We start from the raw sequence: 72,089 nt of genomic DNA on the forward strand, positions 1-72,089 counted from the left end.
ATCAGCTACAAGGGAGGGGAAAGGAGAAGGTTATCCCCCCCAAAGCAAATGATTTCAGGTCGGAACGGCACAACCCTGGTCAGTTAAGGAGAGATTTTCCGCGACAGGCTGGGCAGGGCAACCCGCAAATAGTGAATGCCGTATTCAGGGAGCCAGTACAACAGGTACTGGAGAAAGTAAGGGATGAGCCCTATTTCAGGTGGCCGGGAAAGATGGCTGGAGACCTTTCCAAACGTAACCAGAACCTGTACTGCCACTATCATCAGGACCATGGGCATACTACTGAGGACTGTAGGAATCTATGGAATCACCTAGATCAGTTGGTCCGAGAAGGAAAGTTACGCCACCTGCTGCACCCATCGAGCGGCCATCCCGGCCAAGCAAAACAAGAGCCTCGAAAGGACGTGTCCTTAAGACCCCCCACCGAGACGATACATGTCATCCTCGCTGCACCAGGAAGAACTGGACCACCCATCCCCAGGGTATTAGCTGTTGATCGGCTCCCCTCCGAGGGCGGGCAAAGGGAACCCAAAAGGTCAAAAAAGGGAAGTCCTTTGATACTGGGATTCTCAGATGAGGATAAGAGAGGAACTATTCAACCTCACGATGATGCCTTGGTGGTCACGTTGAGGATTGGGGGATTCGACGTGAAAAGGGTGTTGGTGGACTCGGGAAGTGCAGTAGAGATAATGTACCCTGATCTATACAAGGGGCTAAACTTGAAGCCAGAAGATTTGGCAGCTTATGACTCCCCCCTTCTCAGCTTCGAAGGAAAAATTGTTACGCCAAAAGGGCAGATCCGACTACCCATACAGACGGGGTCGGAGGTGGTGGAGGTGAATTTTATCGTCGTCGACGCCTACTCACCCTACACCACGATAGTCGCCAGGCCATGGATCCACGCCCTGGAAGCCGTAACCTCCACACTTCATCAAAAAGTGAAATACCCATCCAGAGGACAAGTAGAAGAGATTCGAGGAGATCAGGCCGTGGCCAGGAAGTGTATGGTGGCCGCCATTTTACATCGGCCCCCAATCGAGTCCTCGGCCCCAGAGAGCTTATAGCAACCAACTCCCTCGGCAAGGCAAGGCGATGGGCTGGCCGAGGAGATAAGGTGTGAAAGTTTAGATAAGATCGCTGTCAACGACGCCCCGGGAGTTGATCCTAGCCTTATTTGTCACCACTTGAACGTCAACCCCTCTTCCGCTCCGAAGAAACAGCCACCCCGACGCCTTTCAAAGGAACATGCTAGTGCCGTAAGAGACGAAGTGGCGAAATTGAAAAGGGCAGGGGCTATCAAAGAGGTCTTTTATCCCGAATGGTTGACAAACACGGTGGTGGTAAGAAAGAAGACAGGGAAGTGGAGGGTCTGCGTGGACTTCACGGACCTGAACAAGGCGTGCCCGAAGGACCCATTCCCCCTACCTCGAATCGACCGATTGGTGGATGCAACCGTGGGACACCCTCGAATGAGCTTCCTGGACGCCTTCCAGGGCTATCATCAGATACCCCTTGCGCTAGATGACCAAGAGAAAACGGCTTTCATGACGCCCATCGGAAACTATCATTATAAGGTGATGCCGTTTGGGCTGAAGAACGCAGGCTCAACTTACCAAAGGATGATGACTCGGATGTTCGAGCCACAACTGGGCAAGATCATTGAGGTTTATATAGACGATATGGTTGTAAAGAGTAAAAGGATGTCTGAGCACGTGAAAGACCTCGGAATAATCTTCGTTATCTTAAAGGAGCACCGCTTGCGGCTGAATGCTTCCAAATGTTCATTCGGGGTCGGGTCTGGGAAATTCCTAGGGTACATGGTCACCCACAGGGGAATAGAAGTAAGCCCCGACCAAATCAAAGCCATTAACAGCCTACAGGTTCCTCGGAATCCGAAGGAAGTACAGAAGCTCACTGGCATGATTGCGGCATTAAACCGGTTCATATCGCGATCGGCGGATCGATGTCGGCCTTTTTACCTCCTGATAAACAAATGGAAAGGGTTTGAATGGTCGGAGGATTACGCTCAGGCTTTCCAGCAGCTTAAGGACTACCTGTCCCGACCATCTATCATGTCCAGCCCTAAGGCAGATGAGGTGCTGTTTGCATATGTCGTTGTAGCTCCCCATGCTGTAAGCTTGGTACTGATACGGGATGATAATGGGGTGCAGCGACCGGTTTACTATGTGAGCAAATCATTACATGAGGCCGAGGTGCGATACCTACCTTTAGAAAAGGCAATTCTGGCAATAGTGCATGCAACCCGAAAGCTTCCTCATTACTTTCAGGCGCATACGGTCATTGTTATAACTCAGCTTCCCCTTCGAGCAGTGCTTCGAAGCGCTGACTACACAGGAAGGATCGCCATGTGGAGTGCGCTTTTGGGGGCCTTTGATATTAAATATATGCCCAGATCCTCCATCAAAGGACAGGTCCTCGCAGACTTGGTAGCGGAGTTTGCTGAGCCCTCTTTAGAAACAATAACCGAGAAGAACGACATGGATAGAAAATCGGTTGGTGCGATTTCAGCAGGGGGGACCATGCATTGGAAGGTCTACGTGGATGGCGCAGCTAACCAGAGAGAGTCAGGAGTTGGGATAGTTTTAATATCCCCGAACGGTGCTGCCATTGAAAAATCATTGAGGCTCGGATTCTCGGCTACAAACAATGAAGCCAAATACGAAGCCTTACTTCAAGGGATGACGATGGTTCAAAGATTGGGCGGAAGAATAATAGAAGCATTCTCGGACTCCAGACTGGTGGTCGGACAGGTGATGGGCGAGCTGGAAGCTCGAGATACTAGGATGCAAGAGTGTCTGGGACAAGTCAAGCGGCTACAGACAAATTTTGAATCCTTCAATCTGACGCACATTTCCAGGAGTGTAAACACCCATGCAGACTCGCTGGCCACTCTCGCCACGTCCTCGGCGCATAATCTGCTGCGAATGATCCTGGTGGAAGATCTAGCCCAGGCAAGTCCCATCAGCAGAAGCCCGACCAGAGTCCATCAGATCAGAAAGAGTCACAGCTGGATGGACCCCATAAAAAACTTCCTCCAAAACGACGTCTTGCCGGAGGAAAGATTGGAAGCCGAGAAGATACGTAGGAATGCTCCTCGGTTCTGGCTATCAGAGGACCACAAACTATATTGACGCTCTTACTCTGGACCGTACCTACTCTGCGTACATCCAGAAGAATCCGAATCTCTACTCGAGGAGTTACATGAGGGGATCTGTGGAAGTCATACCGGAGGAAGGTCGCTGGCGCACAGGGCACTTACCCAAGGGTATTGGTGGCCGAACATGCAAAGAGAGGCCCAAGAATACGCTAAGAAATGCGACCAGTGCCAAAGATTCGCCCCGAATATCCACCAACCCGGAGGGGTTCTCAACCCCCTCTCTAGCCCATGGCCATTCGCACAATGGGGCCTTGATATAGTTGGACCCTTCCCCAAAGCTGCGGGGAACAAGTGATACATAATAGTCGGAACTGATTACTTCACTAAATGGGTGGAAGCTGAACCCTTGGCCAACATTAGGGACGTGGACGCCCAAAAATTCATCTGGAAGAACATCATCACCCGCTTCGGGACTCCGCGTACACTCATTTCCGACAATGGTCTGCAGTTCGACAGTAAGAACTTTAGGGAGTATTGCCACAAGTTTGGAATCGTTAACTGATATTCCACCCCTGCCTACCCTCAAGGAAATGGGCAGGTCGAAGCCGTGAACAAGGTCATAGTGAACGCACTGAAGAAAAGACTGGACGAGGCAAAGGGGAGATGGGTAGAAGAACTCCCGCACGTCTTATGGACCTATCGGACAACGCCGCGACGGTCGACCGGTGAGACCCCCTTCTCGATGACTTATGGGGCTGAGGCCGTGCTCCCAATCGAGAACAACTTTCCTACACTAAGGTCTAGATCGTTTACCCCAAACGGTAACGACGAGTTATTGGGAAGGAGTCTGGACCTAGCCGAAGAAAGAAGGGAAAAAGTAATGATTCATATGGTCTACTATCACCAGAAGCTGAGACAAGGGTATGATGCTAACGTCAAAATGCGGCCTCTGGGTCCAGGCGACCTCGTGATGAGGAAGATTCTGGGCAGCACAAAGAACCCCTCTTGGGGCAAGTTGGGGCCCAATTGGGAGGGACCATACCGTGTCACATCCGTGGCCGGAATAGGCGCCTACTACCTAGAAGATTTGGATGAAAAAGCTGTACCTCGACCATGGAATGTAAATAACCTCCGAAGATATTGTTATTAATGAGAATGGCTTAGCACACGTTTTCTTTCATGACTATCCACTGCTTGCTGGTCTACGGCAACTATTCATAGTTTTAAACAGAACCTAAGTCCTGCATGGCTCCTCGGACCACAGACTTAGGGGAAATTATTACTCATGACAATTTTTATAAGTTTTAAACAGAACCTAAGTCCTGCATGACTCCTCGGACCACAGACTTAGGGGAAATTAATACTTACGGCAACTATTCATAGTTTTAAACAGAACCTAAGTCCTGCATGGCTCCTCAGACCACAGACTTAGGGGAAATTATTACTCATGACAATTTTTATAAGTTTTAAACAGAACCTAAGTCCTGCATGGCTCCTCGGACCACAGACTTAGGGGAAATTAATACTTACGGCAACTATTCATAGTTTTAAACAGAACCTAAGTCCTGCATGGCTCCTCGGACAACAGACTTAGGGAAATTATTACTCATGACAATTTTTATAAGTTTTAAACAGAACCTAGTCCTGCATGGCTCCTCGGGCCACAGACTTAGGGGAAATTAATACTTACGGCAACTATTCATAGTTTTAAACAGAACCTAAGTCCTGCATGGCTCCTCGGACCACAGACTTAGGGGAAATTATTACTCATGACAATTTTTATAAGTTTTAAACAGAACCTAAGTCCTGCATGGCTCCTCGGACCACAGACTTAGGGGAAATTAATACTTACGGCAACTATTCATAGTTTTAAACAGAACCTAAGTCCTACATGGCTCCTCGGACCACAGACTTAGGGGAAATTATTACTTATGATAGATTGGGGGATTATTAATTAAAGGAAATCATTTTAAGGCGTGCGCGCAGTCGGGCACCATCGCAACCCTCAAGTGCACAGCCCGAAAACCCATTTTATTTCGACCATTTACCTGTATCTACATCGTTGCAAATGTTTAAAAAAGAGCGTTACTGGCATACATCCATAGTAAGCAAAACGAACATTTTATATTAATATTCCGAGTACATTAGAAAGAGAGGTCCTTACAAAAGAATGGAAAAATAGGACGACTCTCATTTAAAAAAAAAAAAAAAAAAAAAAAAAAAAAAAAAAAAAGAAAGAGTACAAAGATCAAAAGCCTAAAAAGCTAAGCCTTAGCAGGAGGATCTTCTTTTGGCTCGGGCTGAGGGGGAGGAACCTCGATGGAAGAGTCCGTGACAGGATCCTTTGCCATATCAGGCACAGGGGCGGCATTAGGCACCACCAGATCCTGCTCAGAAACCGCTTGGACACCATCAGGATGCTCTCGGATCTCCTCAGGATAGAAAATGCTCTCGGGTAGTCTCAGCGCCGAATCGGCAAGAACTCCTGCAGCATCAAGGGCACGAGCCCATGAGATGCTGCAATAGTCCCGGCATACCTCGGGGATCTCCTCGGATAGCCTGGCCTCCGTCTCTTCGGCCCCGAGCTAGCGAGCGGCATTCTTCTCAGCCTCTGTAGCCTCTCGGATCAGCTGGGCCTCCTCTTTGACCCGCCGCAGCTCATCCTCGACTTTTTGCAGAGCAGTCTTGAGATCCATCACTGCCTGCTTCTCGGTGGCGAGGTTGATCTGGGTCGTGAACAGCTCTTCGCGCTGGTCCTCCGCCTGGGTCTCGGCACTCTTCAAACCAGCCTCTGCACTTTTGCGCCGGTTCTCCGACTCCTTGAACTTCTCCATGAGTTCAAGGTGATCGTGCTTGAGGGACCCCAAGGTTTTCTCCATCTCCGCCCGAGCCTGGTTCTCGACCTCAACTCGACTACTGTTACCACGGCAAAATTCCTCAGCCACAAATACCTGCTGAGTAATCTACAAACGAAACAAGATTGCTTTAAAAAATCTAACAAGGTCAAATAAATTAATGGAACAGTAAAAGGATTACTTACCATCGCGAGATCCCTTTTAAGGGATAGGAAGATCTCGGGCTGAGAGAACCGCCTATAAGCCTCCATGTCCCGAGGAAGGAGTAGGGGTTGCTCTAAGGCATCAGCCATGTACCCTACCCGGCCTCGGTTGTACTCTCGAACCGAAGCATTGTAGGGGATGGCAACCCCATCCAGCTCCAACTTGGGGCTTCATGTACGCGGAGTAGCGCGCACCTCAGCAATGTTCTCCTCGTCCCGTCTCTTCGAGGAGTTACCCCTTCTGCTCCTTGGAGCCCGAGTGGTTTTTTGCTGTTTGGTTGGCTGGGCAACTACCTCACCCTCCTCAGGAGTGTCAACCGGCCTTTTCTTCTTCAGGTCCGGATTGACCTTGAGGCCAAGATCCGAGGTGTGCTGAGAGGCCACAGGAGGGAGGGTTTTGACCTGTGATGGAGTTGGTCCCTTCGATGACTGACCTTTCCCTCGGGAGGCCATCAGCTCCTTTAGAGTTTTTCCCTTTCCTGCCATGGGCTCTGTCTCCTCGTCTGAAGTATCGTCTGAGCAGATAACAATTGAGGGAACACCAACTGCGGAATGTTGGTCCTACTCTGCTTCAGGATCAGAAAGTTCCACCAAGGGGGTTTGCTGAACTTCCTCCTCAAAATAAAACTCGTCTATCTCTTCCTCAAGGGAAAGACGAGATGATTCAGCTTCCTCTTCAACCGGAACGGCAACACCAGGCTCGTTTGGCGGAGGTAGCTGCTCTGCTAAGTAAGGATTTCTAACACTGGGCAACACAACTGGTGGCAGATCGTGTTGAGCTAGGAACCCGTCCTTGGACACGTCAATCCTAGCCAGCCTCGGACTGCCAGCCCTTATAGCATGACCGATAGCCTGGAAAGAGCTGCTCAGAGGTTGATAGCCCAGAACCAGTGGGCCGCACGCAACTGTCCGTCCTCGGAAACGTAAATCTCCGACCTAAGAAGGTAGTTCAATGCTGGCACGTTTACAAAGTTTATCCGAGGAGCGACGTGAACTTTATCTGCAAACAACCAGGAAAGGTGGAATTAGTTCATGAAATTTTCCAATTACAAAGAAAGCGAGAAAAATAACCCCTAAATACTAAATCCTTTCCCAAAAAGGACTGGCCCTAAAGACGCCGCACCTGGGGTTCCTGCCCGAGTTGGACAATGAATACCGTCGAACCACTCCCCAGAAGCAATAAGGAAGTCATTCTTCACGGTCTTATTAGATATTGGGAGACAATAGATCAACCTAACGTCCTCGTTCCGGGATTTAAGATAATACCCATCATCCCCGAGGCAGTGACACTCGTACAGATAAGCCACATCGTGCCAAGTAAGGCCTAGATTCATCCGCTCGTCTAAGACATCTACACAGCCTAGTATCTTGAACATATTCGGGGCACACTGATACGGCGTCAACCTATGGTTGAACAGGTACTCCCTAGTAATCCTACGCATGGGAAGTGTCATTCCTCCCTCTATGAAAGCAATCATGGGGATAACAACTTCTCCCTCACCTCTCTCTGTCAATACTCCTTCAAGAGGACAGTACTGCAGCCCCACCCCCGGGGGAATATGGTATTTCGCCCTAAAGACCTCCATAGCGGCCGGAGTTTTTACTAATTTTTCGAATCTACCCATCTAAGCTGAACTGGGGGAATGGAAGTAAAGACCAAGGAGAAAGGTAGAGTCCGAGGAGGGAATTGAAACGGCAAGATGAACGAAATTTACTGGTACCTTCACAAAAACGCTCAATGGGACGCCTGGAAATCTCTCCTGGAGGAAACGCTTCGTGAAAAACGGCTACGGTGGCGTAACGGACACAAGTATTCGTATATCTCTGGGATTCGATGGAGTTCTCTGGAAACCTCTGAGGTTTATGAAATGCAGATAAAAAGAAGGAACTGAACCCCTCTGACGTCTTATATAGCCAGGAGGAGAGAGAAAAGATCACTCCTGCCTAAAAATATGAGAAAAAAACGATGGTCGTTCGATCTACGCCGCACCGTTGGATGGGGGGAACATAACGCCTCCAGAAGTTAATGGCCGCGCCTCGTAAATTGTAGCGCGTCAAAAGTAACGGTCCGCACGCGCGCCACGCGCTCTCCTTATTTCCATCCTCTCACCAACATCAAAACCCCGCTTTTCTCCTCGGAATGAGACAAAAACCGGAGTTTTGAGGGGCTATTGTGGGGCCCGGCCCAAAAATAATGGGCTATTCCAAATTTAGGCCCGTCCAAGGAGCGTCCTGTCCGAAGAGAAACCACATATGAAGCATTACTTAGTCCCGATAACGCCAAAGAAACCTGTCCGAGGAGTAACTCCTCCTCAGACACTACGAAGCCCAGACGAGGAACTCTCCCCAGCCATTTCAGTTCATCCTCCCAACATATAAAATGAATAAAATCCAAAATATCTCATGGAAAGCTGCCACCACCACATTAATTGCGCCCCAACCACCCTCTTGGCCGCATTAATGAGGAAAAGACCCCTGAACAGTACCACCTTGGCCTCTGCAACTCACAAAGGGGGTGATGAGGGCGTCTGATGGGACAGGTACTTAAGTAGATGCTTAGATGATCAACAAGTGTAAGGTTGAGATGAGAGGAGGAGAACTATATAATGTAGTGGAGTCCCTCAAAGAAAGGGACGGAAAAAACTGTATTCGAGACTAAAGAAATATAATCATACGTTAGAGATCCCTCCTTGTATTTTTATCTTCTGCAACAATATCGTCCATGCATCAGACCGAATAGGCTCACTGAGGCTAAGTTCTTTCACCCATCCTCTACAAATACTTATTATGGGTTGCGCCTTGGGCCAAAGCCTGATCAATAGAATTTGGGCCAGGAAAATCGTGCAACTACAATTTATAATGCATTTAATAATATAAAATTTTCAAAAGAAAAAAAAAAAGTGAAATAGATATTCAGTACTTGATTTCTTGAAAGTAAAGTATCATACCAAAAAATAAAAAATAAAAAATAAATCACTCCATAGTCCACACTCTAAATACTAATTATTATCTTAAATATTTATAATCCACTTAATATTATAAAATTTACAAAAGAAAAAAAAAAGTGAAAAAAAAAATTTTATCCAATACTTGATTTCTTGAAATTAAAGTACTATAAAAAAAATAAATAAAAAAAAGAATATTTAAGATAAACGGCATACACAGAATTTTAACTTTGATGTGCTGATGTGCACAACTGTGGGTGGGTTAGAATTTCCTTGAATTGAACAGAGAAAAATCACATCAACCAGAATAATGCAAACGAAAAAAGTATACGCTTGTGCACCACAGTGATACCATATAGGTGGACACAGGTGCTGAGGCTCAACCCAGCTTCAGATATTTGGGCCAATATCAACCCAATAAAGCTAGGGACACAATAAAAGCTTGTAACAAATGTACAGATTTAAAAAAATTTAATACTAATTTGAAAATGTTGTGAATTTTTTATTCTTGTAGAAAGTAGAAGTGTGGGAGTTTTAGTAATCTGAGTTTGAAATAAAGATTTAACTTAAAAGAGCTTTTTTTTCATCATAAACTTCATAGTCACAAATTTTAATCTAGATTTCATCCTGCTTTCCTACCATTCACTACAAGATTCGCGGCACTGATTTGAAGGCAACCATATGGTGTGGAATGGAATAAAGGGTTGAGAAGATAAATCAAGAATGAATCTTGATGGGTTCTTGGAGATTAAAAAATGAAAATGGAATGCAGGTACTTGATCACCACGGATCTCAAGCTATGATCCCAAACTGATGCAGGGTTATGAGGCCAAGTGTTTGAATTGAAGAGGGGTTTAGGAGGAGAGTTGTAGAACAAGCCCAATGCAATGACAAGCTTTTATAGTTTTATCAAATCATGACAAAGCTTTTATATTGCACCAGCTTTGACTGCTTTCATTTGATTGGCCCATGCTAATTCCTTTTCTAATTGGCTAGCATTTTACAAATTAATAGCCTAAAACTGGTTATAAAAGAGCTATGCTGTTACAAAAGACTGAACAGCTAACTAGTTGCAAAAAGGCCATTTAACAACCTGTCACAAAAGCTATAGAACAAAGTATTCCACCACAACTTCACACAAATCATATCAAGGACAATATCAAACCAACGAGAATAATTTGATAATAATGCAGACCAGAGCCTCTTATATGACCCATAATCCAGATTAAGCACCTATTGACTACAGCAAATGACAATGCCAGAATCCCGACATAGGGAGCTATGTCATTAGAGAACAAGGACAATACAGGAGAATGAACCAAAGACAAATCAGAGTTCTATTTAACTAATAGGTTGGTAGAATGCATCTTCTGTGCGTGCTTTGCCTAATGCAATGCAATGCCATGCAAGAAGTGCAGACATACAGTCAAACACCCCTCATATCAATACAATCAAACATTCCAATGGAGATGCAACAAACCTGAAGAGAGAGAGAGAGAGAGAGAGAGAGAGAGAGAGACCAAATCTTAACATTGTCAACATTTTAACAATTAGGATAGAAGAAGCAAAGCCTTTGTCTTACACAAATAAGTCTTCACATTTCTGAAGCCTTCTTATCTAGATTGTTAAACTTTTACATATTGATTACTATTTCCTACTTGATCAGTTAAGAACTTTCTTCCCTTTTTACACTACTGGTGAATGGAAGGAAATGCATTAAATGCAGAACAGTAACAGCAGCACTACAACACATCTCTCTCTTGCTCATTTCACCCTTACAAAGACAAGTAACCTTTTTTGTAAAGCCAAGAATGAATTGCCTGAGAAACACAATACATGAAAGGTTTCTACTCAACCTAGATGGGGCAAATGCCTTCAGGTTCACCTGCAGGAAAGCTCTCATAAGACAAAGAAACCCAAGTAAACTGTTGCATTGAATATCAAAAACTCATTAGTATTTAACTGCTTAAGCAAATTCCAGAGGCTCCTCACCTTCGGTGAACTTCATTTAATGGGGAGTGCCCCACGTGCAATCCCATTCATATGCATGCTCTCCCTCTGCTGACCCATGTAGCCTCCTTCCTTGTCATCACTAAACAGTGAATGGTATGTTGATGAAAGACCATGGCCATTGCTGTTCCCATTGGACAAGTTGTGTGCTTTATGCATATTGTGAATCATTGAACGTGATCCTTCTTGCTTATTATGTGAGGAATCCAATTTCCCATTGCCATTGTTGGGCAAGTATTCAGAGCCAGATTTACTGGTTGGTTGCACTGAAGAGTTGGCACCCATATTCATGCCCTTTTCTGAAGTAGGATTGGCATCATTATCAGGCTTCTTTGTATTAAGAAAGCGCCCCCCACAGCCTCTTGCCCTCCTCATAGCATGCAGGTGTCGAGACTCATGAAGATATGGCTGGGAAATGAAACAGTATAGAATATCAAGAATCCTTCTGGACATTCTAAAAATGTAAGGAACAAACAGAACTTATCAAAGAATAAGAAATGCACTGAAGGGGTGGGGCTGACAGATTGGAAAAGCACACAAGAAACACAAATACAATAAAGAATATACAAATAAATAAAAACAACTAAAAAATCCATGACACCCAAAATACAACCTTGCCTCAGTCAGAATACCATCTTGGTCCTATAGCTTTTCTTGTTTTCAAATTTCTTAATCTCTTAACTTCATAAAAACATTTCTATATTTGTAAAAGTTTCTAACTTCAGATACCCTGATAGTGCCAAAAGAGGGAAATTAATAAATCTGAAAATAAACTACCACATGATTTTACTCCTCTCCTCTCATAGCGAGTTTGTATAAGTCCTCCTCCCCATCTGTCATGTCTTTTTTCCCGTCTTTAGTATGAATCCCCTCCCCCACTACCTTTTTTTTTCCTCTTCTGAGTGTAGACACTATTTCAACCTAAGAGATACTCAACCATATCCCACCTCCTTATGGCTTTATCACCTGCCAAGATCTAGTGGCCCACATTTGACTAGCAATAAATATTATTAGATGCCTTAAATATAGACGACTTTCTTCATTTTTACTTCAGCGCATGTCTATATTTCAGAGGTATACTCATGGAAAACAACTGGAAATGGAACTACTTGTTTTTGCATAAAGAAAAGAACTTTCATAAATATACACCAATCAGGGTAATAGACAAGGCAGCAACAAGCTAGAACTCCCTAAATAATTCCCTTCAAAATTGTGATACTGTTAAGGTCCGGCTGCCAACATTATTAGTTTCATACTGCCCACAGGATTACAGGTTTCTTTTATGTCTTTAGTACACCCTGTCAAGTGCGTTGATATTTGTGTAATCTTGAGACCGTAATCCAATCATAAACAATGCAACTTCAGCATCATAAAGTAGGAAGATAACACCACCCTCCCCCCACCCGACCTAAAACAAAAAGTCATTAGTAGAAAACAGTGCCAGGATAGGGAATGGTCAGATACTAAGATCAACCCTCTTTTGAATCCCAGTCAAAATTCATACAAAAGAAAATATGAAGACTGACAATCTAATGAGACAGAACTTGAATTAAAACACAAATCAATCGAATGAGGTGCAATTGTCCTATTTGTCATTCTCCTACAAACATTTTGCCTTATCTCCCATACCACAATTGTTAATACCTAGTAAATGAATGAAGCAAGATATTAAGTAAATCTGGTGTACAAAGAGGAAGAAACACATGCTAGAAAAAAACACACACATACACAAGAAATTTTAGTTTCCATCTACAAGAAGGCAACATTAAGCTACAAAACCTACAAGGAAACTTGCCAAGAATGAACAACTTAAGCTGAAAGCAAAGTTACACAATGAAAGTTGCATCACCCTTCAATGCATGTTTTTCCTCTATGATGACTTATGAATATTATGCCTTCTATTTTTTTATCATCCCAGATTGTAGCTCAGTCCAGAGAAAAAGTAAACAAATATTTATTTTACCTTTCGAACTTTTATCGCTTTCTTCTGAAGCTCAGCCTTAGCACGTGACTGTCTTCGTCTCAGAATACCATGATATTGCTTTGCATTTACGAAGACAGGTTCCTCTTCCATTTCAAGAGGTAAAGGCATTCTAGCCTGATGCATTCCATATAATTGGGCAGGTATCTGGCATCATACCAGAGCTGTCAGAAGATCATCACATCCCAATACATTTGATTTGAAATAATTACAACACTACAGTGACTAAACATGGAAAATGAGTTTATTACAAAAAATATGAAGAATGCACTGGTACATAATATTTCATCAAAAGAATCTTAAACCTAATAGTATCATTTGTCAATTTTCTTTGGAGTGAAGCAAAGCAATGGTGACCACATCAGTTTGCTTGAACTTCTAGTACTTTCTTTTGATCTGAACTAAATGCTGTTCTTCAAAAATATATCCAGGGAACTAGTACATTCAATGTATGCACATATATGTGCACAAGTGCATTCTAATCAGGGTAGTGAAGAGGTCCCTCTTTGAGGAATAAGGTAAGGCATGTTCTAGGTTTCGTTAGAAAAGGCATGTTCCATCGAAAACATTACTATTACTGTCCTTCTAGACTACAGATTGCATACCATAGCTTGATGCCCATAAGGAGCCAACATTCCGCCATAATGTGGCTCTGAATACATATATGGTGTCAAAACCTGCATAAGTAACAGATAATAAGGGGAAAAACTTATAATCTTTTTTTTTATCTTAAAACCAACCAATGGAAAGTCTCAGATTCATTGATCAAACGCCAAAATGTGCATGTCTATGAAGTCTGAGAGAGAGAAAGCTGAACAGGTCTTACAATTGAGTGACCAACAAGTTCCATGTTGGAATTTGGATCGAGGTGTTCACCCATTTTAGGAGTTGAGGATGGAACATGGTTCACATGTTGGTGCTCTTGCCCAATATTCCCATCTGTCATAAGAAATAAGCCCAAATATTAATATGATAGTTTGTGTGTGTGTGAGTGAATATGCATGCACGATCATATGGTGCAACATGTTATGTCACAACTCTAAGAAGAAGATGACATTAATCCAAATCAGAAATAGCAAGATTAAAATAAAAATAAAAATTATTTAAAGAAATTAAGGTATCAGATTTTAAAATATAAATATCCCATGCACATTTTGGTAATATTTGATTACTGCATTTTTAAAATTTATATCTTCGATTACAGCAATATTGTTTCCCTGTTTTGGAAGATCTGGTGGGGTAGGTCAACACATGTTCCTAGCAGAATCATTGTTGAGTCGCGAGGAGAGGAAATATAACGGATCAAACAATCGGCAAAGGACAGAAGAGAGCTGCTTGAATTTTACAGTAAGACAGAAACACTGTTTGCACATTGGAAGACCCTTAAATGCTTAGCCTTGGAGCCTTGTGCTCCAAAAATAAATAAATAAATATGCTGCCATAGAAAAAGGTGGCAGTGATGGCAACAGGGTGAAATTGGCAATACAATCATGGTCAAGAATTGATGGTTTTGTTAAAAAATGATCTGCATTTGCACCTCTTGCAGATACTCCAAAAGCTGAAGCACCTAAACAGGATTTACAATTTCTTGGTCTGCTTGTCTGCCAGTCAGTTTCATATTGCACCAACTGAAAGAAAAATAGGAGGGGGGAAGAAAAAAGTACATGCCCATATACACAGGGGAACAAGATTTCAATCCATCACAATTTCAATTCAAGAACAACAATTCTATGCCTACATATACATGTATGTGTATAGTTAACAAATTAGGACCAGCAACTTTCATCTATCCAGATCACATCAGGTATATGTTTTCCTGTTTCTCTACATAAAAATCCATCTTGGTGAGATTTTCAAAATTCTCAAGAGTCAACCAACTAAACTTCCATAAATTTTCATTTCGGCAAATCTAAACTAAAATACAAGCAGCCATGAAGATACTCATCACAAATCCATGAGAACAAGATACTTTCATTGTTCTTTAACCAAATGCATAATTTCTGTTTTTTTTTTTTCCTCCTCCTTCCTAAAAGAGGCATTCCCACATAGAGCTAAACTTCTCTTCTTCTCTCTACAGTAAACACTTGTTTCCATTAAATTACAAATTTTGTCTAGGAAAAATATATAAATAAAAATGTATGATGAAACAAAGACTGCAACCACCAATCATATAGATATAGAGAAACAATTTCTCAAATTCAAACATTATATACTTTGTTACACCCAGTAGCAAGTAAATACATTTATTCTTATTTATGATTTAAAGCAAATCTCCACAAGACTATTATTCACTAAAGTGGTGACAGCTCAAAGATACCTACCAGATTGCGACGCTATGGTGACTTGTGTTTCTTTATTAAAATTAGCTCCACCATCCAACTGACCGTTTGCTTTCAACTGCATCACTCCATTCTTCACAGAACCATTTAGGTGTTCCATTGAAGAAGATTTTGAACCACTCTCACCTAAGGACCCATTGCTCCCCACTCCAGACCACCAAGGATGGGAGTAAACAGTGGACTGCAACGTAGTTGGCCCACAATTTTCTAACCGCCTGTCTTCATTTCCGAGCTTTGCTGGCATCATTCACAACTTCCTCCTTCAACCTTAAAAAATTAAAAAAAAAAAAAATCATAACATAAAAAAATAATAATAATAATAAAGTTCAATTCTACCAAACCATACCAAACCAAAAGAATACAGGGTAAATTTTGGAGTCTCTCTCTCTCTATATATATAAGCACAAAGCAACATGCATGATAAGTAGAATGAAGAAAAACATCATAACAGAAAGGATAATACTAAATCCAACCATTAATCAATAGCAAAAACCATTAACTGAATTTCAGAGCTTGAAGAGATAACTAAACCTAAGGTTCATGCTTGGAAATTGAGTACATGATGGAAAAAGATATAAACCTTTCAAAATTCAAGACCCTACTGCACTCTACTGAGCCTAAAACAACTAATTAGCTTTAATTAAGCTGAAATTTTCTTCTGGGTGTCTCTATTTTTCTCTTTTTACTTCAAATTCTGCTACATCCCACACAAAAATAAAAGAAAGATATATCTTTTACCAAAAAAAAAAAAAAAAAAAAGGTTGGAATTTGGACCACCCTTTTCAGTCCCAACCAAGAAAAACTAAAAAAAAAATTCTTTTCCTCCACAACCAAGTATGGCTTAAAAGCTTTAGGACCCAAAAAAAAAAATCACTTTAACAAAGGTACTACAAGTAAAGCAGCCATGATAACATGTTCTGTTAGAATTCATGAATCAAAGTTGAGGAAAGTGATGGAGAATTCTAAGAGACATGGAAGGGAAATTGTTTGGATAAGAGCTTACTTGTGGGGGTGTGAAGCAGAGGATCCAACCCCAAGATGGCTTCTTGGTTTTCAGAAGTAGAAGAAGCTCATCACAGACTGAGTTTCTCTATCTCTCTCTCTTTCTTTGTCTGCAACCTTAAAGAGAGACAGTGGAAGGTGACAAAGAGAGAGAGAGAGAGAGTAAATAAAACACATGGAAAATAATAAAAGTAAAAAAGAGTGTTAATAGAGTTAAGGAGTTTTTTTTTTTTTTTCTTTTTTGAGAAGTAAAAGTTTAAGGTTTTTCAAAGAAGAAATTTTTCATTTCTCAAAGTTTACGCAAAGGTCTCTCTCTCTGTCTCCGATTAGGAAGAAAACAAAATTGTCAAAAAAGTAAATGACTATGAAAAAAAAAATTTGAAACTTAAAGTTGACAAAAAAGGACTTACAATTTTTATTTTTATTTTAATTGTATAAAAGGGCCCATAATTTGTATAATCTTTCATATTGTGTCCAAGTTTTTTAATTTTTTCAATTAAAGTCCATATTTGTCAAATTGGTTCAGTTTGAAATGTGTATCTATTTATGTTAATCTAGGCAATAATTAGACTCAGAAATTTCTATTTAATTTTTGTGTTCACCTAACATTTGATAGTTATGAACAAACATGATACAAAGAGAAAGCTCCATTTAGACAAAGAAAGTTCAATTTAGAGTGAGTGGTTGCCTAAAAATCAAAACTAGTTATATATGTGAAATACAAAATTTTTTAATGATTTCAATTTTTATTTTGCTCTGTTGCTACCTAGGATAGCAAAAATAAATAACGAAGATCAATATGTCGTTCAAATTGAAAGAGTTCATAAGTATGAGGTTTTAATTTACGTTTACAGTTTATACCTTATTTCAAATTAGGTCCTAGGATTTTGCAAGTTAAACCTTCAAACTTTTTTTTTATACGAACTTTAGTCTTAATTTGAGTGTATTTAGATAATTTTATTTTTAAAATAAGGTTTACCTAGAAAAGATAACTATATATATATATATATATATATGTATGTGTGTGTGTTAAAGTACAAATAAGTTAATAGTTTAAGTGAAAAAACAAAAGGTTTTGTTAATGAGAGCCTAAGCGCATTCGTTAAAAATGATTTACCCAATGCACTTTATTGAAAATTGGATTTAAAAAAAAAAAAAGTACACATGTCAAACAAACCTTTTTAAAAATGCAATCATTACAAAAAATACCCTCTTACCCACAATGCAAAGCCCTATCCTTTCATATTATTATTTAACACAGGAGTGCATGCAAAATCCACCATTATCCCAAATTAAAGCCACCGTTGACTTTACCATAGTCGACTTCACCACCACCACCCCAAATCAAAAGACTTAATTGACTCCACCACCATCCTAAATCACAGAAGCACTTGAGTCTAGAGAGAGAGAATAGTATAAATTTATATGGATTTAAGGGGCATTTATAACAAGTACTTGTGTAAATCTTAATTGCAAATTTTTTATTAATGAAACTTATAAAGTGTCAATTGTGCAACTAATAATCTTTGGGGGAATAAGGAAAAAAATTGGTGATAGGAGATATCCATTAACAAATACCTAAGACAAATAGAGCTTTAAGGTGTTGTGACTTAAGCGATCCTTGATATATATATATATATATATATATGTAAATTAGTTTTGACATTCGCAAATGAGGTTATCTTTACAAAATTTTGATAGAGTTCCTTCAAAATTTAAAGTATATCAAGTATAAGCTAATAGTTTTGTTGTTCAACTGGTTGACACCTTATGATATTTTTAACAAACATCCCGAGATTCAAACCTCCTCTCGCCCGTTGAAATTATCAAATGATTAAAAATAAAAGTATATCAAAGCTAAACACAAGACTCTAACTCAAAATTTATATTCATTTTATGTCCTTATTTTAGTTCTCCAAGGTGAAACCTTAAGATGGAATTATGGAATGTTAATCTAATGAAGTGTGAGATAAGAAAGAAGATTGAGATCTGATTTTATAGTGTAGGGTCATTGGAAGCTAAGTTGGATTCTATTTACATTGGAAATTGAGTTCTGATTCTATTCACACAAATAAGAAAACAACACCTAAGTGAAAAGTTGAAGAAATGAAAGAAAAAAAAATGTTGGAAATGAGAGCCGACAGTGCATTGTCGTGAGGATCTCCACCTGGTCATTTGGTTGGTCTATGAATGTGCACAACTTGCCTTATGATATAGCTTATTATAATTTAGAAGCTTGTACTGAATACTCATAATTAGTATGACATTAATAGCTAATTATGATTAAATTTGCTCGAATTTTCACATCAATTTTTATTTAAGTTTTTTTTTAAAAGGCTTATTCTTGATTTTGTTTTTGTTATGACCTACAGAACCCGTCAATCATTATTTATTTTTTTTTTTTTTTTTTTTTTTTTTGTGGGCAAGAGAAAAAGGACTATGGCCCCATCAACCTTATCCATGATAAAATGTACAACTTCAAAGTAATCTTTTTCACTCATATCATACAAATCTCTTTATACAAAGTGAACTTTACAAATAGCTTTAAGGACCATTTTAGCATTACTTTTCTTTAAGCATTAGAATAATCCTTTAGCTTTCATAGTTTTTTCTAGTTTACAATAAATTAAGGGTGGGGTTATGAATATAACAATGGAGAAGACCAAGTAGTACCACTAAACCACACTTGACTTTTTCTTTTCTTTCTTTCTTTTTCATTTTTGATAATTTGAAGTTCCACACTCGACTTAACTCTTCCAAGTTAATCATAACTTGATTGATCTCAAAGTTTAGCATTATTTCTTTTTTTTACCTAGAGAATTGAGCCTCCATGTTTTAAAATTTTATTTTTTAACTTTTTAAACCAATCTAATAAAACACTATGTAGTTGAATCATTCAAAAGTTGGTAAAAATATATTAATTATTACATTTATTTGTCCCTTCCACATTTCAAGATAAGAAGAAGACCCTTTATATTACCTTTTGAGAGAAAAATAATAATTATTATTATTTAATTTAGTCATGAGCCACCTAGGTAAATGTAGTGCTGTGCTAGTTAACAAAACCCAATTAATTATTAATTTAATTAAATTAATTGAGATTATTTAATCATTTAAAATATGCCAATCTTTTAATTGAAAGTGAAAGAACTAATATTTTATTTGATTAAGGTTTTATTTAACTTTGATTAATAAAAGGAAAGGCTAATACGTTGCCAGCCTGACACTTGTGTGTATAGAAAACAAAGACGTGTCAGAATCATAATAACTCCAAATTGGTCCACCTTTTAGAGCTTGACACGTTGCTCCACCTAATTATTCGTCAACTCTCTCTCTCTCTCTTTTTGCCCACTTTTTAACAGCGTTTATTGCGGCAGTGCGCCGTTAGGACAAGCCGACAGGACCCTATGACCCTATGATTTTGGGTCTCACATTTTTATATTTCGTGGAAAATAAAAAATAGGTGCTAAAAAAAAAATTACGCTGACTCCTTTGTTATAATTGTGATGTGACATAGTATAATTGATAAAAAAGAGATTGTGGATCTATGTATAAGTAATGAAAAATATTAATGAGTGCCCGTATTGCACTGTTTAAGAATCCATTTTAAGAAAATTTTAACATCATTTTTATGGGAAATGAAAAAATTGTTAAAACATTAATTGCTTTTTTTTTCATAAAAATTTTCTTTAACTGGATTCTTAACCAGTACTCTTATGACACTCGTTAGCATAATCTGTAAGTAATATAGACAACACACTCGTAATCTGTCACATTAGAATTATAATAAAAAATTATGGAATCATTTGCAGTCCTATAACCACTTAGTTTATGATGCACATTCACACACGTGTGAAAAAATGTACATATATTTCAAATGATTATTTTATTTAAGTTGAGATAGGTGGAGGTAGTATTATGAAGGGACTTGGCTTTATCTCGAATGATCTCTTTTATTGGAGTAGATATGTGTTTTAAAATATCATGTGTTGATTTAGTGTTTTGTGTATTAGACTTAGGGTCCGTTTGGATTGAGCTTATTGTTACTGAAACTAAAAACTGAAAACACTGTAACAAAATAATTTTTAAATGTGTGAAAAGTACCGTGAGACCCATTTTTAATATTTTTAATGCATGAATAGTGCTGCTACAGTACGTAAACAGTGCTGCTACAGTACTTGAACAGTACTGTTGCAGTGCATAAACAGTAATTTTTGTCTCTGCATAGTAAATTTACTGTTCATGCGCTGAAAAAAATAAAAAAAAAAGGATAGAAATGCAGAAATGAAAACGTGAACGTTGGTTTTAGCTGAAACCAAACGCTCACTTAAACTTAACTCGGCGTAAAGAAGCTTCCTTTCTAAAATGTGGGATCTAGAGAGAACGATAACTTATGATTTCTCTATAAGAAATTTTTTTTATTTGGACAAGGTCATATGGATGTAACTTTTCTCCTAACTTAGTTTATAAGAAACTGTTCACAATTATTTAAATGATCATTATTGTGTAATTTTTTTTTAAACATAATTCGATAGTTACAATGGAAGGGGAATTTGAATCCAAAATGTCTATTTTTAAAATGACAAAATTTAGCTACAAAATTAATTGTAACCTTAGGCTATAACCTTACTTAATATATTTTTATTGTAAGTGAATTTTGACAAATTCACCATTGGATTACATCTTCTTTTTATATCCTTCATGCTTGCAAAATTTCTAAAAAATTAAAGATCAATAGCTATGTCATCAATAAATTGTTTAAATTGTAAGTTTTTGTAGTTTAAAATCATACATAAAATATAAGCTTATAGATCATATAATAAATATTAAATAGTATTCGATTGACACAAAAGTTAACACGTGTATTAAGAGTAAAAAGAACATACAATTTAACTGTTAGATTTTTAAAATATGTAGTATTGTTTATTTTATTGAGTAAGGTTGTAGCCTTAGGCTGCAACTAATTTTGTAACTAAATTTTGTCATTTTAAAAATACTAAAAACTGCAAGTTGGTCTCATATTTAACATTTTAATATTTTAGGGTTGAGCCACACATTTGAGATGAAAATGTGTGTCCTAAAATAAACATATTTCAATCTAGTGTCCAGTGCACTAAATTGAAGCTTAAAGTAAAGAATTAAACATGTTCTTTCCCAAAATGTGGGATCTAGATATTGATAGCACATGGTTGCTCCATAAGAAAATTTTTTATTTGGACTAGGGCATAGGGATGTGATTTACCACCAAACCTAGTTTGAAAAAATAAATTGCTTATGATGAGTTCAAGGATCATTTTTGTGTATTTTAATAATATGGGATTGGAATATAAATTTTTCTTCAAACTCATTACATGGATGTTTAAATTATATACCATTTACCATAATCATGACCAATAATTAGGAATTTTGAATCTGAGTTCAAACATTCAAAGGTGGTTGTGTGAAATTGGTTTTTTAGCTCAAGAATTGTTGGCTTTTATTATTTGGACACTACACTCTGAAGTCTGAATAGGATTGAGATCTATTATGGTCTAGATCTTTCAGGTGTTGTTTTCTCAACAATCTCATATGCTCTAAGTCTTTCAGGTGTTGTTTTCTCAACAAATAAAGAGCTTATTATGACTGTTGATTTAACACTTAAAAAAGGACAAACTACATTTTAAACCCTAGCACCCTACATATAAATCCAAAATTTTCAACTTTAAACCTTTCTAATTTCAAATTGGACCCTGAACTTTTAAAATTGTAAAAGAGTTAACCTCCAATTAAATCCTAAAATCAAACTTAAAAAGTTCAAGGTTTAAATTTGTATGATTTTAAAAGATTAGTTTTTGATTTATAATCGATGAAATTATAAATTTGTGAGTAAATTGCAAAGTACAACCCTAAAATTTTGGGTTACTCAGATTTTACACCCTAAAATTTGAAAATTTGAATTTTACACCATAAAATGGTTTTATTAATAAAACTCCCCTCTCCATTTGTTTAGAATGTTATGTGACACACTGATGTATTGACGTATTTTTCCCCCCAAGCTATCCTCCCAAAACAAGGTTATTTGACTTAAGACAAAGAATACAGCTGATGCTTCTAAAGTGGCATCGTTTTAAGATTAACTTGGCAAAAAGAAATACACATTAACACACTAACATATCACTTAACAATCAAAAGTAACAGAGTGTGAAACAATCAAAACTAACAGAGGGTGAGGTCTTCTTAACGAAACCAAATTTTAAAGTGTAAAATTTAAGCAATTCTACACTTTAGGATAGACTTTACAATTTACCCTAAATTTTTATTTGAAACTGCTTTAAATTTGGTTATTTTTTGAATTATTGGTTAATCTGAAAAAACTCTTAAAATATAAGTTTAGAATTTAATTTAACAAAAACAAAAACTGCAAGAAAAACTGTGTCATTTGTCATGATCCCAGGTAGCAGTCAAAGATCTGTGCCTGCAAACGTACAAGCTCACCTAAGCAAAGAATTCTGCTTTGAGTTCAACACCACCCCACGTGCCTTGTGCATGTGTAATTAGACTGCACTGTGTAGCACCTAAAGCTGACACGTGTCGTACGATCTGGTGTGGTCTCTGGCTGATGTAACTCCCAATGCAGCTTATCACAACAAAGGTACAAATATTCTGTGCTGTTTTAGAGCTGGCATTGGCAATTGCAATTTTTTCTCTCTTTTTTTTTTCTTTTTTCTTTTTTGGGTTTTGTTTTTCCTGTCTTGTTTGTTTTGTAAGAAAAGACATTTGATGGGTTTTATTTGTGAAAAATTATAAGAACGCATAAAACAGTATAATTTATGTTATAACTGTTCACGTCATGACAAAAATTAGATGCAATAATTTGATGATGTTCTTTATATTCTTTTTTTAAAAATTTAATCATATAATTAAAAAATACACTTCTATATTATAAATATAATACATGATAAATTTTAAGAAAAGAACATAAACTGTACCTATAATTATGACAAAATATTTGTAGCTGTTTAAGCGGTACTAAGAGTACTATTTGTTTGAATGTGTTTTGGATTTGTGTATGAAGCATAGAAAAATGTGTCTGATAACTTTTTCTATGTTGTTGACACTTGACAGGCATCTAATATCTTGTTTGATTCTGATACCCATTTCTATGAGTAATGAGTGAGCTTTAAGAATGAATCTACCAGTCAACTTTTATATAGTGGCAGGTACAAATTATTTTGGGTAAAAAGGTACCAAATGTGGCTTGTTTTCTTTTGAAAGTTAAAATATTTGCTAATAATAAAGGTTTTTGAGGTTACCCTATAGGGTATAGAAACTTCTTTCTTCAGACCCAAAAAAAAATTAGGTACAAATAGAAAGCTTCTCTTAAAGGATAAGGAGACATAATTGTACTATTTCCTTTTGTTTTTGCTTATTCTTTAACTGGGACTTGTGGCCAGTAATAGCCCTGAAAGAGTTAATGTGGTCAGGTTGTGTACCTCATAGACCATTAATGTGTTACCTACTTATTAGTCAGGTACTCATACACTTTACACATCAGTGTACCGTGTGCTCATCTGTTGTAACTTTGAATTCCTTGAGAGCCAAACTTGTTTGAAGCATTTTCATGTCAATTTAATTATAAACATTTGGTTATTTATTTATCTTCAATAAATAGAACTTTAGAATATAACATGTCTTTATAAATGTAGTAATCTTTTGAAAATGCTTTTAGATAAGAAGTTACTTCTAGCAGTACCCCCTGTGAAAAAGTATTTTGGTCTTAACTATTCAACTAAACTATAAGTATTTGTTTTGCTCAAATAAATACTGGCAATATAACATAAAGAGAATTCTTGAAGGAGAGATTATATGGAAAAAGAAAAACTATATATTCATTTGTTGATTTCTTACAAATGAATCCTATCTCTCATATCATATAGAAGAAAAAGAAAAAAGGAGATGCACTAAGACAGATTAAAAAAAAGATAAGAATGACTAAAAAAACAACAACCACAATAATTGTCTTGGATGAACAGTTATATAAGTACATAGGTGTCATGAGAATCATGAGAAGAAGGAATAAAGAGATTTAAAAAAAAAAAAAAAATTAAGATGCTTGTAACTACATTAGATGTCCTGACAAATAACTTTTATAATTTATTGTGTAGCATGAACTGTCCATTTACTATTCGTAAAAGGTTTTTAATATTAAAACCGGTGGATAATTAGGTAAACAATTAAAGCATATTATTTAAGTAAACCTCTCTCTTTCATTATTTTCTAATACAAAAATGAGATTTAAAGTTTCAATCATTTTGTTATTTAGAAAATTTCATGTACATCAATTATCAACCATCAAAACCAATCTTAACTCTATCTTCTTGAACAAACAGAAACTCATGAAGATTAAAATGGAAACAGACCCTGACCCTCTTATTGAATGATATTACAAGCAGTAGTATGATTTGCTCTAAAACTATATACAAGTTTTATAGATAAACATACAAAAGATTTTAGAAAAAAATGTTTAAAACTTGTACTTGAAAAGGTAGAGTTTTAAAAGGCTATATATAATAAACAAATAAGCTACAAAGTTAGACAAAATAAATCAGGAAAAATAGACACTTATCCAGTATACACCAATAGGCCAAGACTCCAAGAAAGTCCACATTAAGAATAATATCCCTATAGCCTACAAGCTATAATCTGTCCTTGTCGATCCTCCCTTCTCTTGTCGTGCAAAGTTCTGCTATGATGCTAGTTTTATGATAAACATAGCAAAGACAATGAACTAGCTATCTCTACCCTTAACGTTATCCTATTTTTATGGACTAGCCTGTCCTTTGATTCAATGATTATGAACAACACTTATTTAGGCAACTCAAAAGCAGAATAAAAATTTCATTGTATTTGTTATATTTTATCACAAGAATGAAAAAAAAAAAAAAAAAGACTCACTTTTGTAAAGCTTTGGAGATCACTGACATTTCTTTCTTTATACCTAAAGGGAGGATAGTATAATTTTCCGTGATATAATTTCACCAAGTTTATTTTATAATAGATGAGGGTGTAATTGTATAAGTAATTGGGAAAATGTGTTTTGAGTTTATAATGAGCATTTATAAAAAAATTATAAAAAATTATAGTTGCAAAACAGAAATTTGAGTTTTAAAAACGCAATTTTAATCTTCCAAAACACTTCAATTTAAGCCCCATGATAATTTTTTATTTGGTGAAAACCCAGTGATTAGCGATTATGTAAAACACTTCAACATCTTTCTGTTCTTTTTCTTTTTTTGGTTTTTCAGAAAATTTTAATTGATAAGAGACTAATGAAACAGAACGGCTTCAACATCGTCCAACTAAAAATTAAATAGAGATAAATATTCTCTCTTTTTTTTTTTTTTTTTCAACAAGGAATCTACTTCCAGAATCTAAGCTCAACAGAGAAAAAAAAGTGAATCAAATCTAAAAATAAAAAATAAATACATAAACCCAGGAAAGGTCACTGAAAATTTTGGAATTAATTTAACAAAGGAGTGCTTCATACTCGTAACTGATGGCATCATATCATTTCGAGTGTACATAGATGGGCTGTACAACATCATAAAAACCTGAGTAACATTAGGCTGTTATTCAAACCACCTAATCTCACAAATTGCTTTTGACTTGTACCACATGTTGATTTTACACGCCTCATAATTGAGGTTTCTTTCTTATGTTAATTTTTCACGCCTCTCATAATTGATGTTTCTTTCTTCAACCCAAGCAAACCCAATGTAATTACAATTCACTTGTTATCATCTCTTACCATAGGCAGCCTGCAAAACTCATTCTTCACTTCCTTTGCAAGCCGATGATGGTAACTACATGCAGCTCAATGATAGTTCTTTGTCATCCTTTTCCCCACAACTGAAATGAAAATATATTATACATTCTATTTGCTACCCTAGGTTACATGTTGATTTCTGTTCCTAATGGATACACAGATAACTGTTTAATGGAATTTAAAGGGTAAAGAAATGTTTGGAACTATGAAACACCAAGGTTCATTTTATTTCGGAACTTCGGCATTTTGCTATCATGTTGTCAACGTTGGCAAATGACAAGCCGTCTAAATATGGCAGCAGTCGGTCATGGAAACATCCCCTCAAGAAACTCATCAAAGTTATCATCGTCATCAACTTTATGATCATCAGTTGAAATTGAAGCCTTTTTTCCTGCAAAGAACAATTTAAAAAAAATGTAAGCTCACAAGACTAGTAGAATGCCTCATCTATTAAATAAAATAAATAAATAAATAAAGTAGAAAGCCAGGTCATAGCAAATATATTTAAAAAAAAAAAAGAGAGGAGTGTACAAGTGTAAATTTCCATAAGCTATCCTTTCACTCTATTGTAATAATCACAATTATTGGCAGACCTATGAATAGAAGACTTGCTTAGCTAAATGAAGGGAACTAAAGGATGCACTTAACCTGCATAAAATCTTAAACCCATTTCTACTTCTAATTTGGAAGCAAAAAAAATCTCAACTCTACAAGCTACATGGCTGTAATAAGAATGAGAAATTGTCAAAGCACTGGACAGCCCAAACATGCAACATTGAGCATGTCCTAGAGATAATGGGCAACCTCCTGGACCTAGAATAGTGATTTTAGGTAAAGATGATTGCTGATTAGTTGGTAAGAATGGGAAAGTCAAAAGCTTCCCAGTGGTGGAGACTAAAGAACCACAGTTATTTAAAAATGTCCTTGCCTTCTTTCTCAAGACCAGCCCCAGACGAAAGAAAATTATGGTAGAAGAAAATAAATAACCAACAAATCCCAAAACTCTAAACCAATAGGGAATATTTGCGCATCTACTTCAGCTCTTCCAGCGAAACATGTGAAAACTGGAGGAACATTCATGAAAAATTCCTCACCCATGTCTCCCTGGAAGGTCCCTTTGATTAATGCTGAAGAGTGAAGACTCCAATCCTAGTTTGATGCTAAACAAAGCAAGTCTCGGATAGAGTTCAACGTAGCAACTTGGGAAAAACTACTAAGCAACCTATGCCAAAAGTTTTCCTTTAAATCATTAACCACCTATCTTACCCAATACCAATATACAGATCCATCTAGGTGTTTAAATTAAACTTGTGATAAACTAATAATTAAGCAATCGTCAAAATTTAAGACATGATCAGTCAACCAAATGGGAGGTTCAATTATCAATTTTGGAAATCAAATCCCTCTTAATAGTTAATAATGTCTTAGAATTAAGATACTCATCTATCATCATTTCATTTGTTCCATGGAACTAGTGCACATCCAAACAGTAGATTTTGAAAATTGGATTTGGTGCACCAATCAATTCCATGGCCTATCCATGATTCGACAACAGACTAAAAGATTTTGACACAAAATAAAATCATATATACAAATGTGAACTGAATATAAGCACAAGAACATCTCATCATGCAAAAAATGAAGTATAACCAGAGGAATGTTCAGACCTTTTCTTCTCTCCATGCTCCCTTCACAGTCATTATCTGTTTCATCAATACTCCTTGACCGATTCCTGGAAACAGACTGAGTAAGTAAATGGAATTTTAATCAGCAGTAAATAGGCACGAGCGCAAAAAAAGGCTCTTGGCTTGAATTGGCACCTCTTTCTTTTGTTTTCTTCTCGTTCTCTTTTTTCTGATTGCTCCTTCTCTTTCCGCCTTTTGTAATGAAGCTTATCCGCACATCTATTGAGAACGATCAATAAAAAAAAAACATTATAACATGTTTATACATCTTAAATTATGTTGTCATCACAAATTCATAAGTAGACTTATAGAATCAGCAAAAGCCAACTCACCTCTCACAAGTTACCAATTTCACAAGTGCTTGTTTGTTTTCTCCAGCTTCAGAATAACTAAAGTTGACCTGCAATGTAACAATCAAGTAAGATGAGATACAAAACTTAAATGGACAATTATAGATACTGTTGATAATATAGCTGGATGCTTGTACAGAGGCACATATATGGGGAAAAATTAACAACAAATATTATCTTCCTCTTTTATCTCAAGCTTCTAAGCATAAGGAAAGATGAAAAGAGATCAGTATCACTCACCCCATATGTGCTTAAAGTAGACTTTAGAACCAGTAAGATAGCAGTATGATGCCTAGCATAACATGGACATTAATACAGAATGTGCCAACTGCCTAGATGCATAATGAAATTCCAACAAGAGTGTAGACATGTTTACCTTCTCATTGTATGAATGATGCTTAAAATCCACACCAATGTATATACATACATGCACCAGAAAAAAGCACTTAATATTTTATAAAACTTCATAGGTCTCAAAAGAGTTACAAAATATAACAATGGCAACATGCTTCCTTTATGTAGAAATTAATCCCAATGAGTTCAGCCACAAAGGAGTCAAGTAAATTAATCTTTTACCACTTAATCATTTAGAGGTGGGTGAGATCATTACACCATGAATCATATATGACTAAAGCATCGAAAGGCATGGTCAAAGTACTCAAAATTGCTGCTGCTAATAAAAAATGAGAAAACAATGAAAGCATGACGAGGCCTCTAACAATATCAATATGTACAAACAGAAAGATTTTATTATACATAAAATTTGACAATAATATTTTCCATTGTAACTGCCAAAAGTTAGACCTCCAAGTCTAATCCCATTCATGCAATGACCAAGCATGACAGCAAATTTGAACAAAGAATGGACACTAATAAATTGATAACAATTTCTAAAGAGGATGGTAGTAAATTATAAAAATGAAGATTTTTTTTCTTTTCATTCCACCATGAAGATAACACCATTTAAATTCTTTAAAGCCTCACCCCCATATTGGTTGGTGTGTATACAGTGTGAAATTCAGTAAAATTGCATTACAAGACCCGTCACCAAATAAACTGCTCATTGCAACTATACACACGATCAGAAGTGGCCTCTCTCCTTACCCCCCTCAAAACCAATATACCATGAAGAAATGAAACTGGTAATTAACTAATTGAATGTATTAATTGTAAAATAGAGAAAATCCCTTTAAAAAATAATCTCACAAGAAATTTCAGTATTGATACTTAAAGTTACACATGCATGGTCAAAAGACTCACAGCTGTTACCTAGCATTGCCAGAATGATACATACACTTCACTTTTTTTTATTGATAACTTACACACGCACTTAGTAGGCTGTGAACCCATAACCTCACTCTCTACCCATGCTTCTGAGAGGAGGAAGTATCATTTGAGTGAAGACTCGTTCGCAAAAACATAAATAAATGAGATTTAAATTCGTCCAAAGCCATAAGAGAAATTGTCATAAACCAACAAAAAAATTTCCATACCCATAAAATGCTAAAGAGATCAATGATGTTACTAAAACACTTGCCTCATAGCTAGCCAAGTCATCTTTTTCATCACAGTGTTTGTTACCACATATGAACTGCCCTGACAAAAAGGGTAACAAATCAATTCTAAACTCAAGTCCATACCCACCTACAAGATTTATTTTAAAATATAACAAAAAGAATGAATAAACTTGATAATAGCACAGTGCAATAATTTAATCAAGCAAGGGAGGAAGACTAAGTTTTCAGGTGGTGTTAAGATTAGCTATCAAATATTTGGTCAACCCTAAAATATTCAAATCAGTAATCGAAATATGGCTGGGAGTTGGGAAAAGCTGGGCCAGGTGGGTTGGACTACAGGGGTGCTCTCTATTGGCAAGCTAAGGGGTTAGAACATAAAATCCCCCGAAGGAATCATTAACAGACAAAAATGAAAAAACATCATTACTAAAATAACAAGGAGAAATAAAATACCTTTCCCAGATATGACTTCCTTCTCTGCCCTCCATCTCAGACCAATCTAGACAGAAAATTTTAGATAATAAGTCAAAAACTTATTGTATGTATTTTTTTTTTTTAATAAAAAAAACTATGTATTTAAACACTAAAGCACAATTTTTATAACACAAATGGGGAACTACCACAAAACTAGAGAATGTTTATTCTCTTCCCCGCTAAACATCATTTGAAAGTTAAATTAGACTCTAACCTCATAGAAAATTTTTTACTAGGAGGGCGTTTGGATTCAGATGAATCCAGCGTCCACGTTTCCAGTGTTGCGTTTTGCTTTGTTTTTTTTTTTTTTTTTTTTTGCCCGCATTTGTTGACTTTGGGAGACAAAATGTACTGTTGTAAACAGTGTATGTACTGTTCATACACTGTACATACACTGTTCACATATTAAAAAATATTAAAAATGGATCCCACAGTAATATTTACACATTTAAAAATTATTTTGCTACAATGTTTTAAGTTTTCAGTTTTCAGTTTCAGCAACAATAAGCTCAATCCAAACGGACCCTAGGTATGAATGTATCAAACAGCAATTAAACAAGTCCCTTTTTAACTAGAACAGTAACCTATATAGTAAAGCTGATAATGTCTCCAATTTAAATGTCCAAATACTAAGCAAGATACAACAAAGTAGTTCAGGTTATATGGGATACCCTAAATCATTGTTTAAAACCCAACTAAAGAAAAATCATTTCCACTTTCTTTGACTTCCCACAGTTTCCTGTAGCTTATTTGCTACATTTGAGGCAAAAAGATAAAAGTTAGCTTATTTTTAAAAAAGCTAGGTTTTTTTTTTTTTTTTTCCCTGTTGCTAAGTAAAATGATAACACAGCTTATTTCAGTTTCCTTTTTATTAATAAAAAAACTTTTTACCCTCCTCTTAAAAAGGTGCAGTTATACTACCACAGATCATATAGGATTCAGACATATGAACCAAAAAGGCAAGCCATGACTGGTGCGTGCATCTTGTCCCTTTAAGGATAGTTACATGTACTAAAGACAGCTCTACCACTAATCTACAATAACTAGGCAAGCATATTAGAATTCAAACTTACAGGACAAAGGGAAGAAAAGTAGAATGAAACAAAAGGAAACATAGGAAGCTAACCTACTTCTCACTTTGTTTGTATGACTTTGTATGACTTGAAAATTCACAGAAAATGAGCTTCAGAAACTCTTAATTGGGCTATTTCAAGCTTTAGTCCAAATACATCAAAATAATAAATCACATTTAAAAAAGTTGTAATCACCAGAAATAAGCCTCCTATATGGTGATGGAACCATCACAGACAAACTATCCACTGTAAGCACACTCATATATAGATAAAAGAAAGTTCTTTTAAAGTGACTAAAAATTTTAAAAGCATCAAAGTGAAGGTTCATCAGTTTAGTTAAACTTCAAAGTAGGAAAGATTACAAATATGTATACTGAGTAAACAATCACCTTGCCAGTTTTGTATTGTGACATGTCCGCTATGCAATATCTTCAATGAGTTAAAGGTAGTGAAGGAACAAAAAACAGGTTCTACTCATAATACGGTAGTAGCAACCCAAACACTTGAAAGCTCAATAATATTACAAATTCAAAATGTAAATGCGTTAGAGAACAGGCTCTCAAATTTAAAAAAATTTAAAAAGTAGAAGAAATATCCCAGAAGGCAGGCAAAAAGGGTACTAAAAGCATGTCCATTTAATTTGTTCTTTCCATTGCAGAACATTAGACCTTAACCAACATACCTCATGATCAAAGTATGTTCACCTAAAGTTATCAAAGGTATGCTCATGAATTGCAATTACCATACAATTGTTACATCACATGCTACTGAGTTGTTTTATGGATCAATAGAGTGAAATGACAGAAAACGAAGGAAAGAGGAAAGCAAGGAATAGCTAATATGAGGTGAGCAAACGCAAAATGAGCAAGTATGCATTTGCATGAGATCAGGTCAGGAACAGCATGTGGAGCTCGTATAGGGTAATGATATAAAGGTCTGGCTCCCTTTAGCATAATAGATCACAGCCCTTGAAATGAGCAATAGGCAAGCTTTTGCATGGGCAAATGAAAGGCAATTTCATTCTTCCCTTGTCTGGACGAATGATTTCTACTACACAGAAACTTGTACTAAGATCTATTTGATTCTGTAATGACTGCATGCCTACCAAGAACATAATTATTGTGTACATCCCTCTATTAACTAAGGTTACCAGGAACCAGAATCACCATCAATTTTTAAATCATCTTAAGCATTAATAAGCCACATTTAAAAATTAAAAAGAATGAAAGCAAAATAGTATCTGCTTGCAAAGGATACTCTTTAAAAAGCTTATCATAATAACGCTTCACCAGCCTTTGCTCCCATGATGGATCCATATCATCTTCCTCAGTACGTATGAACCTTTGTAAATAAAAGAGAAGATTATTATTTTTGATCATCTAAAAGAAAATATTATTATGAAAACTGCCTAAAGCAAAGTCCAGAGAGTGGGGGAGAAAACATTCAGGAATATAATCTGAATTGAAGTGGAGAATTTAAAACTTTATACAACAATATGAACAAAAGAAGTCTACTGAGGCATCTACAACCAGTAGATATACAGTATGGAATAACACAATGAACATACCGATATCCCTCCCTTAGGGTGTCTCGATCAGTTTTAACAGGTAACTTCACATTTCTAGAGTCTTCTTTTCCATAAAAGCTAGCTGCAATATAAATCAAGATTCTCAAAAGAATTTCTTTAACTGCGGAATGAATATGCAGTGATCTTGATAACTACAGCTACTGTTCAAGAGAAATAGCCAGATATTCTCCAGCTGTAGTGGCCATTTGGTATGGCCTATTTTTTTTAAAGGGTGGTTTAAAAAGGCTGTACAACAGCATATTTATATATATATATATATATATATAGAGAGAGAGAGAGAGAGAGAGAGAGAGAGAGAGAAAGAAAAAAGTGGGGGTTTTTAAAAAGTGAAAATTTAATCCGACAAACCAAACAGGCACATGATCAGCTTACCTAATGAAAATCATTGTTGGCAACTAAATGAAGCACATGCAAGAGATGTTAAAGCATGTTCCTACAACATTACCAGTACACTACAAACACAGATACCATGAAGTCCACAAATCACTTAATAGATATCTACACTCTTTGTCACATCTCTTGTCCTAAGCTCTAGTCACTTAGATAAGGATGCTTTGCACAAAACAGAAACCACTATAATAATTTCATCAATAATGAAGAAAAATATAAGGACGACTGTAGCCCCCTTCCTCCTTAGTGGAGAGGATTGTTCATCACCCAATTGCTTTAGGACATGAGGATTAAACAAATAAAAAGCTCATTATTTGCAATGCTTCCTCAGTGTCCATTTTCTGTCTCGAACTATTCTCTAACTATTACCAATAACTTCAATGTTTCTCCACCATATTTGATTATAAGTAAGAATCCTCCAAAGTTTCACAAAATTCAGAAAATACAATAATTTTTGACAAAAAATGAAATTCCTCCGCATATGAGCCCCAATTCTGATACCCAATTGCATTACAAGAATTTCCATATTCAATAAGTTATTCCAACAATGGGAACTAAATTAAACCATATGCTGCTCCTAAAATTCATATTTCCAGAGTTTCTACAGCTCTGCATCTCATACAACAAACCCTAGCAACATAATCCAATAGCCCCAAGAGCAAAAACTTAATCCACACACATATAAAGTAAGAACCAATTGCAACATTTTCACCTAAGAGATCAAAGCCACTAACAAACCATACCAACAAAGTCCAATCTTAGAAACAAAAACTATACACAGTAGAATAGAAACCTATTCTATTTTCCCAGCGCAAGTTACAATCAGTATGTAACATGCAATCACTTCCCAAATCAAAAACAAAAACACACCATTTATACCCCAAAGTTAGGAAGTTACAAACTTTCGTCCCAAAAAACATAAAATGTGCCAATTTTTCACTCCCATCCGTCTAAATCTATTCGGGGCAACATCAACTTTTATTGCGCCACTTCACATCCATCAATCCACCCTTGATGGCAGATAAACATAAACATAAAAAGTACCCATTTTACTCCAGGCAACACTTGACCAAAATCAACAAACTATCTACGCATTGCACGAACTTATTATCGTTCCACATCAGCAATTTCATCCACCATGTATGCAATTCCATTATCAGCATATAAACACAATCACTATATCAATACCCTTTTAAAGTTTCCACACGTAAAGCAACAAACTTTAGAAATTAAACTATATTTCAGCCCAAAAAAAACAGCAACAACAAAAGCAATGCCATTTACACACACACACACACACACATATATATATATATATTAATTACCATAATCTTTGAGGAATTTCTTGTGGCGATCATAGGCGTTGAGACCTCGGATATGAGCTTGGTACTGCCTGCAAAAAAAAAAAAAAAAACTTAGCATATACAAATACAAATATACAATAATTACTTAGAGGCATCGAATCGAATCGAATTGTGAAAGAAAATCAAAGGTAAGAGAGAAATGGAAGATAGGGGAAGAAGGTGAAGCTCACTGTTTTCGCTCTTCTCGGTCGAAGATCTCCGATCTCAGTGACACAAACGACGCCATTTCGATTCTTCTCCCTCCACAAACCCTAGCTCTCTTCACTGTAGTATTGGCGTCAAAGAAGAATAAGCAATTTTTTTTTTGTATTTTTTAGTTAAGTACAAATTAGGGCAAAGATTCGGTCCAGTGCTAGGTGCATTGGACCCGTTAAGACGCCAATGACGGTTTTAGCAAACTCATGCACTAGACCCAACTCGGTTCCTACAAAACTCTCCGTGCATTGGACCTGTTAAGATGCTAATGATTTTTTTAGTGAACTCATGCACTAGACCCAAGTCGGTTCCTACAAAACTCTCTGCGCATCGGTCTTGTTAAGATGTTTTGTGTGTTGGATGCCGATGACGGGTCTAGTGAATAAAAGCACTAGACCCAAGCTACTTCCACACAAAATTAATCGTATCGGGTCTAGTTTACAGGGCGCATGTTTCTCCCTTAGATTGATTGTGGTTTTGGTATTTAAGTTTTATTTTTGTCATTTTGAGCTTATAAGTTTATACTTTTTTATAAATAAAATTTTAAATCGTTTCTTTAATCTTTAAATTCATTTTTGTTGTCAATATTTTCCTTTTCGTTTAAAATTGCCATTATCTACTTCATACAAAATGTAATTTGTGGGTTCTAGTTAGTTTAACTGGTAAAGTTTCTAATGGTTGAATAAGAGATCTGGGGTTTAATTCCCGCCTACACCAAAAATTCGATTAGTGTCTTAGTCTAATGATAAAGAACTATCATCAGGAGTGGACACTATAGGTTGAAACTCTCTCAAAAAAAGAAAAAATAAAAAAGTAATTTTGTTCTCTTTCCAATTTTAATTTAAAATAATAATAATTCTATATAAAGAAAACATTTTTAAATATAAAGTGGTAGATTTATTAGTTTCTGATTGTCATTATAACCATTGACCAATGCCGACGCATTTCTCACATACTTTCGCACGTATATTTTATACATTGATTTAAGCTTGTATATATTTTATATATAAAAATAAGTATATGTTAAACCATATACATAAAAATATATGTAAACATAAATTGTATACGAATAAATAGAAAGTGGTAGACGACTAGTTGATCATTGGTATTTCAAATGCTCATATACCATGAGAAAGAAGATTCAGACAAATTTTATGCTTATTAGATAAGATGGGCACAAGTTGGTGTTTGCAACTTTTGATAAATAAAAGGGATTTGGTTATTTGAAACAAAGTGACACAATTTAAAATATATACTATGATGAAGATAAATTGTAGCAATAATATAGGAAAAGCCTTAAATTATATCCCCAAACACAAATTTAATAGGGATGGAGTATGCAAAGTGAAAATTGGTTACTATTCTTCAAGGTAACACTCAGTATTAACTTTTTATTTGTTAAACATTTAAAGAAAAAAATCATTATTACATATCAATTGTCTATACCAACTCATTTAAGCTGCTCGATCTTCTTGCCTCCTATGAAAGCATGTACGGGCAACAAAGAAATAGAGGCAAAACATCAATCTTCTTTAGCAAATCTACCACTTCAGATATAAGGACTGAAATCAAAGAAGCTTTGGGGGTTTCGGAAATTGTGCAGTATGAAAAGTACTTGGGGTTGCCTTCATTTGTAGGAAAGAGTAAAAGGGCAAGTTTTGATTACGTTAAGGAGAGGGTTTGGAGGAAGCTTCAAGGATGGGAAGAAAGTCTTCTATCACAAGCGGGGCAAGAAGTTTTGATTAAGGTGGTGGTCCAAGCTATCCTAACATATACCATGTGTTGTTTCAAGCTTCCACTAGACCTTTGTAATGAAATTGAAAAACTTATTCGTGGCTTTTGGTGGGGACAAAGAGGAGAATGTAGGAAAATTCATTGGGTTAAGTGGGAAAAAATGTGTGAACCAAAATCCGAAGGTGGCTTGGGGTTCAAGGAATTGTCATTATTTAATGATACTCTTTTAGCCAAACAAACGTGGAGGTTGCTGCACAACACAAATTCTTTGTTTTACAAAGTGTTTAAGTCCAAGTTCTTTCCAAACTGTTCTATTATGGAAGCCAAGGAGGGCTATGGAGGGTCGTATGCTTGGAGGAGTATTTTGAAAGGTAGGGAGGTTATAAGGTGAGAAGCAAAGTGGAGAGTGGGCAATGGAGAATCAATTAAGCTTTGGGGGGATAAATGGCTGCCTTCTTTGCAAAGCCCAAGCCTCCAAAGTCCACTCACAGTTGAACTACAAAATGCCACGGTGATTTCTCTAATTAATCCCTCAACCCGCCAATGGAATATTCAATTGCTGCCTAACCTTTTCAACCAGATGGAAGCAGATCAGATTGCACAAATCCCACTAACCTGAACCGCCTCAGAGGACTCTCTCTTTTAGCCTTATGTTCATTCCGGCTAGTACACTACTAAGTCAGGGTATTATTTTCTCAAAACCGAAGCTAATATGGTGAACTCGCAGCCCCCTTCCCAAGCCAAGCTGATGAAACCACTTTGGAAGAAAATATGGAGTTTATTAGTGCTGTGTAAGATCAGAAACTTTCTTTGGAGGGCTTGCAAAAATGCTATTCCAACTTTGAATAACCTAAAGCACCGCTACGTGGTGGAAGATTCAAAGTGCTCTCTGTGCCCAACACAATGAGGATGTTATCCATGCTTTATGGTCTTGCTCGACCCTTGCATAGGTGTGGAACGAAGACCCCCGATGGAGCTTTAGAGGTCAAAAAGTCTTCCATGATTTTACCCATCTAATCACCCATATTTTTGAGTCAGGGTGTAGTGCTAAGTTGTTTGTTATGAAGATTTGGACAATTTGGTACCAAAGAAACAGAGTCACAACAGCTCCACCGGGATTCTCTCTAAATCTGATAGTGCAGCAAGCGTATGAGGCATTATTAGAATACCAGACCGCACAACTAAGGCATACTACGGCAGCACCTACAACCAGACAATGTGCAAGATGGTCTCCACCTCCTTCGAACTAGTATAAAGCTAACTTTGATGCGGCAATCTTCGAAGATGTTGGCAGAGCAGGTCTCAAGGTGATAATCTGTGACAGCCAAGGTCTTGCAATGGCTGCTTAAGCTCAGAATGTTTAGTTGGCCAGCTCAATGGTGGAGATGGAAGCACTGGCAACCACACGGGCAGTAGAACTTGCTGCAAAAATTGGTCTTGATAGGATTATTTTTGAAGGCGACTCCAGCATGGTCATCAGAGGCCTAACGGATCAGGTGCCAAACTTTGTGCCATTCGGCTTTCTCATAAAAGAGGCAAATGACTTGGCTAATCGGCTTAATCATGTAAAATTTCAGCATGTTGGTAGAGAAGGAAATAGTGTAGCTCATAACCTTGCTAGGCATGCACGGCATGTCACAGGTTTTTCTGTTTGGATAGAGGATATTCCGTCCCTTTTCTTTGAAATGTATCAGGCAGATTTACCTTCAACTTAATAAAAATCACAACCCTATTTCTCAAAAAAAAAAAAAAAAAAAAAAACTCATTTAAACTTATAACATTGAATATTCTAGTTAATTTATAAAAAATATAAAAGATAATAATATAAGATAACAAAACATGAATACCTTTAAAAAAAAAAATTGCTAGTGTGTTTTTTAATTCCTTTTGAGGATTTTTTTTTTTTTTTACTAAATAAGGTAGGAAGGAATAATTTATTCAAATCTCAACTGACAAACAACATCAACGATACAAATGAAATCTTGTAGTAGAATAACATTTATGTTTATACATTAATTTAAGCTTGTTTATACTTTATATATATAAATATTGCTTCTTTTTTAAGGCTCTGCACTTTTTTTTTTTTTTTTTGTAAACATAGTAACATATATTACCTATATACCAATTCATCAAATGTCGATTCTTATTATTATTTTTTTTTTTAAAAAAACCCATCAATTCTCTCCTTTCCCCATCCTTTGATAAGCTCTTCCTCCACTCTTTGTTCTTTTTCTCTTGTGTATAATATTAGCCATAAGAATCTCACTAAAATACACAAAATGGACAAAATTAAAAAGGAAAATTTGAAACATCAGTTACCAAAACTGTTATTATTAAAATTTAAGTATTCGAAAATGGAACAGGATTTTACGGATTTGTTTTAATAAGTGCATATGTTGGATTAGTGTGAATTCACCTCCTTGCCTTTAGTCTACCGTGAAACAAGGAATTTCAAAACTCCATATAATATACTGCAGAAGAAAAAAATAATTAAGAAAATATATTAAGAGAAGAAGAATGAGTAAAAATGAATGGAAAAATATTATGTTTTAATAAAAAAAATTGGGGGAATACCATGTAATTAATTCACCATAATATGGAAATTGTTAAAATTAAGATTGATCAATCAAGGTCACTGGGAAGCCCAACAACAAGCAGCTCTACTGCTCTACACAAAGTTCTAATAAAAACCTTGGACACGTGGCAATCAAATTCAATAAACATTGGAATCCCAAATTTGGTTATGTGATTTTTTAAAACCCATTGTTTTCTCCATTTTTCTCATATAATGCTTGAATACATTGTTGGTGCCTATTTAGTCCATAAACTAATTGTGTATTGGAAATTTAAGCAATGCTTTTAGTCTCCTAAATGATGTGGACAAACTAATAACTAAAACATTATCACTCTATTAGACACGTTGGGGACTACAACAAATCGCTTTAAGTTTGTTAGATATTGAAGTTTTTTACTTAAGAATAAAAGCAATCACTTAAACCATTGGGACTAAAATCTTTAATTGGTTAAAGTTTAGTGACTAATGGTATTTTTTTATCCTTTTAATAAACATATGTATAGACATATACATAAAATATAGACAAACATATATTGTATACGCACAAATAGAAAGTGAAAGCACAATGGAATGACCTATTTTGGGATGATTGCTTGCTTAAGCAAGGTTAAACAAGCCATCCGTTGATGGATGGATGATGAATGACCTATTTAAGTCACGTTTTTTCAAATTTAAAATTATGACTTTAAATAACAATTTTAGATGTAATACATGATGTGACTATGGTTTTCCGAGTTAAATGAAGAGCAGCCAAAAATATGAAATGGGCTTATCCGCTTATGGAACAAATTTTAAGCAATATCATAACTCATAAATGGCTTTGGTTCAAAAAATTTCCCTAATCTATCATAATGCATTAATGCTCAAGACATAATTATATGTAGTACTATGTACCAAGACTAAGGTACTTTTGAGTGTAATATAAGCATACTTTTCTTCTTAGAGTAACGTGTAGTCCAGTGCCAAAGACGCTACAGAATTGAAGAAATTCTAGCTAGCATATGGATCTTACAGGTTACTCCTAAAGTTAAAAATTTCTCGTGGAGAGCTTATATGGATATGTATAAAGTTGGACTACAAACTTAGTTACAGCTTAAGGCTACAGGTTCTATTAAAAAAATTAACACGACAATATAGCTTGAAGATTTAATAGTTGGATTGCATATTTTTTATGTTTTCAACATACATGTGCAATTTTCATATTAATTGAATGTTATTTACTATTTGATCTATAAATTTATTTTTTAAACATAATTTTAAAATATAAAAACGTTTAATTGATGACGTAACTATTGATTTTTGATATTTTAAAATTTTTGCAAATATAAAGAATATAAGAAGAAAATGTAATCGAATAGTGGGTTTTTGTCAAAATTCAAATCCAATAAAAAATATTGAACGGAGTTATAGTCTTAACAAACTTTATCCTATGAACATGTTGTTCACAAAGATCAATTTAGCAAAAAGGAAAATATTATTTGATGGCTATTGTCCAATTTGCACTCAAGAACCTGAGACTATTGCACATGTGTTGTGGAATTGTCCTTCAGCAAATGATGTGTAGATTTTCCAAAGGGGATTTTACATTAAGATTTACAACAATCAATAAAATAATATCAGTTATATTTATATTATTTTTTTAAGAAGAATCTGATATATTTATTTATTTACTTATTATTTTAAAAAGTGAAATAAAGCTCATGTGGAGTAAATTATATTATACTTCCATCTTTCTATAAAGAAAAAAAAAATCTCTTGAAAATCATTTCCAATGCTATTTTTTCCACAATTATATGTTGTTGTTGAACCCTCCTTGTAATTGAAATGGTTTGGTAGATTATTTATTTCAACAAATTTGTTTTTTTATATAATTGAGACATGGAGTTGGTGAATCAATAATCTAAACAAAATGGTGGGGCTGTAGTAGTTACTTAATTATATGACCACATGAATGTGACATTCATCTGCAGAAGAAGATATAACAAAAGAGAAAGACATTTCAATCAAGAAAAGCTAAGACCACCCAATATATATATATATATATCAAAATCTAGCTAAGCAATAAAATAAAAACGAAAACGATAGAGAGCTGCAGGTACTATAGTTCAGTGGATACTGGTTTGCCTCATATTAACTCAGTCGGTAGACATTACTTTTCCAAGCCTCATTATCATGGTCATATTTGCAGGTTCAGGACTAGGGTGAGTTCCTTTTGATGTGATACACTTTATCCATTTGGCTAAAATCAGCCATTGCTTTCAATGGATAACGAATTGTATATTCTTTTCTTAACAAGTGGTAAAAAGATTTTTTTCAATAGTTTACTTATGCCTTTCGAAGTTAGTGTTTTTTAGAAAATGAGTTATTTAAAAAAATATATTTTCCATATAACAATCCCATTTTTTTTTTAATATTTGATGGTAACAATTTCTTAACTTATTTTATTTTGCATGTTATGAAATAAACCGATTGGTATCTTGGTTTAATGATAAATATGGCAATTATCAGAAGTAGACGTCATAGATTTCAAATTTTATATATATATATATATATATATATATAAAACTAGCGGTAAAATAGAGTTGTTTTAAAAAATAAAAAATAATTAAACTTTTTTATTGACTAAAAATAGTTTTCCTTACATTTATTTTTTCTGATACTACAAAATACTGAAAAATGTAAAAAAACTATTTTCACACAAAATTTTTCATCAAAATAAACCGAGCGTTACAGTTAAAAAATAAAGTGAACAAATATTTGAAGTCTAAAAAATTACAAATTCTCTCAAATTAAATGCATTTAAGCATGTTATAAATCACAATTCAAAGTCCTCTTTATAAATTTGAGGTTACAAATTCTCTCAATTAGTGAGGCAACCCATCTAATTTCCTAACAATCTCAATCAACTCCTTTTTCTCTTTATTGTAGAACTATAAAGACGAATGAATCCACCCAGACAGAGAAAAACAGAGATTTGAAAATTTATTGGACTATCCCTAAAAATAAAAAATTAATTAATTTTTTTAGGGAAATAATTATTGGACTAAACATTCCATGAAATTACACGGAACGACGGAAAACCAGATGAGCTTTTAATTTCAATGGTTTTTGACTTTTTCTTTTGCAAAATGATTAAAACGTGGTCAGTAACTAAAATCAATATTATTCAACCTTTTTCTTTTCTTTCTTTCTTTTCCCCTTTTTTAATCGATATTGTTCAACCTTTTTCATTGGGTACATGATACTTTAATATGTCAATGATTCAACCACTTATGCTTTTAGCATATAATATATGCCATGATTGCAATTATTTAGTAATATTGTTAATAATTTATTAGATCAATAGATCTATGTTTTGTGACTCTAACTTTTATATATTTCATTAGATTGATAAACTAAACTAAAGCAACTCAATTTGCCTGGTTGTATTTATTTATTTGTTTCTCCTTTTGAAGATGTCTTTTACAAAGACATTTCACTTCCTAAATCAAAAATCTGCCTAACCTCATACCTTTCCCAAATTCTCATTTGCAAATATAATAAAAATAAATTTAAAACAATAAAAGATATTTATATATACACACATATATTAACCATTTGGGTATGGTATTGGAAATGATTAGACTTGCTTATTTCAATTCAAGGATAGTCAAACCCCTAACTAAATAGTAAACTTTTGGTTTTAATTTTCCAATTTTCAATCTTAATATTTTATTTTCAAGCATAGTTTTCCCCCAAATAATTCTATGTATATATGGTTTTTTTTTTTGGCGGCAGGGGGGGGTCCTTGTACTGTAATTTAAGGTTACGGTATTAGCTATGATTAGAATTGCTTATTTAAAGTGTCATAATCTTAATATTTCATTTATCTTAACATGAATTATAAAGACTAAAACACTTAAAAACAGATGAATGTGGTCATAGCTAATACTATAATCATATGGGGGTATCCATTTATTTTAACTAATGATTTATTTAATAGTCATGAATTGCTTAATTTGACTTAATTTTAATGATCAAAATACATTGAACATGGTCAATTGGTCATATAAGGTTAGACATGAATACCCCAATTATTCTACCAAAGATAAAAGGAATACTCCAAAGTTTTTTGAGGAAAATTTTGGCATTATTTTATTTTGGGGGCTTTCTATGGTACCTCAAAATTTTTAAAGGACGTGTCTATGATAGCAACGCACATGGAAGAGTTACTCTTTATTATAACATAAGTTACTAATGAAAGTTAAAGTTACTGCCATGTTTCTTAAAATGGCAACAAAATGAAAATTAAAAGGAAAAAAAAACACAAGTTTTTATTGTGACATGGTATAATCTAAATCTATCATTGGATTTAATATAAACTCTATTTGATCATATCAAAATAATAAGGAAAAATAAAATAAAGTATTTTTAAAAACTTTGAAGTTGCTACTCAATGAAATTTGAGTCAAATACAACAAATTTACTTTTGGATTACCATACCCAAATTTATATAGATATTGTAAAATTCCTCTTTTTTTTTTTTCTTGGTATACTTAGTGCTTGTTTGATTTTTTTTTTGTTGATTAATCTTATAAATAGAATAGACAACTTTTTAAAGTCTAATTTTTTTAATATACCAATATTTTTATATTTTCCAAAGAAAAAAAAAATTTATAAGTATAGCAAATGATATATTTTCATTGTGATAAAGTTTCCATTTTTATTTTTACCAAAACGAAAAAAGAGACAATAGTAGATAATTTCTATTTTTATTTTTTTTTATCTCAGACAGTAGATAATTTTAGAGGCTCAAATGATTGGAGTGTGTATGATCTGTGTTTTGTTCACCCAATAATCTCTCTCTCTCTCTCTCTCTCTAAACAACACAGAAAGAGAGAGTGTCGGTGAGTCCAAGCTTGTAGTTGTAGTTGTTGTGTCCCTTTCGTCCTCTTGAAGTCATTTTTTTCATTATTATATATATATAACCATTTAACAGCTATACACTCACTGTTTGAGCCGAACACACAAAGAGAGAGAGAGACACACACACACTGAGACAGCTGGGCATAGCATAGGATAGCATATTAGCATTGCTTGGTTTACTTGGGTCAGATCGACCTCTAAGTCCATCAAGCTCAAATCTTTCTCTCTTGGGCTTCATTTTCTCCCAGTTTTTCCATCTGGGTGTCTCTTGGTTTTGAGATCTGGTGGAGATTTTGGCTGTTTGGGGCAAGGAATTCAATTGGGTTTTCATTGAAAATTCAGTCTGATCGATTTGGTTTGAGGTAAGTTTAGTGTTTTGTTGTTGAGAAAATTGAAAATTGGCATCTGGGTTTGTTGTAACAATTGCATTTGAATTAAGATTTTATGTGTTGTTGACTACTTGACTGTGTAGTTTGCTGATTTTACTGATAGACACTCTGTTTGGTTGCTGAGAAAACCGAGGAAAAGAGTGAGCTGTACTAGGTTGGTTGAGTAAAAACACTTTGTTTCCTCAGGTCACAGTCTTGTGGAGGCTCAAAGATTGTAAAATTTTTTTCCCACATTTTTCTTAGCAACCAAACTGAGAATAAAGATTTGGAATTTTTGTAATTACATAAGCAATTGATGACTGTAGAGAATGCTTGTTGAATAGGGTAATCTGATTCACAGTTGTGCAGATCTGGGCTTTGATTTGAGAAAGAGGCGTGTTTTTGAAGCATTGAGCTCTGAGGTATGCATTAGATCTTGTTGAGATTGAGGAATCTGCTTGATCCATTGTTCACATCTGGGCAAAGAGAAGCTGGTGCCAATGGAATCAGAAGGAGAAACTGCGGTGAGTGTCAGAGAACTTTAGCTCTAATTTGCAATCTGTGCTCTGTTTTGTTGATGAGATAACTGAGAAAATGAGATGGTCACATGTTGAAAATTAAATTCTGGTGTTGTTTTGGTTTTCAAGCTATGAAATCTCTTGCCCACCAACTTAGTAACGTAGTTGCACTAGTCTCAGTTGTGTGGAAATTGTAATGATCCATTTAATGAAGAATGTAAAAGTTTCTTTAGTTTCTTCATTTCTCTATTCTACATTTGTTCACCAACCAGATGGGGCATAGAATTCGTTTAGAGACTGAAATTTGACCTCTGCCTGTGTCTTTTTAGTTTCCTTCTGATGTTAAGCTTATATTATTCTGTTGATTGATTCAAATTGATGTGATCAGTATCTAATTGTTGATTGGAATGTCTTTTAATGTGATAACTCAGGCAAAGTCCTCAAAGACCCTGGGTGGACAAGTCTGCCAGATCTGTGGCGATAATGTTGGGAAGACTGTAGATGGTGAGCCATTCATTGCCTGCGATGTTTGCGCATTTCCTGTTTGCAGACCTTGCTATGAGTACGAGAGGAAGGATGGGAATCAGTCTTGCCCTCAGTGCAAAACCCGATACAAAAGACACAAAGGTAAGTTAGATATTAAATAACTGAAAAAATTTCCACACACTAGGAAACATGGGAAAGAACATGAGTTTGAAAAAGTTGTGTTATTGTAAAAGATTATGATCCCATCCCCCCCACCCCTGCAAAGTTAACTGCACCCAACTAGTTTAGGTGTGTCATCTGCTAATCTTTGAAATTGTCTGTGAACTTAGTGAAACTGCAAATACAAATGCAAAAAAATTAACTTAATTGGTATTGCTGGTGACATTATCAATATTTGAAAAGCAGTGGATATCTTCTGATCACTATATTCTGACTGTTTAATTGTTGCCATTTATCTTGTTGATTTTAGGTAGTCCTGCAATTCTCGGGGATAGAGAAGAGGATGCTGATGCTGATGATGGTGGCAGTGACTTCAATTACAATTTGGAAGATCAAAACCAAAAGCAAAAGATTGCAGAGCGCATGTTGAGCTGGCATATGACATATGGACGGGGGGAGGATGTAGGGGCTCCCAGTTATGATAAAGAGGTTTCTCACAACCACATTCCTTTGCTCACCAATGGAACAGAGGTAATTCAGTTATGATAAAGAGTTCTTATGATATGCTGTTCTCTTCTCTCTCTCTAGGATACATTTGAAGTGTAATTAATCTTCCAGCCAATGGTAGGTTTCTGGAGAATTGTCTGCTGCATCACCTGAGCGTCTTTCTATGGCATCTCCTGGAGTTGGTGGTGGCGGGAAGCGTATCCATCCTCTCCCTTATTCATCTGATGTTAATCAATCGCGTATGTCTCTATCCTTTGCATGTACTATGTACCCCGTGTTTAGTTGCTGCTATCAGATATTGATTTGAAATTCTTGATTATACTTTTTCTGCAGCTAATATTAGGGTTGTGGATCCGGTAAGGGAATTTGGTTCACCAGGATTAGGAAATGTAGCCTGGAAAGAAAGAGTTGATGGCTGGAAGATGAAGCAGGAAAAGAATGTTGTTCCAATGAGCACTGGCCAAGCCAATTCTGAAAGGGGTGCTGGTGATAACCGTGATATTGATGCCAGCACCGATGTGCTTGTGGATGACTCTTTACTGTACGTTCCCTCTTGATTGAAATACAGACTGTTGGGTGCTCTTTCAGATTTTATTGAGGCTTTATTCTTTGTAATTGTTGGTACTTTGTAGCTAGTTCAAAACTTTGTGTTTTGCTTTGTTTACATCAGCTTTATTGCTATTGGACAACTTCTAAAATCTCAAAAGATGATGATTCCATTTTACGGGACAACCTTGGGTATTAGCAATAATTGCAAATAGAGTTCTAAAAGTAAACTAATTATAGCTATGGAGTCGGTTTTCCCAAGTCTAATTTCTGTTATTATCGCTTGTTTCTTAAGTTCAATATAGAAAAGGGCTGCAGTTAATGCTATGTATGGTTTTGTTTTGCAGGAATGATGAAGCTCGGCAGCCCCTCTCAAGAAAGGTTTCTATTCCATCTTCTAGGATAAACCCTTATAGGATGGTCATTGTTCTGCGGCTCATTATTCTCTCCATTTTTTTGCACTATCGAATAACAAATCCTGTGCCCAATGCCTATGCTCTGTGGTTAATATCTGTGATTTGTGAGATTTGGTTTGCAATGTCCTGGATATTGGATCAGTTCCCCAAGTGGCTGCCTGTAAACCGTGAAACATATCTTGACAGGCTTGCTCTGAGGTGAGAATATCTTTTGCTGTATACATTCATTTATTGTACTTAGCGATTAAGCCTGCATTAATGTGTCTCAAGTAACTGTGTCATTTCAATTTGATGTTTTCATATTATATATAAAGTTTTAATTCCAAAGGAATATACATTACAGATATGATCGTGAGGGAGAACCATCACAATTAGCTGCAGTTGACATATTTGTCAGTACTGTCGATCCATTGAAGGAGCCTCCTCTTGTGACAGCTAATACTGTGCTATCTATTCTCTCAGTCGACTACCCAGTTGACAAGGTCTCTTGCTATGTGTCTGATGATGGTGCTGCTATGTTGACATTTGAAGCTTTGGCTGAGACATCTGAATTTGCACGGAAATGGGTTCCTTTCTCCAAGAAATATAACATTGAGCCTCGGGCTCCAGAATGGTACTTTGCACAAAAGATTGACTACTTGAAAGATAAGGTTCAACCATCATTTGTCAAAGATCGTAGAGCTATGAAGGTAAGGGTTTACCATCCTGAATTTCTGATGTATCTTGCCAATCCATTTTCCGCACATAGATGCATCCTTCTAATGTTACTTTGTCTCATTATGCAGAGAGAATATGAAGAATTTAAAGTCCGTATTAACGGGCTTGTTGCAAAGGCACAGAAGATTCCTGAAGAAGGATGGATTATGCAAGACGGTACACCATGGCCTGGAAACAACACCAGAGACCATCCAGGAATGATCCAGGTAGCTTCTCCTTCATGTTGTTTTAAAGCTGAACATTGTAAGTTACTTGTTTTTAATATGTAAATTTTGGCCCCAAGGGGAGTGGGGAAGGGAGGTTCAAACAAGTGACCTTTGCTTCATGAGGCCTGGTTCCTAGCTGACTATACTACTCCTTGTGGTTAAAACTGTCAGCCTACTGCTTGTTGGAATTCAGTAATGGTTTGAATGTGTTTCTTATTTGATGCAACTTTTCCTTGAAGTTCATAGAACAAACTGCTTAGATTTTTTCCTTGAAGTACCGTTCTCTTCCCCCCACCCATCTTTTTTCCAATTAGGGTGTAAAGTGGAGACAAGTTTATCTTCTCTCTTGCAGGAGTATCATTTACTTAGTAAGATTTTGTCTATTTCATTATGTGCAGGTTTTCTTGGGCCAAAGTGGAGGGCTTGACGCTGAGGGTAATGAGCTTCCACGTTTAGTTTATGTTTCTCGTGAAAAGCGTCCAGGTTTTCAACATCACAAGAAGGCTGGTGCTATGAATGCACTTGTGAGTAGTTAAAAATATGAATTCCAGAGTTTTTGCATTCTCTTTATTTCTACATTTATCTTACCTCTAGTGTTCAATACTCTCTTTCAGGTTCGAGTATCAGCAGTGCTTACCAATGGACCTTTCTTGTTGAATCTTGATTGTGATCACTACATAAATAACAGCAAGGCCTTGAGAGAAGCTATGTGTTTCCTAATGGATCCCAACCTTGGAAAACATGTTTGTTACGTTCAGTTTCCACAGAGGTTTGATGGTATTGATAGGAATGATCGATATGCCAACCGAAATACTGTCTTCTTTGATGTAAGTCTAACATCCTCCAATTTAAGCGATGGATTCTTTGTGTCTATCTGATGTTATTGAATGATGTTAATTGTGTTCACTTGTGTGATGTGTTTGATGTCCTTGTGATTGGACAAAACATTTGATATTTGTTCAAAATTATTTGTTATCTTTTTGCTAAACATCTTTTGATAATATATTTATCATCTTAAATTTCAGATCAACTTGAGAGGTCTGGATGGCATTCAAGGCCCTGTTTATGTGGGTACTGGATGCGTCTTCAATAGAACAGCTTTATATGGTTATGAGCCACCTCTCAAACCTAAGCATAAGAAAGCTGGATTTTTATCTTCGCTTTGTGGTGGGTCAAGAAAGAAGGGTTCAAAGTCTAGTAAAAAGGGTTCAGACAAGAAGAAATCTAGCAAGAATGTAGACCCCACTGTGCCTATTTTCAGTCTAGAGGATATAGAAGAGGGTGTGGAAGGTACATTGTTTGAATATTATTTCTTTATTGTTTTGGGTTTTTTTTTTTTTTTTATAAAATAAATTATAAACCAGTCAAAATCCTTCCATGTCATCTTGAATTTATTGACAATGTAATAAATTCCTCATTTACTTGTTTAAAAGGAGAGAATGATTGCTTCTTATTGAGTGGTAAACCTTAATACATAAACAAGATCTAAAATCAACTTTGTCATTCATGAAACTATATTTGTACAATATCCATGGCATCTTATAACTCGTAATTTTTTTAGATTTGATTCTAACATTTTCTTACTCTTTTTAAATTCAGGTGCTGGATTTGACGATGAAAAGTCGCTACTCATGTCCCAAATGAGCCTGGAGAAAAGGTTTGGTCAGTCTGCTGTTTTTGTTGCGTCTACACTTATGGAGAATGGTGGTGTTCCACAATCTGCAACACCAGAAACTCTTCTTAAAGAGGCTATTCATGTCATCAGCTGTGGTTATGAGGACAAATCAGAATGGGGAACTGAGGTATGATTTCTTGTTATTTATTTCTTTAACTTTGTTATTAGTCTTTTGATTTACCAAGATGTCCTTTAAGCAGAATATGCCTCTGGCTTTAGAGATTTGCAACATTTTTGTATGTGTCTGGAAGGAATAGGAACAATACCTACTTTTGTAAAATACTGTTATACATACTTTTAATATCACGATATGATTAGATGCCTAGAAAAAGGAGAAAAATAAACCAGACCCTTAGTTTTCGTAGTATAAGGCAACTACAAGTTATTGGCAATTAAAATTTGGTATGCAGTTTCTTCCCTAAACTTTGAGTAAGGTACAAGGTTACTTGTTTAAAGATTGGTGCACACCACACAATGAATTTGTCCACATCTATAAGGACTCCTTGTTGCTTGTCACATCATATCAGCTAATAAGAAACGTCCACCACTAAGGCACTCCCAACCAGGACCAGGTTTTTCTTTTAAATGAAATTTGAAAGCTGATAAAAGTTTGTTACACTGAACCTTTTTCTTCCCTCCTTCAATCCTCTCTCTTACCTACCTTGAAATTTCTCTAGTAACCATCTATTAATTGACAAACAAGACATTGTGGCTTATAGAGTGCATTTCTATGTGTGCAGTCTTCCCATTTCTGCACATGGTGGATCGGGTTTTTGATAATTTTTGTAAATTACTGTTTTATTTCATTCTCTCTAATCAATATTTGTGTCTTGAACTGCAGATTGGATGGATTTATGGCTCTGTTACTGAAGATATTCTGACAGGATTTAAGATGCATGCTCGTGGTTGGCGGTCAATATACTGCATGCCCAAGCGCCCAGCCTTTAAAGGGTCTGCTCCTATTAATCTGTCAGATCGTTTGAACCAAGTGCTTCGATGGGCTTTAGGTTCTGTGGAAATTCTTCTCAGTAGACATTGCCCTATCTGGTACGGTTATAATGGCAGGCTTAAATGGCTCGAGAGGTTCGCATATATCAACACCACCATCTATCCAATCACTGCTCTTCCTCTTCTTATGTATTGTACTTTGCCGGCTGTCTGTCTACTTACAAACAAGTTCATTATTCCACAGGTGTGTTATATAACCAAACTCATTTTCTGTACAATACTTGTCATTATTATCTTAACAGGGCACTTTTTTTTTAATAATCTTTTCCCTATCATCACCCTCTGCAATCCCTGCATCCTACAAGAGCTTACAGTGTTTTGTTATTTGGGGAGTTGTTTGTGATTTTGCTTCAAAATATGAAATTGTGAACAGATAAAAATTCACTATAATGAATTAACATTTCATAAATACCCTGGCATGGCATCCATTAATTAAGAATAGTAGGATTTACTGGAATTACAGTATATATTGGAAAGGAACGCATGCTTCTTGCTAGTTTTTGTTTTCAAAATAAAAGGGTTTGGAGGGGAATGAGCAAGGCAAAGTCGGTAAAAACACCATTGACACCTCTCTTGTTGTGAAAAAGAGATAAAAGATGGAAATATAAAAACTGTTCTGTATTTTCTTGTGCTTGGGGGAAACTTTCTCCATGAGAGAAGAAGAAAAAAATTACTTGTTCCTGTTTGTGTATGCTATGAATATTGTCTCAAAATGCTGGTCTTTAGTATCTGCTAAATTTTTTTGCTTGGCTTATTCCACTTGCAGATCAGTAACATTGCAAGTATATGGTTTATATCACTCTTTCTTTCCATCTTTGCTACCGGTATCCTAGAGATGAGGTGGAGTGGTGTTGGAATTGACGAGTGGTGGAGAAATGAGCAGTTTTGGGTTATTGGTGGTGTTTCAGCCCATCTCTTTGCCGTTTTCCAAGGTTTGCTTAAAGTACTTGCTGGTATTGACACCAACTTCACAGTTACATCCAAGGCATCAGATGAAGATGGAGACTTCGCTGAATTGTACTTGTTCAAGTGGACAACCCTTCTCATCCCACCAACAACTCTCCTTATCATAAACTTGGTTGGAGTCGTTGCAGGGATTTCCTATGCCATCAACAGCGGTTACCAATCATGGGGTCCTCTCTTTGGGAAGCTCTTCTTTGCCTTTTGGGTGATTGTCCATCTGTATCCCTTCCTTAAAGGTTTGATGGGTCGCCAGAACCGGACACCCACCATTGTTGTCGTCTGGTCAATTCTCCTTGCTTCAATTTTCTCATTGTTATGGGTGCGAGTAGATCCATTTACCACTAGAGTTACCGGTCCAGATGTTACGCAGTGTGGAATCAACTGCTAGAGGGAAAATAACACAACTTGAAGACTGAAAATTCTTTTTTTAAGTTATTGTCCTTGCCAAGTTTCAGAGGTAAGGAGATATGTAAGTGTCTCATATTTTGGCTTTAACTTTATGTCTTTGAGCTTGTTTGTCTATGTGAAGTTTACATTATGTGTAGATGATAGGTGGCAAAGAAAATTATTTTGTTGGTACAGGAGTGATTTTTATGTATTATTTTGGTATATTCTAAAAAAATTGGACACTGCTTCTGGAACCAATTAATTATTCATTATATATTCCACAAGTTTATATGCAATCCATTACCCACGGTATCTTTTTGTTTGATACTTAGAGAGTATTTTCATAGCCTTGATATGTGCAGTGTTATTTATAGGCCAAAACAAAGTGGTTCCCAGCTCCTTTTATATTAAGCACAATCTTTCCAACACCAAGCAAAAGGTGGATTGACAAACTCTAATGAGAATGCTTTTATGGAAGGTTATTACTCAGTGGCAAGTTCCAAGTTACAACTTGCCTCTGCTAAACATAATATTATTACATGGTTAAAATAACGAGTTAACAATGGACAAGAAGTTTGAATAAAATCTATACCCAGAGTGCTTGCTTGAAGGCACATGCATGTTTGAGCCAATATGTAGCATGCTACATTTACCTTTGGGTCCTTCGACGCAATTTAGGATTGGGCGAGTTACAATTAGGACTCTTTATAATTGTTAATATAATTAATATATACCGAATGAACACTCGATGTAGAATTCAGTACATGTTTGTGCAAGACTTTCCTTATTCAAGGTCCAATTATTGTTTATTAGTTCCATTTCATGAGTCGTGTTCGAAGTACACAAACCATATGGCCTTCAAATACAGGAACTATTTTTAAAAAAAATTAAAATTTATTTGAGCTAAAAAGGGGTCCAAAGGACCAAAGCTTCGTGGACATTTCAAAAGAAAAAACCCCTCCTATATTACATAATCCTATTCAAACATTGTTATCATCAACGAGTTGTGTTTTTTTTTTTTTTTTTTTTGGGATGAAAATTAAGTTATGAAAAATTTTAAGACCACATAAAATGGTATGGGCGTGGCTTTTGTCTAGTACCTCCAATATATTGGATTAGTTGCGATCATGACGTGTCCAAAAATGGATATGTGTCATGCTCGCAATGGGTCCAGTGTCATAGGACACTGGATAGAAATCATACACCGTAATTGACCACGTGATTGGTGGAGAAAAAATTGTAGGTTTATGTGAAAGTGATAGATAACCAGTCATAATTTAACACGTAATATAATTGTGGTAAAAATTATGGTAGTTTATGTGTAGTAGAATTACTCTTCTTTCTTCTTCTTTTTTTTTTTTTTTTTTGGGGAGAATAATGGCAAGTGTAGTAGAAAGTGCATGGATAAAATGATAAAGAATTTTTTTTTTAATCTCACAGAATCCGAAGTTGAGTAAATGGATTTTAGGATGTCTCTTTGTTAATAAAAGTTTATCATAAAGAATTAAAGAATCACAATTAGGGGTGTGCATGGGTCGGGTTGGGTTGGTAAAAAAAAATTCAACCCAACCCAACCCAACCCAACCCACATGGGTCGGGTTGAACCCATGGGTTTGACAATTTTTTTTTTAATTATTAAATTGAGTTGAAAAAAAATATAAATATTAATATATTAAAAAAACTCAAAGATTAGTATCAATGTAATTCCTTAAAGGCAAATAACATTAATGACTAAACAACAATAGTAATTTACTAGGGTTTGTGTGAACTAATTGACTTTAATATAGGATAAGAAGAGCTGGTTAATTTAAAAAAATTTATTAATTATATAATATATTATATATATATATATATATATTAAATATATGGGTGGGTCGGGTTGGGTTTGGCGGGTTTGAAATTTTATGACCCAAACACAACCCAACCCGCTATCAAAATTTTTTTTGTAACCTGACCCAACCCACTAAGGCCTAAAAATAACCCGGCAGGTTGGGTTGAGTCGGGTCGGTTTTGGTGGGTTGGTTGCACACTCCTAATCACAACTAACGAGGAGCTATATTGCTTTTGGATTTGGGAGACATCCATTTTAAAAAGAATTATATTATGCATTTTATTGTATATCTTTAAGTGTATTCATGCATATGTATGGGGTTACAAGCTAGTATAAGTAATTGATGTTGCATGATTTAACTCATTGTACCATTTAATGTAGGATATATTCGAAATGGAGCTTGGGCCATTAAATATTCAATGTTTAAATAGCTAGAGCTGAGAGAATTGTATTAAAGAGGATTGGTTCACTAATAATTTATTATTGTCCATCATACCAGTTAAAATTATTTTTTGTTTTTGTTTTGTTTTTTTTTTTTTTTAAGTAACTTACCATAACATTAACATTTAGAAGGATCTGTTATGGGTTAAGTTAATTATTTTATGTAACTCTTCATTTTGCTTCTTCTAAAACAAGACAGATTATAGTATTCTCATGCATTCATACGATAATAGATAAATATTTCTAGTATCATACAATTTTCATTATTATTATACCTAAAACTTAGATTTTTGATTTATGAGCATATACTAGCCTTTTTTTTTTTTGGGTTTTCTTATAGCATACATGTTTATTAGAGGCTAACAAAGTAATCATTTCTTTAAGGAAAATTTATGTCAATTTTGAAATATATTTTTGCTATATGAAATTTTAGGCAAGAATTCATGGACAAATCATTTAAAACATATCATACAAATCAGTTCATGTTGCAAAACACATAATACAAAAACAAGATTTTCATGAACAAATAATTTATTAAAAACAAGATTTTCATGCTTAGCCATGTCCCTAAAACATATCAACATGAATATTATAAAAAGAAAAGTAATTACTTAAGAAATGTAGATTACCTTGTAAGAGAAAAAGAATAAATAAATATTTGCAAGTGTTGTTCCTTATAGTTGTTTGTAGAATGTATGGCACACATGAGTTAAAAATGGTTGATAGAATTATGAGGGGAGTAAGAGTGGAGAAGAAGGTTGATAGAATTTTTAGGGGAAAAAGAGTGGAGAATGAGAACTGTGGAAACTTTAGTAGTGTTAGTGTTGTTTAAATATGATGCAAGTTCCATATAAGTTAAATTCTTAGATTTTAAACTGTATAACTAGGTACAACAATTGACCAAATACAACACAACATAGACCAAGATAGGACACTTTGATTCAAACAAATTACTTAACTATGAACATATATTCACTTTTACTTTTGTTTTGTTAGTGTGTCAGCAAAGAATCTCTGCAAAGAATCAAACACAAGAATCTTTTTTCTTTGTTTCATAGGGCAAATCATGCAAAGAATCTTTGTTTCTTTGTTTTTATTTTTATTTTTTACAATGTGCACATCAATTATCTTTTTCTTTCATAATTTTCTCTCTTTAAGGGGCATGTATGGATAGGTTCTGCAACATATTCACATATTAGCACTAGCACAAAATAAGAACCTATGTTTCTTTTTTTGGTTGAGAATTGGTAAGGTACAAATTTTCAGGACTGAATCTTATTAGCCCACTCACTAAAATACCCATACAAGCCCATAAACTACTTTGGCCCCCCACAAATATTTCCAACATACTACCCAAATACTTTCCACATATTACCCAAATATTTCCCCATGTTATTACCCAACTTGGGCCTTCATAAATATTACCCAATATCTCTCACATATTATTACCCAACTTGGGCTCCCACAAATATTTCCCATACAAGTCCCATAAATTATTTTGGGCCCACACAAATACTTATCATACCATTACCAAAATTGGGCTACAAAATTATGTCATCTCTATAAAAGCCCAAACTCATTTAACTTGTGGGCAAAATCCAAAAAGCCCAACAAAACTCTCTTACAAAACTCGTTGCTACTCGGCACCTCTAAAGCACATTACTACATGGCATCCTAAAGTTCGTTGCTACATGACACCTCTAAAGCACATTACTATATGACACTCTAAAGTCCGTTGCTACATGACACCCTAAAGTCTGTTGCTACATGGCACCTCTAAAGTCTGTTGCTACATGACACCTTAAAGCTCGTTGTTACACGGCACCCCTAAAGCCCGTTGCTACCCAACAATATTTTTACAAAATTACAAACTATTTACAAAAGCCCAAATATTATTTTGGCAACTTTTACAAAAAAGCTCAATATTATTTTGGCAACTTTTACAAAAAAGCTCAATATTATTTTGGCAACTTTTACAAAAAAAAGTCCAATATTATTTTGGCAACTTCTACAAACAGCCTAATACTATTTGGCAACTATTTACAAAAAACCCAATATTATTTTGGCAACTATTTACAAAAACCCAATATTATTTTGGCAATTATTTACAAAAGACTTAATATTACTTTGGCAACATTTTATCAAAACTCCAAAACTATTGGGCAAACAATTATTCTACCAAAGCCCAAATATTATTTGACAAAAGAATTGTATTATGCTCAAAGCCCAAAACTATCCTTTGGCGAAAAATAATTTGATACACTAAATTCCCTAACTCATGGGAAACATAAAATTACCTATGACATATTACCCATATTTCAAAACAATTTCTTCTACAAAATTTATGAGAATTATGCTTATTTTTTCCATAAGAAACTCTAACTACAAAAGCCCATGTATGTTATCCATGGCAAAAATATTCATTTTGTAGGGATGAACAAGCCCAAAGAAGCTCAACCAAGGCCTAGCCTAGATAGCTCAGCCCATGTGCAAATCTCAGCAACTAAAGCTCACTTGAGTAACTAAAGTGGTTAGACTAGCCACTAGTCAAGTTTCTGCATAACTAAGCTAACATCTGGGGCCCACTACCATCATTTTTAGCTTGTCAAATCAGATCAGAAAGGGACACATGTCCAGCTGAGCTTACACCTTTCCTTGACAAGCTGATTTTCATGATTACTAATGTGACATAAAGCTATGCTGACAAGACATAAAGCTGTGAAGCTGTAGCCAGCCATTCTCTCTCTTCTCTAACACAATTGGTCAAGGAACAAGGAGTAGCCATGAACAGACCATGGAAGCTTTTGGAATTACTTATAAACAGCTCATTACCATGCCAAAAAATGTACATTTTCTGGTTTATGAACCAAGCACATGAACCCTAATGGGGAAACTTAGGGAACTATGGTTTGGAGTGCACCAAGGAGATCTCTAGCAAAGGGCTCCAAGATTGACACTTGGCTTGGGGTGACACAATCTGCTCTAGGAAGTGTGGTGGGCCTTTTTTGTGTTTTAGGTTGGATTGCTCCTGTTATTTCACGGCCCATGATTATGGGGTAAGAGAGGCGGGACTGGCCTAATTGAAACACACCTTAGGCTAACTTGTGCGCAAGTTAGGCCCTTCTTGTGTTGACGCGTCTTGGTAAGAACCTTGAACGTATCACTTGCCCATGGCAGGAAAGATTATTGCAAATGTTATAGCAGGAAACAAGATGTAGCAGGATAACTAAAACATTTTTAACTAAAACATTTTCTGCTAATAACAATAATACATGAATAACTCGACGAAGGGACATATCACAGTATGATTACGAGTGACAAGGTCACGGCGATGAAACACTAACAGTAAAATAGCAAGTTAGTCATTGATCAACCAAAACAAGAGAAAAGAAAATCCATCTGCTAAAGGAATGGGCTTAGCAGATACAAGTCAAAAAAGGGAACCAATCTCCAATGTGTGTAACCTCAGAGGTAGCTCCTGCCGTGGAAATTACACACTTTGGAAAAAGGACCTAGATGGCTTAATCTTGAATTCCTGGTTCGTTAAAGAGTGGACTATTGAGAGGGAGAGAAGTGGGTAGCCTATTGACACACGTTTTTGCTACTATCACTCATGTTTTTACATTTCCTTTTGATTTCCTATATTCTTTCTTTCTTTCTCTCTTTGTTTGCTTTGTTTTCTATTCTTTCTTTCTATCTTTCTATTTTTCTGTTTGCTGTTCTCCCCTTTTTCACTGTGCATGTCTATGGCCTTTTATATTGCTTGCCGTGATAGGATTTGCCATTTTTACCCCTTAACCGCTTTTGGCCTGTTGTGGGTATCCTTCTAGGACTACCCACTGGTTTGTTGGCTACCCAACCACCACCACTACACTGTGTTGGCTGTGCCACATCTCATCCCCAGACAAAAGTGGTTTTGTTTTGTCTCTTACCTCCCATGACACTACCATCCAGATAAGGGTTAAACCTCTCCCTTACCAACCTCAATAGCATGCATTTAGTGATTCTATCTCATGTTTACCTCTTTTGGGTGAGATGTCATGCGAAGTGAAAGGGCACTAACTTGGATCTGATTCTGTTGTCATAAAGACTATGAAAATCAAATCAGGTGATCACTGGGAAATCACACATGGCATGGTGTTAAAATCACATAAAGCTCACAGGTTGCATATACTTTGAAACACATAGTTTATGTCTAGGTAATTTCAGAAAAATCTTAAATAATCTAATTTCCACAAAGTTTGTAAGGTTTTCAACTTCATTCTTGTCAAGAGATTTTCAATCAATTTCCCACATAACAAGACAATATAAGCATCTTTAAATTTTATAATATATCATAAAATCCATGATTTCCTTGTCAAAGATTAAATAAAAGATGCTCATTTTTTCATATCAACAATTCATGGATTTCCCCAAATGCAATACCAAAATGATACATTTTCATATATAATAATATATAATAGGCGTAAATGCTCGTTTCGTCCCCAAATTTTGGGGTCATTTCTATTTTGGTCCCGTCATTTCTATTTTACCATTTTTAGTCCATAATCCAATTAACGCTTGTTATTTTAGTCCTTTCCGTCACTCAACTAACAGAAAACTTGACGTGGCAAATGGCACATTAAAATAATAATTAAAAAAAATCTATTTTGACATTAAAAAATGCCACATTAGCATCTAAATTAATTTTAATTAAATAAAAAAATTAAAAACAAAAAATTACATATCTAAGAACATAAGAACTTGTTCTTTAATGTTCTTCTTAAATCAAGAAATAAACCCAGCAACGACATCAAACCTAGAATCAAAGAGCAAACCCAGAGTCAAAGAGCATGAACATCAAACCAACAGGAAAAAAAAAAAAAAAAAAAAAAAAAACATGAACATTACCAAATCAAAGAGCATCAACAAGAGCAAACATAAGAAAACCCACACGAAACCACACCCAAACCAAACCATCCAAAGAATAGAAAGCCAGCAAAGCATCCAACTCATCCACTCCCAAACCAAACCATAATCAAAGAAATTTCGAATACCACAACAAGTTAACAACTTAAAAAACAAAAAGAAATTTCAAAATGTGAAATTCCCAGCAAACGCAAAATCGGACATCGAAGCCGTAATCAGAATCGGACCAGAGACTGCGCTGGTTCCTAAGGCCGAGAAACTATGGAGACTAAGTGGTGTGAAGCTCGCTACGGCGGGCCTCGAACATGGCAAGGATTGAGGGGTTTTCGTAGATCGTATCGGCTTCGCTTTGCGTGAGAGAGGCGGAGAAGCCATTTCTTTCTCTAAACCTAGATCCGATCAGATCCCAACAAACCCAGTCGAACCCAGCACCCACCATCTTGATCCCGATGAGATGGCTTTCGATCCCGATGAGATGGCTGCGGTGTATAGCACGCTCACGACAGTGGAGAATCTGGTGGAGGTGAAGCCTGCGGTGGCGGAGATGGTGTGCAAGAGGACGAAGTTGTTGAAGTGGTTGCTAGGTTCTAGGTTGCTAGGTTCTAGGTTCTACGGTGACGAAGTTGTCCTGGTCGGGTTCTGAGTTTCAATGTGAGTTTGGTGATTGAAGAAGTGTGGGTTGTGGCTTCTAGGATTTGAGGATTTTCTAGTTTTGAACTTTCTGGGCTTATGGCTTAGGGATTTGATGATTTTGTTGGGATTGAAAATGAGGACTGAATTTCTTTTTTGAGCTTATGATTTCTTTTTTGAGCTGAATTTTTTGGGTTTCTTTGTGTGTTTGTTTCTCAAGAAAAATTATGGGGATGAACCCAAGGAACATGAACATGTTCTTTAGAAAAAAATAATGAAAGAAATAAAATTTTTTAATTTAATTATCTTATTTTATTTTAAAATAATTTAGAAAAAAAATGAAAAAATCTTTTTTTATTATTATTTTATGTTGACTAGGCATTTATTAAATAATAAATAATTTTTTTTATTATTATTTTATTCGCCACGTCAGCATTTACTGTGTCAACAGTGCACTCCGTTTGCCACGTCAGTTTTTTCTGTTAGTTGAGTGACGGAAAGGACTAAAATAACAAGCATTAATTGGATTAGGGACTAAAAAAGGTAAAATAGAAATGTAGGGACCAAAATAGAAATGACCCCAAAATGTAGGGACTAAAAGAGCATTTACGCCTATATAATAGGGTCACAATACAACACTTTTAAGAAAACATATAGATTAAATAAAAGATGCTCATTTTTTCATATCAACAATTCATGCATTTCCCCAAATGCAATACCAAAATGATGCATTTTCATATATAATAATATATAATAGGGTCACAACACAACACTTTTAAGAAAACATATATCCATTTATAATTTTCCAAAATGTGTTTGACCTAAAAACAACATTTATGAAACATGGTTATTTTCCAAAAATTCCAATAAAAAGCTACTTACCTCGTAACCGCAAAAGCCTAATTCTCCAAGCTCCAAGGAGATTAGCTAGAACCTAAACAATATCAAGTAAACCTATTACAATAAGCATAGAGCTTGGTATTGTATCTAGCTACAATTTAGAAATTGCCAAATAAGCACTTAATTAGGCAAGCCTATTATTTGACCTCATCAATAATAATATATTCCACTTCCAAAGTTTCTCAACAAATTGATTCACAAGGCATAAACTTCAATTTATAAAGTTAACCCATTTAATATCATCTCCAACATTATGATTAGCTTTCATAAAATTTACACTACATCATTAAGAGACCCATGAAAGCAAAATCAAAATATCCTCCAAGACAAGAAATTTTGAACTTCAACTAACTCCAAATAAACCCAATGGCAATGGAAAAAGTAGATTTACCAACCATCACATGTTACAACTCAAAACCCCAAAATTTTCCACCATACATAAACCTTAAGTAGTCATCATTAGCACAAGCCATATACCCACTCATCAAATAATTCCACCAAATACAAAACCCATACATAGAAACACATAAATATCACTTCCAATGCTCATAAATCACATGGGTATTCTTATTAAAGCTTAGATAAAAAATAATCTCAAGCAAAAATGTAAAACCCGCCAAAAAGATTAGAAATTTTTACCTCAAAAAAAGGATGTGAAGGTGCTTATAGGTTCTTAAGAATTTTCCAGTGATCTTGCAGGAAAAATGATGGTGAAAATGGTGGTAGTGGTGGTGGTATGGAAGTACTGGTGGAGAGGATGAGAGTGATAAAGATGAGTGTATGAGAGAAAATGAAAAAAGAAAAGAAAAGAAAAGAAGGGAAAAGAGTGAGTCAGCCAAAGAGATAAAGAGATGAGTGAAAATGAGTGGTGGGGAAGGGTGTTAGGTAGGGCACGTGGGAACTTAAAAATAATCTGATCTTTATATATATATATATATATATTTTTTTTTTTGACTGACTAGGATGTTACACTTGAGCCTTGTGTGCATGCTCCACTTCCATTTTAGCCCAATACTTTTCTGGCTTTCACGCGTTTGCCATTGCCTCCAAGTTTGTCTGATTTTGCTGCACGCTTTGGTATTTGTTTAACTCTTGTGGCGTGAATGATACATGGGCCTTTGGGCTTTCGTTGTCTACATCCCATTCCTTCTTCGGATTGGGCATTGCTTGGGTATGGGCTTTCCCCCTTGTACTTGGCCCATGTCTTTTTACCATGCGTTTGTGGGCTGGCTAGTGCTCTTGCCATGCCACTGCATTCCTCCTGCTATAATATCACTTATCCCTTTTCCTTGTTGTTAGTTCTAGGCTTATGGGCTAAAGCATCTGCCATGTCAATTTCTTATATTATTCCTTCTTTTGGTTTTACTGCCCAGCACTCTTGCTGGGCCAACCCATTTCGTACCTTAGGCTTCCTTGGCTCATTTCATTCTTTAGGCGTCCTCGGCCCATTTCATCCTGCCCTACTTCTTTCATTCCCATGGGTTTTTTGCTAAATCCTTTGGGCTTCCTCGACCCAATTATCATATCCTTACCTTTCGGGCTTATTGGCATTTGAGCCAACTCCATGAATTTACTAATTCCTTCCTTTGGGCTTCTCCTGCCCTTTTTTTACTTTCTTTCCATCTCTTAAAATTCCCATGGGTTTACTACTTCATTCATTGGGTTTCCTCGACCCATTTGCTTTCTCCTTGGCCTCTTGTTATTTTTTGTGGGCCTGTTAACCATTATTCCTGCCATTCTAGCCCAATGGTCTTTATTTTACTATTCTCTTTCTCCATCTTTTTCATATTGCGGGGCTTCTTCTGCCATTGGGCCCTTTTGTCAAAAGTGGGCATCAACATTCAGCCCCCTGAGCATATGAATTGCTCCTGCAGTTCATATGCGAATATATATATATAATCTCTTTTCTCTTTCTTTTTCATGGGTTTTTTGAACAGTGGGCCTTGCCTTATTTTCTTTCTTGCCATGAACAGGGTCGTCTCTTCGAATTCCCTAGTTTAGCAGTTATTCTCAAACACGAATTCTGCTTCATTAATATGATGCTTCTTTTAGCGGCTGACCCGTTGCTTCCTTTCACATCACTTTTATTGTCTTTAGTCCATAAACTCTTCCCTTTCCCATCATTCACTCAAAATGCTTTCTTTATTCCTTTCTCTTCATCGTGTCATCTTCCTCAAAACCTCACCACCCATCTTCCTTGTTCAAATAATCCGTTATGTCGCATGCAAAAGATGAAGGTTCTTCCCGCTGTAAGGGGAAAGAAGTCGCCGCCGATGATCCTCTTGCCAAAACTGTAGATGAAGAAACTCCTTCTCCGAATCGGACCACTTTGAGAAGGAGGAAGGGGGTTGCAACCCAAATAGTGAGTGCCATCCCCTCATCAATCCATGGTACGATGCTCACATTCACTTCCTTGTGGTGCCTGGTGACTATTTACCTCTGTCGCCAAGCCATGTGTGGCTTTCTATTTGCCGCTGTGTTACGAAGGTTTCTTAGGCCCTTTTGGCTTCCACCATTCCCGATCTTGATATACGCCAAGGGATATCGCTCCTCGTGCCCATCCTCTTCGAATTTGGGTTGGGTGCTTTCTTGGGTTGGAAGGAGTGGGTGGATAAGGAGTTGTTTGACGTGGGTTTCATGGCGGCATTATAGCAGGCTGGTGTGTTGAAAGCCATCGTTTCATCTCGATGCTTGTTTAACTATCGCAACTTGTTCAATCTTCGTCATTTGGTTTGCTGATGTGTAGTGCCTATAGGAAAAATATAGTTTATATCGCAAACAAAACATACGCAGTGGAAAATTAGTGGATCTACTTCATTCGAAATTGATAACATGTACTATGTAAATTTCAGAATTTAAGAACAAGATAGCGTACCTTGGTGCAATGAAATTCAAAACCAAAGATTAGAAGTACTTGAGAACACTTTTAATCTTCACTCCAATTTCACTTATGCCCAAGAAGTGTGGTCTCTCAATCAGTTTACACGTATGTGTTCAAGAGAGAATAAGAGAGTGGCTTACACTCACATACACACCATTTCATACCTTCCATACATTACAAAATTCTATATGTTTCTCTCCTTATATATAATTGATTATCTAATTGGGCTAGCCTTTTGGGACATTCCAATTAGGCTTTAGTATGTGGCTTGGAGTGGGACCAAGAGGGACAAATTAGACTCTAGGTCCAATGGGTTTTAGGCTTTTCTGTCAACTCTTGATAAGCCCAAAATTACTATTAATTATATTTAATACCACTATATAAATATAATTGCACTCTAGACCTTATTAATAAATTATATCCCAAGACTTTATTATACATTCAACCCCTTCATTAAAATATTTGTAGTAATACAAAGTCATGAATGTTGACTGCCACTTTGAAGATTACTACATCTTAATCCTTGAGTACCCGGTTTAATCCTTTAAGTTATTCATCATATATGTATGAAATCCAATTTCATAAATATATACTTTTGAAACTTCTTACTAAAGTGGTTAGGCCTAACTCTCTGAATAACCATACTCATTAAACTGATCTCAAGAGAATATTTTATATCTCCAGGGAATATTTTATATCTCCGTTAAGAGATTATGAATTCCATCTTGAGAATATATGTTCCTTCAACATTAAATGTGGCTGCCCAACATACTGAAGTTTTGATTGTGACTTTAGATTCCACTCCTGATATATCAAAGCAACCTACATTTCATGATCAGGTTCATTATATCTTTTGTGACTAAATCACATAAATCCCATACTATGCATCTCATGGACTATATGATAATATCCAAATATTCATATTATCATTATTTTAGATAATAATAAAACAACTTTATTAATCATAACATAATATCATACATAAAGTCATACATAGCATCATACAATAGGATTTAAATGGCACACATCCTAACAACACCACCCATACCTTCTTCATTTCTTGCGGTGAAATCACTGTGACCTTGGAAGATGTGGCAAACCAATTGTTATTGCCTATCCTTGGTGATATGGACCCGAGCAATATTGAGCTTTCCGCCAAGGAGGAGGTTGTGGAGAATGAGTTGAGGAAAGAGATGAGTGGGAATGCGAAGTTGTCCCATTGGGTTGGGGCTTTTTCCAATGCTTCCAATGCTGTTCGCCGCGTGGCCTTCGTTGTGTTTTGGCTTTGTAAGTTTATCTTTGGCTCTCACCCACATTATGCTGTAAAACCTCTTTACTTTTATTTAGCCATAAAGATTTTTGTCGGGTTGAGTTTGCGGGAACGTTGTGCCAAGCATTTGGCTAAGTGCAAGTCCGTCCATTTTGCCAAAGAAAAGTATCGGCCTTGTCCGAAGATTATTACTGATTTTTGTGGTCGTTTCTTTTCTGATTTTCCGTTGGCTTACTGCTGGGTTAAGTTGAAGCCATTTGGGCATCTTGCCATTGAATTCTTTGACAAGGGAGCTGGCTTTTGTTGGAGGGCTTATAGGAATTTAGGTAATGGTTTCACCTGTACTGATTCGGTCATGGGTCCCTTAACAGACATTGTTGGGACCACCACCCCATTGACTGCCTTTGATGAGAGGTGGATCACGTACTTGGTAGCCACCAATGCTAGGTGGTTGCCTTATCTAGTCGACGAGGGTATCCGTTTCATTCACTATTCTGCCAACAGAGTGAGGAGATAGTTTGGGTTGGATTAGGACATACCCAATGATTTTGCTACCATCCTAGAGTCTACTACTTCCATTCGACCTTTTCTACTCCCCAATGCTTTTGAGTTTTAGAGCAAGCACTTTACAACAGTCACCATTCCGGGTTCATAGAGAGAGAGCCTTTACACTGCTGCGATGCATGGGTATTGGCAAGCCGTAATGACTTCCTTTGGGCAAGAGTTGTTGGGTGGCCGTGGATTTTCCCTTATTTCTCCTGAGGATCTTCATGACATTATTTCTGCCAACCTATGGTTGGTACTCCCCACCAAGTTCGCAATGGCATATGCTTGGAAACAAAGCAGGTCTGCTATATTTAAGTGGCAAGAGAAGGAGAAAAGGTGGTATTTGTATGCTGGTGGGTATCTGCGAGTTGGGAGAAGAGGGTGAAGGTGGTGAACCTTCCTATGCCCGCAAAGAAGGGATCGGTGTCTTGGACTGTTAAGCCCAAATCTGCTAAGAGATGGGATGATTCTTCTGAGACTTGTTCTGACATTGTTCCCTATGGGGGGTGGCCTTCCTCCTATTGGAAACATAGTCCTTGTGAGCTCTCCTCCTCCTTCTACTCACACTCGTTCCAGTAGGCGTTCTACTGCAAGCAAGCCTAAGCCTTCTGCTCCAAGGCTAGCCCTTGATGCTCCTTCTTCTAGCAAGACCCATGGCAGTAAGAGGAAGACATCTCTACCAGCTCCATTTGCCATTGTCGAAAGGAGAGTATGTTATCTCTAAACTTCACTTTTTCTTTATCTCAACTATTCATAGGGCTTTCCTGCGGCTAACTCCATATGCGTGCTTATTCATCTTTTTTTTTTCTTCCTTGTCAGTCTAAGCATAAGGAAGACACTTCTATTGCTTGATGAGCTCGAGTTTAAGGTACATTCATTTCCTTTGCATGCATCTTCATCGCCACATATTGCCGTGTGCTTTCTCTTTCTTTTGCATGTTTATTTATTCCTTCTTCCAGCCTTAACACCTGCCTTTTATTTATTTATTTTTAGGTTGATCCCGAGCCCTTTTTTGTTTATCACCCCACGAGTGGGGAAGTTCTTGATGCTATAGGCATGCCCATGGAAGGCTTCTTTGATGGGGCAGATATTGTGGCTGAGGCCATGGACTTTGCAACTGCTATTGTGTAGGGAGCTCCGGCTGAGGCTCTAATTCTTCCATCCAAAGCCTGTTCCATTGATACTATGTTTGTTGAGAGGATTTTGCAGTAGAGGGCCTCAGTTTAGGAGTTGATCAGGGTTAGGTTTGTTGTGGAGTTTCTACTGGATCACTTGCAAGAGATTGCTCAAGCCTTCTTTATGAACAAGGTTTAGCCTGCTGTGGATGCCATAGATGCTTGCATCAAGGTCTTGAAGAAGGAGGTGGCAGACTTAGAAGCACATTGTGAGCGCCTCCTTTCCGGTGTTACTGGCCCTAGTTGCTTTGGAGAGAGACCCTTATTTCAGGCCTTTGATTAGACTATTACATTATGTATCTTTATTTCCTTCCCCCATGTTTATTTCTCTTCCCTCTCTCCCTCTCTCCCTACTCAGTACACTTCTTTATTTCTCTAGTACTTATTTGATAAGTCTGGTATGACTTATATATTTTGGATTTGTAATCTATTATGCCATATCTGTTACAGCTACTACTATGTTTTTGTGATACAGTATGTTTTGCTAATATTCCATGGTCTTCATTACTCTTTGGTTTTTTGCAATTAATCATCATTTACAAATGAAAAAACACTACAACGCTTTCTTGTGACATTATCCCTTGCAAGGGTGGTCACTTGGAGGGAAAAAAAAACATGAAAGAAAGGAATAACTACATAATGTTTCTTAGGCATAATAACTCTTTAACCATTTGCCATTAATGGGGTCCATTAAATCTTTTCCATCCATTTGGGCCAAATGATAATATCCACTTGCATGTGCTTCCCTTACCACGAAGGGTCCTTCCCATTTTGGCAAGAATTTAGACGGTCCTGTCATACCTCGCTTGATCTGGTCCACTATTTTTAATACAAGCTGTCCTTCTGCAAACACCCTTTCTTTAGTTGTCCTACCATAAGCTTCAGTCATCCTTTGCCTATATCTGAGGCTGTGCACTTGGGCTTCCTCCCTTTTTTCGTCCAACCTTTCCAGGTCCTTGCATCTTTATGTCACAAAGACTTCCTACTTTTTTTCTTTCTTTAATGCCATCATAACCCTTAAAGAAGGTATCATCACTTCTGTTGGGCTTATCACCTCCGTTCCATAGACTAAAGAGAAGGGAGAAAATCTTGTGACAGATTTGGCGAACTTCTGTAGGCCCAAAAGGCGTTTGGCAGATACATTACCCATCCTCCAGTGTATTCTTGGCTCATCTTGCTGATAATCTTGATGAGGGTTTTTTTTTTGTTATCTTCGCCTACCCATTCCCTTAGGGATAATAAGGCAATGATTAATGGTGCTTGATCTGATAGAACTTCAGCATCTTTCTTACCTCTTTATTGACAAATGGAGTACCATTGTCACTTATAATTCTATGAGGTACTCCAAATTGGACAATTATGTTTTCTTTGATGAAGTTCACCATAGCTCCTCCTCTGGCTTTGCGGAGTGGTATGGCCTCTGTCTATTTAGTAAAGTATTTCGTAGCCCCACTAAATCAAGCCCCCATGTGTGAAAGGGCCATGAGGTGACCATGCTATGTAAGCTTTGTGGATGGGTGTAGATTAGGTTGGCTTGCACTTGGTAGTTGTGGTATTTTTTTACAAATTCTACCGTATCCCTCTTTATAGTGGGCCAGTAATAGCCCATCTGCAGCATTTACCGATATAGCTTCTTCTTTCCTTGGTCCTTTCCATATTCCCCTACATGTACCTCCCCTCTCATTTTTCCAGCTTCTTGGGGACCCAAACATCTTAATGGGTCCCCGTCGTACCCCTTTTTGAAAAGGATTTCCTCATGTAAGAAGTAGTGGATTGCTAGCTTCTTGAGCTTAAATCTCTCACTATGCTTTTGTGGTAGGACACATTCTGTCAAGTATTGCATGAATGGGCTTCTCTAATCTTCATTGGCAAATACGACATAACTTTCTTCCCTATCTATAGCCAAGTGATAGGCCTCACACTGGGTATGGACTAGGTCCGATCCTTACCCATGTCTAGCCAATAAAAACCCGTCCTCTAGAGCCTACGATAAAGGCTGATCTCGCTGTAGAACCCACAGGTTCTATCGTGCACTTCCTTTAGTTTTCTTTGGACCTCTTCATGCCCTACGCATCTTGACAAAATTCCTCTTGGCATTTAGCAATACAGTTCCCCTTTCATCAAGACATAGTCCTTTAATGTCTTTAATTTTGCCACATCTCGTTCCTTTAATAGGGCTTCCTTAAAGGGAACCCTCAAATCCTCTTAGCATTCTTGCTTTTCTTGGAACCTTTCGTGTAGTATTTCAACAATGGACTCTCTTCACTTGTTGATTTCAACTCTGGTACTATTTCCTTCAAAGGCTATCTGTGAGCCCGACGCGGTTAGCGTGTCTGCGTACCAATTTTCGCTCCTCTGAGTGTGCTTTATCTCAAATGTAGAAAACTTTTCTTCCATTTTCTGGGCCAATGTCTTGTACAGGGCCAAACTTGGTTCCTTTAAGGAGAAACTCCCCTTGGCTTGGTAGACCACCAGATTGGAGTTGCCTATCACCTTTAAATGTTTGATCCCTATCTCAAGGTTTGTGGCTAACCTCGTGAGATAAGCCTCGTATTCTACGGTATTGTTTGAACACGGAAACTCCAACATGAATGAGAGTGCCTTGGTCTCTTCTCCTTAATGGTAAAGGACCACTCCTATGCCTCCTGAATTTACTGTAGAAGAGCCATCAAACTTCATGACCCATTGCTCTTTGGTTACTTCTGCTGTGGCCATTTCTCTTGGAACCTCATCGTCTAGTAGAAATTCCTCTTCTCCCAAAAATTAGGCCAGCAGGTTCGCTATGGCCTGACTTTTTATCACCTTGGATTTTCCTGCCTTTAAGTCATATTGCGACAATTGTAACAATCACTTAGATATCCTTCCAAAGAGAATAGGTTGTTGGAGAAGGGCTTTGATTGCGTGAGACTTTGTCATCAAATGTATCTCGTAGGCCAAGAAATAATGATGTAGTCTTTGTGATGCATAGACTATTGCCAAGCGTGCCCTTTCTGCTTAGGGGTAGCGGGTCTCCGCATTCCTTAAGGTGTGACTTATGTAACAAACTAGCTGTTCGACACCACCTCCATCTTCCTGGGCTATCAAAGCACCTATGGTAGATGGGCTTGAGGCCAAATAAAGTAGCAATGGCTTTTTGCAGATTGGGGATTGTACCGTAGGGAGGTTCATCATGATTTGCTGTAGTCTTCGAAAGGTTGCCTATTGCACCTCTCCCCATTTGAAGCCTTATCCCTTTTTGAGTAATTTTGTAAAAGCTAAGGTGATTGATGCTAAACTAGGGATGAACCTCCAGATGTAGGAAACCTTTCCCAGAAAGCTCTCTAATTCCTCCACTATGGCTAGTGGCTTCATGGTTGCTATGGTCATGGCTTTAGTTAGGTCCACGTCTATTCCTCTGCTGTGGAACCCCAGAAATTTCCCCACGGACACTCCGAAAGCACATTTCAGTGGGTTCATTCTCAACTTGGAGAGTCTGCATCTTTCAAATACCTTTCTTAACACTTCAACATGGTCTTCTCGTCTTCTTGATTTCACGACTATTTCATCCACATAGTCTTCTAGCTCGCGGTGCATCATGTCTTGGAATATGGTGGTCATCATGCGCTGGTAAGTTGCACCTACATTTTTCAACCCAAAGGGCATCACAATGTAGTAAAAATTACCTATGGGCATTCTAAAGGTAGTTTTCTTCACATCTTTTGGCGCCATTCAAATCTAGTTGTACCCATTGAATTCGTTCATGAAAGAAAACATGACATTCCTTGCTGTAGAGTCTATTAATAGGTCCATGTTGGGTAGCGGGAATTTGTCCTTGGGACAAACTTGGTTAAGATTTCTGAAGTCAACACATCATCATATTTGCCCAATTTTCTTCTTCACTGGTACAATGTTGGACAACCATCGCGGGTGTTGGATGGGTTTGATAAAGCTAGCCGCTAGTAGCTTTTGTACTTCTTTCACTATCTGTTCTTCTATTTTGGTATGAATCGCTCTGGCAAGCTGAGCCACTGGCCTAGCCTCGGGATCTACGTTAAGCGTGTGTACCACCAATCTTGGATCAAGCCCAGGCATCTCGCTATAATCCTATGCAAAGACATCTCTGAACTCTTTCAACAGCAGGATTATTTCTGCCTTTTCTTTCTCTGACAAATTTCAATTTATGGAAATAGGTCTTGGCTTTTGTGGGTTTGTACCCAAGTTAATTTCTTCTAACTTTTCTTCTGCCATTACTTGCACGTCTTTTTTTGCTGCAACCTCTCTTTCATTTTCCGTGTTGTTTTCTTCTTCTGAATTTTCTTGGGCCACACAACACATTAAACTCTTGTGCTATGACTCTTGTCTGGGGCCCCCTTGCGTACTGTAGGTGGGTCCCGCGCACCTTCATAACAAGTAAACTATCCTGTAGTCAGGCGTTTAGACCTTGACACATCGTGGTGTATCACTTAACTCCAAAGTGGGCGCTTTTTTCCTTTTCTTCCTCCGCATTAGTAGCTCTCTCAAGTTAGGCTCTAGGTCGTCTTGGACATCCTCCTATCTGAAAATGAAGATGCCTTGTGGTTTGGACATTGAACTTTCACCAGACGGTGCCCATTCATCATAGAACATTGTTTCTACTAAGTGGGCTTTTGCTTGCTCAAATGGTGACGGGTTTGCTGCTATTTGTATCATCCTACCATTCAATCTTCCCTTCACACACTGATGATAGGTAGACAGAACTAGACGGTACTTATGCAACCATGGTCTTCCTAATAATATATGATATGAAACTTCTGTTTTCACCACATTGAAGTGGGCTAAGGAGACTATTGGCCCCACTTTTAACCACAGCTGAATGAGACCTGCAGTATAGTTGCCTCTTCTTCCGAATCCTGTTATTTCCATTGGACATCCCTGAATCTTGCATTCTAAAATTTCTGTTGCTTGTAGCATGCTAAGGGGGATAAGATTTACTGAAGTGCCTATATGGGGATTTGGTTTATGGAGGTTACCAAGTAGAGGGGTCTCTTGTGGTCTGAATATCCTACTTCCATGTCTTCATTGCTGAAAGTAATCTCATTGGTGTCTTGTAGGAAAGCTTTGTCAGCTCTGGTTTCTACTGCGAGGCATTCTACTTTTGCCCTTGAGGCAATGCTTACCAGAGCCTCCGTGGCTATTCTTCATTAGTTGGCTGTGAGTTCCAGCTGATCAAACAAGTTCTTGAACTTAGGACTTTTTTGTAAGGTGGTAATGGCTGCGGCAAGCAGGGCCGGCCTTTCTTCTTCATCCTCTTCTGGATTTGCACAAATAACGACTGTTGCTACTCCTTTTCCCTTGTGGTTCGGGAGTGGGTTTTTTGCACTTCTGGCTAGGACAACTCAAGAGTTCCCTCTCTGATTTTACGATGCACTAGTCTGTGGAGTGCCCAGCATTTTGCGGTAAGGTGCTGTACATAATTATGCAAATG

At 36.4% G+C, this 72,089-nt stretch overlaps 3 protein-coding genes across 5 annotated transcripts; 1 reads left to right on the forward strand and 2 right to left on the reverse strand.

Annotated features, from left to right (window-relative positions):
- Nucleotides 1-10,647: 10,647 nt before the first annotated feature.
- Nucleotides 10,648-16,637, reverse strand: LOC115987293 (nuclear transcription factor Y subunit A-1-like). Its single transcript, XM_031110816.1, has 7 exons — nt 16,455-16,637; nt 15,434-15,718; nt 13,939-14,051; nt 13,718-13,789; nt 13,095-13,259; nt 11,114-11,539; nt 10,648-11,006 (listed from the first exon to the last, which is right to left on the reverse strand). Exons 2-6 carry the CDS (start codon nt 15,696-15,698, stop codon nt 11,126-11,128), a joined length of 1,029 nt encoding a protein of 342 aa, XP_030966676.1. The 5' UTR covers nt 15,699-15,718; nt 16,455-16,637; the 3' UTR covers nt 10,648-11,006; nt 11,114-11,125.
- A 9,296-nt stretch (nt 16,638-25,933) lies between these two features.
- On the reverse strand, nt 25,934-35,271 carry LOC115986766 (protein FRA10AC1). 2 transcript variants are annotated; one of them, XM_031110045.1, is made up of 11 exons: nt 34,870-35,271; nt 34,661-34,728; nt 32,925-33,006; nt 32,615-32,698; nt 31,747-31,786; nt 30,264-30,309; nt 29,831-29,889; nt 28,276-28,343; nt 28,079-28,162; nt 27,926-28,001; nt 25,934-26,649 (listed from the first exon to the last, which is right to left on the reverse strand). In XM_031110045.1, exons 1-11 carry the CDS (start codon nt 34,923-34,925, stop codon nt 26,479-26,481), a joined length of 834 nt encoding a protein of 277 aa, XP_030965905.1. In that variant the 5' UTR covers nt 34,926-35,271; the 3' UTR covers nt 25,934-26,478. The 2 variants fall into 2 exon arrangements, with proteins under 2 accessions (XP_030965905.1, XP_030965906.1); XM_031110046.1 differs by having other exon boundaries at nt 27,926-27,990; nt 34,870-35,268.
- Nucleotides 35,272-44,103: 8,832 nt separating this feature from the next.
- On the forward strand, nt 44,104-52,360 carry LOC115985647 (cellulose synthase A catalytic subunit 3 [UDP-forming]-like). Of its 2 annotated transcripts, none has more exons than XM_031108568.1 (15): nt 44,104-44,470; nt 44,838-45,000; nt 45,426-45,621; nt 45,950-46,170; nt 46,268-46,385; nt 46,480-46,687; nt 47,040-47,306; nt 47,452-47,797; nt 47,894-48,031; nt 48,430-48,555; nt 48,646-48,858; nt 49,057-49,321; nt 49,631-49,833; nt 50,548-50,898; nt 51,481-52,344. In XM_031108568.1, the coding sequence occupies exons 2-15, from the start codon at nt 44,977-44,979 to the stop codon at nt 52,063-52,065; spliced, it is 3,261 nt and encodes a 1,086-aa protein (XP_030964428.1). In that variant the 5' UTR covers nt 44,104-44,470; nt 44,838-44,976; the 3' UTR covers nt 52,066-52,344. The 2 variants fall into 2 exon arrangements, with proteins under 2 accessions (XP_030964428.1, XP_030964427.1); XM_031108567.1 differs by having other exon boundaries at nt 44,192-44,470; nt 44,846-45,000; nt 51,481-52,360.
- The last annotated feature ends 19,729 nt before the right edge of the window (nt 52,361-72,089 follow it).

This window comes from Quercus lobata, chromosome 4 (genome assembly GCF_001633185.2).
Source record: "Quercus lobata isolate SW786 chromosome 4, ValleyOak3.0 Primary Assembly, whole genome shotgun sequence".
Taxonomy (NCBI): domain Eukaryota; kingdom Viridiplantae; phylum Streptophyta; class Magnoliopsida; order Fagales; family Fagaceae; genus Quercus; species Quercus lobata.

Coding starts and splice junctions, on each gene's coding strand:
- LOC115986766 (XM_031110045.1), bottom strand. CDS start 34,925: ATGGCGTCGTTTGTGTCACTGAGATCGGAGATCTTCGACCGAGAAGAG. Junction 29,890..30,263: donor GGAAGTCATATCTGGGAAAG/GTATTTTATTTC, acceptor CCTTTTTGTCAG/GGCAGTTCATATGTGGTAAC. Junction 28,163..28,275: donor AAATTGGTAACTTGTGAGAG/GTGAGTTGGCTT, acceptor CGTTCTCAATAG/ATGTGCGGATAAGCTTCATT.
- LOC115987293 (XM_031110816.1), bottom strand. CDS start 15,698: ATGATGCCAGCAAAGCTCGGAAATGAAGACAGGCGGTTAGAAAATTGT. Junction 14,052..15,433: donor CACCATAGCGTCGCAATCTG/GTAGGTATCTTT, acceptor TTCTTATGACAG/ATGGGAATATTGGGCAAGAG. Junction 13,260..13,717: donor CTTATGGGCATCAAGCTATG/GTATGCAATCTG, acceptor GTATGATGCCAG/ATACCTGCCCAATTATATGG.
- LOC115985647 (XM_031108568.1), top strand. CDS start 44,977: ATGGAATCAGAAGGAGAAACTGCG. Junction 46,688..47,039: donor CTTGTGGATGACTCTTTACT/GTACGTTCCCTC, acceptor TTTGTTTTGCAG/GAATGATGAAGCTCGGCAGC. Junction 48,556..48,645: donor CTGGTGCTATGAATGCACTT/GTGAGTAGTTAA, acceptor ACTCTCTTTCAG/GTTCGAGTATCAGCAGTGCT.